At 62.1% G+C, this 63,431-nt stretch overlaps 7 protein-coding genes across 25 annotated transcripts; 5 read left to right on the forward strand and 2 right to left on the reverse strand.

Moving 5' to 3' along the window:
* The first annotated feature begins 9,361 nt into the window (after positions 1–9,361).
* GFUS (GDP-L-fucose synthase) lies at positions 9,362–17,149 on the forward strand. 5 transcript variants are annotated; one of them, XM_064587775.1, is made up of 11 exons: positions 9,362–9,517; positions 10,473–10,629; positions 10,959–11,073; positions 12,253–12,381; positions 12,460–12,533; positions 12,726–12,859; positions 12,958–13,022; positions 13,385–13,451; positions 13,608–13,687; positions 13,840–13,939; positions 16,754–17,149. In XM_064587775.1, the coding sequence occupies exons 2-11, from the start codon at positions 10,484–10,486 to the stop codon at positions 16,807–16,809; spliced, it is 966 nt and encodes a 321-aa protein (XP_064443845.1). In that variant the 5' UTR covers positions 9,362–9,517; positions 10,473–10,483; the 3' UTR covers positions 16,810–17,149. The 5 variants fall into 5 exon arrangements, with proteins under 5 accessions (XP_064443845.1, XP_064443846.1, XP_045751714.1 ...); XM_064587776.1 differs by lacking the exon at positions 16,754–17,149 and adding an exon at positions 14,199–14,550 and having other exon boundaries at positions 10,922–11,073; XM_045895758.3 differs by lacking the exon at positions 16,754–17,149 and adding an exon at positions 14,199–14,550.
* Positions 17,150–17,532: 383 nt separating this feature from the next.
* On the forward strand, positions 17,533–22,858 carry PYCR3 (pyrroline-5-carboxylate reductase 3). 2 transcript variants are annotated; one of them, XM_045895761.3, is made up of 6 exons: positions 17,533–17,683; positions 19,419–19,483; positions 20,017–20,196; positions 20,529–20,770; positions 21,056–21,148; positions 21,365–22,858. In XM_045895761.3, the coding sequence occupies exons 1-6, from the start codon at positions 17,584–17,586 to the stop codon at positions 21,495–21,497; spliced, it is 813 nt and encodes a 270-aa protein (XP_045751717.1). In that variant the 5' UTR covers positions 17,533–17,583; the 3' UTR covers positions 21,498–22,858. The 2 variants fall into 2 exon arrangements, with proteins under 2 accessions (XP_045751717.1, XP_045751716.1); XM_045895760.2 differs by having other exon boundaries at positions 20,529–20,741.
* Positions 22,859–23,611: 753 nt separating this feature from the next.
* TIGD5 (tigger transposable element derived 5) lies at positions 23,612–27,887 on the reverse strand. The gene has a single exon (XM_045895759.3). It carries the CDS (start codon positions 27,863–27,865, stop codon positions 25,916–25,918), a length of 1,950 nt encoding a protein of 649 aa, XP_045751715.1. The 5' UTR covers positions 27,866–27,887; the 3' UTR covers positions 23,612–25,915.
* Positions 27,888–28,327: 440 nt separating this feature from the next.
* On the forward strand, positions 28,328–42,211 carry EEF1D (eukaryotic translation elongation factor 1 delta). 8 transcript variants are annotated; one of them, XR_010410474.1, is made up of 9 exons: positions 31,993–32,007; positions 34,275–35,359; positions 37,050–37,173; positions 37,635–37,706; positions 41,006–41,105; positions 41,194–41,294; positions 41,400–41,644; positions 41,813–42,007; positions 42,115–42,211. XR_010410474.1 is itself a non-coding variant. In XM_045895764.2 (9 exons), exons 2-9 carry the CDS (start codon positions 34,275–34,277, stop codon positions 42,151–42,153), a joined length of 1,935 nt encoding a protein of 644 aa, XP_045751720.1. In that variant the 5' UTR covers positions 31,993–32,007; the 3' UTR covers positions 42,154–42,211. The 8 variants fall into 8 exon arrangements, 7 of the variants coding, with proteins under 7 accessions (XP_064443839.1, XP_064443840.1, XP_054368396.1 ...); XM_045895764.2 differs by having other exon boundaries at positions 41,426–41,644; XM_064587769.1 differs by lacking the exons at positions 31,993–32,007; positions 34,275–35,359 and adding an exon at positions 28,328–28,435 and having other exon boundaries at positions 41,426–41,644.
* Positions 42,212–42,264: 53 nt separating this feature from the next.
* Positions 42,265–46,671, forward strand: NAPRT (nicotinate phosphoribosyltransferase). Of its 2 annotated transcripts, XM_045895768.3 has the most exons (13): positions 42,267–43,478; positions 43,689–43,816; positions 43,917–43,999; positions 44,296–44,426; positions 44,534–44,649; positions 44,852–45,048; positions 45,129–45,269; positions 45,574–45,658; positions 45,755–45,835; positions 45,927–46,029; positions 46,113–46,267; positions 46,369–46,476; positions 46,558–46,671. In XM_045895768.3, exons 1-13 carry the CDS (start codon positions 43,253–43,255, stop codon positions 46,618–46,620), a joined length of 1,617 nt encoding a protein of 538 aa, XP_045751724.1. In that variant the 5' UTR covers positions 42,267–43,252; the 3' UTR covers positions 46,621–46,671. The 2 variants fall into 2 exon arrangements, 1 of the variants encoding a protein (XP_045751724.1); XR_010410475.1 differs by lacking the exon at positions 46,113–46,267 and having other exon boundaries at positions 42,265–43,478.
* Positions 46,672–46,823: 152 nt separating this feature from the next.
* MROH6 (maestro heat like repeat family member 6) lies at positions 46,824–60,447 on the forward strand. Of its 4 annotated transcripts, none has more exons than XM_045895775.3 (17): positions 46,824–47,889; positions 48,165–48,741; positions 48,847–48,999; positions 49,158–49,312; positions 49,891–50,023; positions 50,191–50,375; positions 50,462–50,599; positions 50,712–50,826; positions 50,935–51,078; positions 51,154–51,327; positions 51,494–51,661; positions 51,903–52,022; positions 52,277–52,379; positions 52,488–52,553; positions 52,703–55,843; positions 55,940–56,123; positions 59,557–60,447. In XM_045895775.3, the coding sequence occupies exons 2-15, from the start codon at positions 48,364–48,366 to the stop codon at positions 52,924–52,926; spliced, it is 2,256 nt and encodes a 751-aa protein (XP_045751731.1). In that variant the 5' UTR covers positions 46,824–47,889; positions 48,165–48,363; the 3' UTR covers positions 52,927–55,843; positions 55,940–56,123; positions 59,557–60,447. The 4 variants fall into 4 exon arrangements, with proteins under 4 accessions (XP_045751731.1, XP_064443843.1, XP_064443841.1 ...); XM_064587773.1 differs by having other exon boundaries at positions 48,622–48,741; XM_064587771.1 differs by lacking the exon at positions 51,903–52,022 and having other exon boundaries at positions 46,824–48,741.
* GSDMD (gasdermin D) lies at positions 56,134–60,575 on the reverse strand. Of its 3 annotated transcripts, none has more exons than XM_045895774.3 (11): positions 60,443–60,575; positions 59,223–59,444; positions 58,867–59,059; positions 58,163–58,331; positions 57,922–58,024; positions 57,692–57,754; positions 57,373–57,438; positions 57,082–57,257; positions 56,856–56,997; positions 56,686–56,759; positions 56,134–56,527 (listed from the first exon to the last, which is right to left on the reverse strand). In XM_045895774.3, exons 2-11 carry the CDS (start codon positions 59,437–59,439, stop codon positions 56,285–56,287), a joined length of 1,446 nt encoding a protein of 481 aa, XP_045751730.1. In that variant the 5' UTR covers positions 59,440–59,444; positions 60,443–60,575; the 3' UTR covers positions 56,134–56,284. The 3 variants fall into 3 exon arrangements, with proteins under 3 accessions (XP_045751730.1, XP_045751728.1, XP_045751729.1); XM_045895772.3 differs by having other exon boundaries at positions 56,134–56,530; XM_045895773.3 differs by having other exon boundaries at positions 56,134–56,530; positions 59,223–59,483; positions 60,443–60,572.
* Positions 60,576–63,431: the final 2,856 nt, after the last annotated feature.

Consider the following 63,431-nt stretch of genomic DNA (forward strand, 5'->3'; position numbering starts at 1 on the left):
AATAAAGTGAGAGGCTCATTCTACCTGATATTAAGACCTACTACATTGCTGCTGTAATCGAATATGTATGGCACTGGTGGGGGGATGGATACCGAGATCTGTGGAGCAGAATACAGAACCCATGTCCAACTGATTTTTGACAAAGGTACAGAAGCAATTCATTGGAGTTAATAATAATGATGTATTGATACTGGCTCATCAGTTGTAAAAAAAAAAAAAAAAAAAGTAAAATAGCCAGACTTGGATTTTTTTGGTTAAACTTTTGTCAATATTATTAATAAGCAACAGTCCATTTCAGATATCTGTGGGTGGTGCAAGTTCAAGAGTAACTTCATTTTCCACTTGAGACCACGATTTGCTCTTTGAGAATCTTGCGGTGTTTCGCTTAGCTCTTCAGAGCCTTCCGGTATCCAAATTAGACGTATGTGCTTCCAAGCACTTAGCATTCCCAACACACGTCCAAGCCTAGTTACAAGGTTGAATGTGATGTGTTTTTCCAAGATGTTTCATCTTTGGGCAGATCCAGAAAATACTGTGTTTGATCTTTTAGTTGTTCTAGAGAATGTCGTCATGATCAGCACGACTGAAGTCAGGTCTCCCAGTGACATGATACGTAGCATAAAAAAATGCTTCTGGATTTTGGCCAAAATTTCTGGCTTATTCATTTTCTCCAACCTTCTCAGCACCAGGGTCATCTTCTTGCCCTCAATAACGTTTTAAATCAATGCCTAAAATTGTTTGTTGCTTTTTTCCAGTCCTTACCTTAAGTCAAATGCATGTTTCCTCTAGACCTACATATATATAAATGCAAGAGAATATGAATTAATATTGCAAAATATTCCTCAGCAACTATTGCAAATACTATATGAATTTCTGAGGACTCCTGGAATCACAGATGGAAACAGGAAGAAAAGCAGGAAGCATCTGACCTGTTAGTTAATCCTCTGCGGATTCGGACTTAGAAGCAGCTGCCGAAGGGGGTGGCTTAGGGCTGCGTAGCCCGAGGGCTGTTAGCTCAGGGGGCTGGAGGAGGATGCCCCAGGGCCAGCCCAAGCAGCCAGCGCCCGGGTGAGGGGCAGTGCGGGGGGGCCAGACTGCCTCTCCGCACCACAAGCCAACAAGTCAGGCTGTTCCCAGGGCAGGAAGCTGCCAGGCCCACCAGCAGGACCATCCTGCAGCCTGCTTCGTCTGCCTCGTTGTAACACCAACCTGGACAAACCGAGGCTCTGAAAGCTACCATTTTCAAATGAATCTGGGTTGTATTTTTAAACCTACGTCATTGTCTATATTTGCAACATAGGTGGGTTCTGAAGGCCATTTGCACCCAGATGGGCTATAGGGTTTTTCGATGATCTTTCATCCCACAATGCACCACGAGCACCTGGCAAAGTGAATCTGCAGGTGACAAGATCCCAGTCCTCATTCAGTTCTGGCTTTTTATTTTCAGATGCTGATTTGTTGCCACAGAATGTGATTGTTCCATTTTGGGCAGCTCGGCCCGACACTGGTAGGCGCTGGTGGCCTGCAGTCACTTTGGTGGGCACTGATTTTTTTTTTTGCTTAAGTCAGGCAGTATGAAATGTTGAAGGTGTGCATTTTGTTTAAACTCTTCCTTTTTAGCCTGTCGCTCCAGAGAAAAAGTCTGTACAGTATGGATGTTTGCTATACGATAATAACATTAAAAACTATGACAACACATGGTGGAAATAGGAGACGAGATCCCTAGGCCAGAGGTCATGAAGCGTCTAAGAGGCAGGTGAGGGCTGGGTGGGCAAGGGGCGTGTGACCCCCTGGCCTCCCTGGCTGCTCACACTGCCACTTCCAGGCTGAGGAAGGGTCACCACACACAGCCAAACTCTGAATGTGTCCTGCCGATTCCTCACAGACACGCGAAATAATCACAGAAGCAGTCACTGCATGGCCATTGGAGGAAATACAGAAATACAGAAACTTGCAAGGGAGTGTAGTGTGAGGCGTTATCTTGGCTCTTTAGGAATCCTCACGCCACCAGGTCAGCCGACGGGGAAGAGGGCCTAGGGGGTTTCCGCGCGGGCCGCAGTGCCTCCCCCCAGCTGCGGAGCCTGCAGTTGGACAGAAGGGAACCTGCTTGAGCTGAAGGACCAAGGGATCTCACAGCCGAGAGGCCTACAGTGTAGTCAGCATGACCGCGGCTGATGGAATCCCTGAGATGCAAAGATAAAATACTACGCACACGCAGAAAAGGAGAAGCAGGTTGCTCACGGAGGAGAGACTCCGTTTGCCTCAGACTTCATTAGCAGGGACTGCAGCTCTTTCCATATTTATTACCCGAATGGGTCGCCGTCATGGCCACGTTGTGTTCTGGTCATACTTCAGGGGGGCACCTGGCAGGCTCAGTCGGTGCAGCATGCCTCTCTTGATCTCAGGGTCGTGAGTTCAATCCCCACACTGGGCATGGAGCCTACTTAAGAACATGAGATAAAATCCTAAAAAAAAATGAAGTTAATTTCCTTTCTGCTCTAGCTTCTTTCTCCTAGGGTGTGGTCTCAATAGTTAAAGTCAACATTAAGTCCATAAGATGCAAACGGATGGAGGAATCTCGCCAGAAAAACTGGAGAAGGTGTGACCCAGAAATACCAGTTGTGAGACAGGGTGTAGCCGGGGCCAGACATTGGGGTATCTTCCCAGGCCGGAGTTGTGGGGCGGGGGCTCAGCCGTGTGTGGTAACTGCACTATGTTGGGAAGGGTTGAGAGGAAGGTGTTGAGTGCTGTAGGGGAAGATGGGTTTCTGTGGATGCTGGGGGGTCAGGGGGTGGACTGTAATGACCATCTCTGGTTTTAGCCTCACACCTATCCCCTCCCCCTTTCTCTTCGGAAAAGTACCTCAGTTTTGGTTTGTGGCACTTCCTAGGATCTGCGGATCGTGGTATTACCAACCTGGGAGTGCCATCTGGTCCACATGTGACTGAGACGAGGCAGTCAGGCTCTCCTCTCTGGAAATCAGGTGCCATCCGCAGCCTTCTTTTCTTCTCAGATGGTGTATCCAACAACAGGAATGAAACAGTATTGTCTTCTCTGCCCTGACCCCGTCCCGTCCTCTCTCCAGATGCTCAGCCTCCGCTAGCCACCTACTAGAGACCTTCAATTACATGTCCTGGAGATAACTCAGATTCAACACGGGGAGGACCCTCCTCAGTTCTGGCTTCCCTCTCACCTCCAAACACAACTGTTCATCCTCCTGCGGACCCTCTTCCCATTTGTACACCCACCAATCCCCCCAATGTATATACTTTACTCTCACCCTAAACACCCTCCCTCACTGCCCGCATCTGGACTGCTGCCATGTTCTGCTTTCTTCCTCAGAAATGGCTCTCAAATCTGTCACCTCCTCTCTCTGACATTGATTTTTTAAAAACATTTTATTTATTTATTTGTCAGAGAGAAAAAGCGCGCACAAACAGGGGGAGCAGAGGCAGAAGGAGAGGAAGAAGCAGGGAGCCCGATGCGGGGCTCGATCCCAGGACCCCGGGATCATGACCCAAGCCGAAGGCAGACGCTCAACCGACTGAGCCACCCAGGCGCCCCTGAGATTGATTTTTTTTTTTAACTGAGTTGAAATTCACATAACATAAAATTAACCATATTAAAGTATAGAGTTCAGGATAACTCACAAAGTTGTGCAACCATCACCACCATCTGGTTCCAGAACATTGTCAACCGCCCGAGAAGAGACCTGTACCCATGAAGCAGGTGCATCCCTCCCCCCTCCCCTCACTCCAGCCCGGCTCCTGGCAGCCATGCGTCTGCGTTCTGTCTCTGTGGATTTACCCATTCTAGATATTTCATATACATGGAATCATACGGTAATGACCTTCTGTGTGTGACTTTTCTCATTTAACAGAATGTTTTCAAGGTTTATCCATGCCGTAGTAAGAATCAGTACTTCATTCTTCTTTATTGCCAAAGAATATTCCACAGTGTGGGTACACCACATTTTGGTATTGACGAGTATTTGGGTTACTTCCACCCTTTGGCTGTTATGTATGCTGTACTATAAACATTCCTGTCCAAGTTTCTGTGTGGACATATCTTTCATTTCTCGTGGTTGGTGGGCGTATACCCAGGAGTGGACCTGCTGGGTCATATGGTAATTCTGTATTTCACTTTTTGAGAAACCACCAAACTGTTTTCCACAGTGGCTGCACCATCTTACATTCCCACCAGCAGTGCACAGGGGTCCCAGTTTCTTCTCACGCTCAACATTTGTTTTCCTACTAGTATTAGTATTATTACCATTGCGGTGGGTGTGAAGTGGTATCTCATTGTGGTTGTGATTTGCACCTCTCTGAGGGGTTGAACATATGCTTGTTGGCCATTTATATATACTTTTGGAGTAATATCCATTAAGGTCTACCCAGGGGCACCTGGGTGACTCAGCCAGTTAAGCATCTGCCTTCAGCTGAGGTCATGATCCCAGAGTCCTGGGATCGAGCCCCATGTCGGGCTCCCTGTTCATTGGGGAACCTGCTTCTCCCTCTCCCGCCTGCTCGTGCTCTCTCTCTCTCTTTCTCAAATGAATAAATAAAATCCTTAAAAATAAATAAATAAAAAAAATCATTTAAAAATATAGTCTGCCCAATTTTAATTGAGTTCTTTGTCTTTTTGTTATGGGGTTTAAGGGTTTTTTTTTTTTTTAAAGATTTTATTTATTTATTTGAGACAGAGAGAATGAGAGACAGAGAGCACGAGAGGGAGGAGGGTCAGAGGGAGAAGCAGACTCCCCGCTGAGCAGGGAGCCCGATGCGGGACTCGATCCAGGGACTCCAGGATCATGACCTGAGCCAAAGGCAGTCGCTTAACCAACTGAGCCACCCAGGCGCCCGGTTTAAGGGTTCTTTATATGTTCTGGATACCAGGCCCTTATCAGATATATCATTTGCAAATATTTTCTCCCATTCTGTGTGATGTCTTTTCTTTGTTTTTTTTTTTTTGTTTTGTTTTTTTTTTAAGATTTACTTATTCATTTGAGAAGGGGGCGGGGAGAGGCAGAGGGAGAGAGAGAATCCCAAGTAGGCTCGATCCCACAACCCATGAGATCTTGACCTGACCCAAAACCAAGAGTTGGACACTCAACCAAGTGAGCCACCCAGGTGCCCCTGTGGGATGTCTTTTCAGTCTCTTGATAGTATACTTTGATGCACAAATTTTAAAAATTTGATAAAATTCAATTTGTCTATTTTCCTTTTGTTCTTTGTTGATGTCATATCTAAAAATCCATTGCCAAAACCAAGATCATGAAGATTTACCCCTGTTTTCTTCTAAGATTTTTTAAAGGTCTTTGATCCATTTTAAGTTGACTCTTTTTTTTTTTTAAAGATTTTTTTTATTTATTTGACAGAGAGAGAGACAGCGAGAGAGGGAACACAAGCAGGGAGAGTGGGAGAGGGAGAAGCAGGCTTCCCGCGGAGCAGGGAGCCCGATGCGGGGCTCGATCCCAGGACCCTGGGGTCATGACCTGAGCCGAAGGCAGATGCTTAACGACTGAGCCACCCAGGCATCCCAATGTTTATTTTTTTTATTTAGTTTCTGCCTAAGCCTATTTTTTTTAAAGGTTTTTATCCATTTATTTGAGAGAGAGACAGAGTGAGAGAGAGCACAGGTGGGGAGGAGATTGAGAAGCAGTCTCCCTGATGAGCAGGGAGCCTGACACTCAATCACAGGACCCTGAGATCACGACCGGAGCCGAAGGCTGATCCCCAACTGACTGAGCCACCCAGTGTTTTGTGTTTTTTTTTAAAGCTTTTCACATTAAGTCAAAGCCTGTACCATTTTATGAGTAAAATCAGTGAAATACTCACCAATGTTTTCTTTGTTTTCATTTTTGGAAATTCATCATCATAGGCAATAAATATTGGTTGTTGGTGTCTTTGCCCTGATGTGGTCTAATGAAATGCGCTTGTAACAGACACCGGTTTGGGTCTGTGCACCGCGTGTCCAGACATTAGATGTGGGCACGGCTGGCTCCAGGTCACAATACTCTCCACGTTTATTTCATGGGAGAGTCTGTTTCAAGGAGTGAGGGAGCGTGGAGCAGACGACTACTGAGTAACACAAAACAACTACTTAGGCCAGTTTTTTTTTTTTCCCTTTCAAAAACCGTGCATTTATACCACACATGGCAACTGTCAAAAACACAGAAAACAACAAGTGTTGACAAGGATGTGGACATATCGGTGCCCTCATGCCCCACTGGTCAGGTTCTGATGGGGGCGGCTGCGGCGCCCTTGTCTGGGTGTGCACCCCAAAGAATGGAAGGCAGGGACTCAAGCAGATATCTGTGCACCATGTTCCTAGCAGCGTTATTCACAATAGTCAAAAAGTGGGAGGTTTTTTTCCTTAATCAAAAAGAAAAAAAAATGTCGTTTGTGACTTCTTGACTTAAAGCAAGATGAAAACCACCCCCTCAATCCTTGTGAACCACTGGGCTGGGAGGAAAGAGGGGCAGAGGGTTTGAACCTTGAAAAAGCAAACAACAAAGGGTAGTCATCCAAAGTGGGGCCATCTGTGCACCACTTTAAGGAAGATCAGAACAAGCCTTCCCACACTCCCAACAGGGCCTGCATTAACCTCCCTACATTGACCAGCCCTGAGGGAGGTCACCGTGTGGGCATGAGCAAGATGGAGTCAGTGTGGTCAGCACTCCTCCACCAAGCCTCAAACTCAAGCTCAGTCAGTTAAGCAGCTGCCTTCAGCTGGGGTTGTGATCTCGGGGTCCTCCCTGCTCAGTGGGGAGCCTGCTTCTCCCTCTCCCGCTCCCCCTGCTTGTGCATGCTCTCTCTCTGTTAAATAAATAAATAAGTCTTTAAAAAAAAATAAAGTAAAATAGATTCATTTAATTTAAGAGAAAATGTTTTTCTAAACTTACGGAAACGGCACATGAAACATGCAAGAGTAGAGGGCACCTGGGTGGCTCGGTTAAGTCTGTTAAGCCGCTGCCTTCAGCTCAGGTCATGATCCCAGAGTCCTGGGATCGAGCCCCACATAAGGGTTCCTTGCTCAGCAGGGAGCTTGCTTCTCCCTCTGCCGCTCCCCCTGCTTGTGCCCTCTCTCTCTCTCTCTCTCTGACAAATAAATAAAATCCTAAAGAAAAGAAGAAACATGCAAGAGTAATGTTCCAATAAATATGTGAAGTTGAAACAATGAGAAACAAAAATGTTTGTATGACCATGGAGAAAATTCTCACAAAAATAAGCCCAAATGTACACCTGCAACCCAATTCTTATAGCAGCAATGTCCACAATAGCCAAACTATGGAAAGAGTCCAGATGTCCATCGACAGATGAATGGATAAAGAAGAGGTGGTATATACATACAATGGATTATTATCAGTCATCAAAAAGAATGAAATCTTGCCATTTGCAATGACGTGGATGGAACTAGAGGGTATTATGCTTAGCGAAATAAGTCAATCAGAGAAAGACAATTATCACATGATTTCACTCATATGTGGTAATTAAGAAACAAAACAGAGACTCATAGGGGAAGGGAGGGAAAAATAAAATAAGATGAAATCAGAGGGGGAGACAAACCATAAGAGACTCTTGACTATAGGAAACAAACTGAGGGTTGTTAGAGTGGAGGGGGATGGGGGGAATGGGGTAACTGGGTGATGGGCATGAAAGAGGGCACGTGATATGATGAGTACTGGGTGTTATATGCAACCGATGAATCACTGACCTCTACCTCTGAAATGACTAATACACTATATGTTAATTAACTGAAGTTAAATTAAAAAATAAAAAAATTTAAAAAGCCCAAATGTAATTTTAACAAAAATGACTTTCTGTTACAGATGAAAGCATAATGCCAATTAAAAAAAGTTGTAAATAAATTGATTTTTTTATAATATTCCAGCATTTTAAAATGTGAAAGAACTTATGAAATATTGTATGTTGCTGCTGTAAGAGATGGTAAATGACACTCCATGGGGTTGAGGATTTTAAATTTGAATTAAAATATTTGCTAACATTTTCTGCAATGCCGGTTAATCATCATATGCAGCCCTCTCACAATGTGGGAATGTGACGTATAAAATCCCCGGTTCACTTCTGGATCTAAGTACTGCTTTTGGGATTTTATTGACAATTCCAGTTGCTACTGCCTCAGCAAAGCAGTTTCTCCAAATTGAAGCAAAGTAAAAAACAAAAAAGCAAAATCGAAAAACTATAATGACTTAGGAAAGCCTGTCTAATCTGGTGTTATGGTCAACAGAATACAAATTACGTGACAGATTTTGACTGTACCAACCAATTCGTAACTGGTGAAACGAACGCAGGGAAAGGAAGTCGCGTGGGATGAACACAGCAGTTTGGGAAAGAGGGTCTTCGGTGTCTCGGCCACCCCGCCTCCCATCACCAGGGCGCCCAGACACGGGGTACCGCGCTGACTTCCAGGCACAGCAAAACCCTAACTTCACGGAGAGCGTAGATGGCGTATATTTTCATCGTAAGTGGTGTCGAGATCGGAGGACTGCACACTTTCTATTCACCAGTGTGTGAACAGGGTCGCCTGCGGGAACTACCCGCGTTTGGAGGGAAGGCCCGCGGGTCCAGCGCAGACCACTCACCGGGGGCCCGAGGGACCGGGCAGACTAGTCGCGCTGAGGGGGGCGGGGGGGCGAGCGACGGGGCGGGGCTGCGACCGGGGGCCCGAGGGGCCGGGCGGGGCTGGACCGGGCGGGGCTGCGACCGGGGGGCCCGAGGGGCCGGGCGGGGCTGCCACCGGGGGCCCGAGGGGCCGGGCGGGGCTGGACCGGGCGGGGCTGCGACCGGGGGCCCGAGGGGCCGGGCGGGGCTGCCACCGGGGGGCCCGAGGGGCCGGGCGGGGCTGCGACCGGGGGGCCCGAGGGGCCGGGCGGGGCTGCCACCGGGGGGCCCGAGGGGCCGGGCGGGGCTGGACCGGGCGGGGCTGCCACCGGGGGGCCCGAGGGGCCGGGCGGGGCTGCCACCGGGGGGCCCGAGGGGCCGGGCGGGGCTGCCACCGGGGGGCCCGAAGGACCCGTCCCGGACAGCGCGCCGGCCGCCGTCATCCCTTCAGACCCAGCAGAGGGCGCCTCAGCCCCCGAGGCCGGCCCGCCGACGGTCGCCGTCCCGGGAGCCGTGGACCAGCGCCTGCGGCTCCCCAGTCCTGAGGTTGGGGAGTCCCAGCGCCACGGAGCCTCCCCTGCTCTCCCACCGCCCACCCTCCCCCGCGGGGCGAACGGGGTCTCCGCCCCGCACCCGGAGGCAGCCGCGGCGGGACCCGCCCGGCCGACGCACAGCCGCGAGAACTACATTTCCCAGACTGCTGCGCGCTCCCGGACTCCGCTTCCCAGCAGCGCCCGGGGCGTCCCCGAGGACTACATTTCCCAGAGTGCGGAGGGCAGGCCCACCCGTGCCCTCCCGGTCCCGCCCCCTCCACCTAGCCACCGCACGCGGCTGGAGACTCTAGCCCTGCCGGAAGCCGCTCTCCGGCGACGGGCAGGTGGGGCAGGGCGCAGGTGAGACGGCGCCAGGCGCCGAGGGTCCCCGCGGGAAACCCGGCGTGGCGAGCCGGGGCCCAGACCCTGGCTGTCCCCTGACAGCCGGAGAGTCCTGAGGGGTGCCGGGACTCCGAGGGCGTGGAAGGGGCGCCGTGGGCATGGAAGGGGCGTGGGACGAGTCCGAGCAGCGGTGGTGTTGCCTCACCGGCCTGCTGCTGCACTGCCCGCGGGGTCGGGAGCAGCCCATGTCGGGGCAGTATCCCCTCCCGGCGATGCTGGCCCTGGGGCCCTGCAGCCGGGCCAGGGTCATGCTGCAGGGGCCCAGGCAGATTTTCAGCCCCAGGGATAGACGCCTTAAGGGTGGTGGCGCCCTGGGGCCTGTCCAGTTCTGAGCCGGAAGCGCCACCTGCGCAGGAGGAACTAGGCTGGCCAAGGCTCTCCTGGACCAGCTGGCCGCGGGTGGGCACCCAACCGCAAACACAGCGTGCTGCCCCTTCCTTGCCTGTGGCATGTGAGCTTTGGCTGGGAGTAACCTTCATGATATGGGCCAGGAGCCCCCAGCCCCAAGATTGTCTGCCTCCCCACTTGTCAGCTCAAGATGTGCCATCTGTCCCCTTTCTTGGCCCAGTGTGGGTCTTGGGTTGGGCCTGCAGGGCAGAGACTGGAACCAGGCTCTCTTGGGTGGGTGGGAGCCCCAAGGCCCCTGTGCAGATCTAGGCAGAGGGCTCCCTAGGGAATGGGGTGGGAGGGGAAGACTCAGGCCAGCCGGGTCTCTGTGGTGCCCAGCAGGCTCTCTGTCATCCCGGGGCCAGGGGGGTGGGGGGTCGGTCTCATCCTGTTCTGCTTGCCACAGGAAACCCTGGGCTAGCCCGTGGATGGTTGCTGTGGGGTCCACTGCTAAGGGTAGTGACCCCAAACAGGGGCATCTCCAGGGAGTGGGGTTCCATCTGCCTCCCACTATTTGCCCCCACAGGTGCAACCAACATGAGTGAGCCTGGGGGATCAGTACGAATCCTAGTGACAGGTGGATCTGGGCTGGTGGGCAGAGCCATCCAAAAGGTGGTAGCAGATGGAGCTGGGCTGCCTGGAGAGGACTGGGTGTTCGTCTCCTCCAAGGACGCTGATCTCACGTGAGTGGACCCATCCCTGGAGCAGACCCTCCAGACTCAGAGCTCCAGGCCAGCCCTGTCCCTGAGCCTGGTAGCCTCATGTTTGGGTTTTTCCCTCCAGGTGGCTGGCCTGGCTTGGGTGTGTGCAGCTCTGCTTCTAGGCAAACATCCTCGCATCTATTCCTGGAAGCCCACACCTTCATAACAGCCAGTGCCTGAACTGGCCACTTTCCTTTTTGGCAGCCCCTCCTGCCATCAGCCCTGCCCCCTGCCACCAGCACCCCAACCCCAGGGTGCTAGTTCCTTCCCTCAGGCCTCCAGGGGGCCTCTGATGGCCTGGCTCCTCCCAGGGACGCTGCACAGACCCGAGCCCTGTTTGAAAAGGTCCAGCCCACCCATGTCATCCACCTTGCTGCAATGGTGGGGGGCCTGTTCCGGAATATCAAATACAACCTGGACTTCTGGGTAAGTGAGAGGGCCCCATGGAGCACTAGGAACTTCTTGGTAGGCTCCCCATGCTTATGTTTTGGCCCCAGGAAGTCCCTGAGGGTCAGACGGCACAACCTGGTGGGGGCAGTCCCTGTGGAGTCCCCAATGATCCACACTTGCTTGGTAGGTTGATGGGCATGCAGGTGAGCCTGGGGGCATTTGGCCCAATAGGAAAAGCCATGGAGCTGACCGGGGGTTGGGGGAACTGAGAGAAACCAGTATTTTCTGTTTGACCTAGGTAGGGTTAATTCCTACTCCCTTAGCCCCCTGGGCCTCTAGACCCTCCTGCTCCTGGACCTCTCTGGTCCAGCTGCACTGAACCAGGCCCACCACGCATTCTGGGGTGCAGAGATGTGAGCTGGGCTCTGGGTCTGAGGCATCTAGCCTGGGGGCGTGAGGTATGGCGGAAGGGGCAGGAAGAGAGCAGGGCTCTGCCTATAGCCTGGCTCCTGCCAGGCTGTGCCCCTGAGGGTTGGCCCCACCATCTCTGGGCATCTGGTCTTGGTATGATTCAGCCCTGCATCGGGCACAGGGATGGCAGAGGCTCAGATTAGATTCTGCCCAAGGCCCCTGTCACCCCAGGGCTCTCCTTGTCTTGTTAGCAGTCTTCCCAGAAGGCTGCCTAGTGGCCATCTCTCCCACTCCTAAGAGCGGTGCAAATGCCCAATTTCCTCCCAAGATCCAGAGAAGGTGGGGTCTGGGGAGGAGTAGGGCTGGTGGCTTCCCTGCTACTGGGTGGTATAGTTGGGTAGGCTCCTCTGGGGTAGGGGAATGGAGGGGCCCCTTCTCCCCATCCCTGCCCAGGGCCAGATGGTGCCTGCCCTCAGCAGCCTGTGTGGGTGAGGTCCAGCCCTGAGCTAGGGGGTGTGGTCCTGTCCTCCAGCCCCCCTCCCAGAGCCCAGGGGTGGGGTAAGGGTAGAAGGACTGCCTGCTAAGGAGGTAACAGGCTTCTATGGTTTCTGGAAGGTCTATGCTGGGAGGTTTTGCCTTGTCCCAGGAAGCAGTTAGGGTAAACTGGTTCAGGTGCTGCCCTCGTGGGAGGGGTCGGAGTATGTCCTGCTTCTGTCCCTGGAGGGGCAGGTAAGGACTGAAGTCCTGCCTGGAGGGGCTTGCATCTGCTCTCCCACCCTTCCACCCCCCCCCCGCCCACGTCAGAGGAAAAACGTACACATCAACGACAACGTCCTGCACTCGGCCTTCGAGGTGGGCGTGCATAAGGTGGTTTCCTGCCTTTCTACCTGTATCTTCCCGGACAAGACCACCTATCCTATCGATGAGACTATGGTGAGGGGCGGGGCCCGACGGGGGCGGGGCCCGACGGGGGCGGGGCCAGGAAAGCAAAGGCCTCCCCTGCTCTCCTAGATCCACGACGGGCCACCGCACAGCAGCAATTTTGGCTACTCCTACGCCAAGAGGATGATCGACGTGCAGAACAGGTCCTCCGCCCGGGTGCCCAGCCGAGACCCGACAGGAAAAGGGAGGAGGGCCCAGAGGGTTCCCCCGCAGGGCTCCCACGCTTCATGGCCCCTCTTTGCGGGCCTCCGGTTTTTCCATCCATGAAGCCAGGGCGGGTGCGGTGGGTCAGTGGTCCCAGGGCAAGGGCCGGAAGAGACGCTGGGACTTTGCAGGGCCTACTTCCAGCAGCATGGCTGCACTTTCACCGCTGTCATCCCCACTAACGTCTTCGGGCCCCATGACAACTTCAACATTGAGGATGGCCACGTGCTGCCTGGCCTCATCCACAAGGTGCACCTGGCCAAAAGTGAGTGCCTGCTTGTGGGGCCCCAGGGCCTCAGCTGGGAGGAGGGGTGGTGGTGGGCACAGCCCCCCCCCACAGCTGCCCCCTCCCTAAATCTGCAGGCAGCGGCTCCGCCCTGACGGTGTGGGGCACTGGAAAGCCACGGAGGCAGTTCATCTACTCACTGGTTGGTGCCTAGCTCTCCACCCAAACGTTTCCTGGCCTGCCATGCTGCTTGTGGGAAGGCCGTAGCCTGAGGGAGCCTGGTAAAAGAGCGGGGTCCAGGCTGAGCCTCCGGAGGAGCAGTCACTGGTGCCCCCCTGGGTTGCTGTAGGCACCTGGCCTCATGGGAGTCGCCAGGTGCAGCACTGAGCTCAGTGAGAGACACAACTCTCTGTTGGTGAGCTGGCTAAGAGCTGCCCAAAGGGAGAGACTTCTGGCCCCAGTGGAGCCTGGGCTGTGTCCTCACTGAGCAGGGGCACTTAGGAGGGGTGGCCTATGGCCCCATGTGGCCGTAACTTGTGGCCTCTGACCCTTTTTGACTTCTAGGACCTGGCCCGGCTCTTTATCTGGGTCCTGCGGGAGTACAGTGAGGTGGAGCCCATCATCCTATCAGGTGGGCACCCTTTGGCCTCTGCCACTAAAGCAGGACCAAACCCACGTCTGTCCTGAGAGCAGCTAGGTGGGGAATGACAGTATTGTGGGGGGCTGGGTGACAGCAAGGCCGGGCAGAGGAGGCCTGACCTGGCTGTTGGCACCCCGCTCCCCACAGTGGGCGAGGAGGATGAGGTCTCTATCCAGGAGGCAGCTGAAGCCGTGGTGGAGGCCATGGACTTCCATGGGGAGGTCACCGTATCCTTTGGCTCTGACGCACCCAAGATGGCTCTCCCCCTGGCCACTGGAGAGAGGAGGGGTGGTGTTCCCCCTGGGAAAGGCAGAAGAGGTTCAAGGGCAGGCAGGGACGGGGGGTGCCCCTTCTGCTGTGGCCTTGACCAGGCACCTAGTTTGATACAACCAAGTCAGATGGGCAGTTTAAGAAGACGGCCAGTAACGGCAAGCTTCGGACCTACCTGCCCGACTTCCGGTTTACACCCTTCAAGCAGGGTGAGCCCCCTGGTCCTCCCCTGGCTCTCCCACCCCATCCCGCAAGACCTCCTATCCCCTCCTTCCTGGCTTTGGCTTCTCTACTTCAAGCTGCAGACACCCTCAGGGTTTGGAGTCCAAACCTTTATCGGGGAGGAAGGACACAGAAGGGGTGACTGCAGGTGTCACTGGGGCCTCTGCCCTCCCCATCTCCTCCAGTGGAGATCAATGCAGCCCCAGCCCTCACCTGCCACCACCTGTTACCTGCCCCCCTCTGCAGCTGTGAAGGAGACCTGTGCCTGGTTCACCCACAACTACGAACAGGCCCGGAAGTGAAGCACAGTGTGGGAGCAGGCGCGGGCTGCCCCCAAGGCCCCGGAGGCAGCACCCTCAGACCCTGCAGGAGTGGAGGGCACTGCCCAGCAATCTGGGCCCACGTTCTCCCCTCCACCAGGGCGGCTCTGGGCAGCTGTGCAGTGGGGCCACCATTCATGTCTGTCCTCAGGGAAACCAAGGCCTGGCCAGGTTCTCCCAGCACCTTGCTCCCCAACACCAGTCCCAGGGTCCTGAGTGTGTCCCCTTCTGATCCTGCTCTCCCACTCCCTGGGAGCTAATAAAGTCCATTTTCCCAGGCCTGGCCCCAAAAGCTCTGTGCCAGCCATTCCTCCCCTCCCCCCCCCAACCCCAACACACACACACAGGCACTGTCTCCCTGAGCCTGGCTAACCCCAGGACCTACCGTTCACCTGCTGACTGCTCAGCTCTGGAGAGACAACTGGGCCAGGGAGGCTCACTGTCCCTGGAGTGGAAGGGCAGCAGCGGCTGGCCAAGTGGGTGTGCAGGTGAGAAGCAGGCAGGCTGCAGGGTAGAGGTGGTGGACAGTCAGTCGGTGGGGATACAGGGCAGGGTACCTGTAGCAGTCCCAGCGGGTGGTGTGGGCTCAGCTTAGCCTTTCCACATGAGGTCATATGCAGGCCTGGGTGACCTGAACTCCCTGGGCCTACCTGTCAGCACCTGAACTTTGCAGGACAAAGCTGGTCCTGGATTTGGACAGGCTGAGTAGGCATGTGGATGGATCCAAGCGGAGGGTGGTGAACAGACCCCAGGAGAGAGCTGTACCAGGCCTGGCCCCTCACCTCCCTGGCCCTCAGGTGGCAGCCTGTGATGGGGCCTGGCCTGCCCTTCTCCCCTGGACAGTAACAAGTGTCACAAAGGAGGGCCTGCTGGGCCTGGTGGGTAGGGGTGAGCAGCACAGACCTCCCCATTCTCAGCAGGAATCCAGCCAAGTCCCCAGGGTGGCCAGGCACTGCTGGGGTGTGGACCCAGGAGTGCACAACTCCAAAGCCCTGAGATACGTTCCTTGGCTCCAGGCCGGCCCTCCTCTCAGGTCCCCTCTCTTCTGGGTCACCCTTCATCATCTTCATGCTGGTGGCTCCCAGCTTTCTTCTGACCCCGGAAGTGCCTGGCGTCATGTTAATTCTTTCCTCTGTTCAGGCGTATTGGCTGTCTTCCCTGTGCCAGGCATGGCTTCCCACCTCTGTCCCTGTGCCCATCTGCACCCACCCTCTTCCCCCAGCGAGCTGCAGTGTTTACGCCCCAGGGCTCTCCCCCAGTGAGCTGCACTGTTTACCCCCGCAGGGCTCTCCCCCAGCGAGCTGCAGTGTTTACCCCCCCCCCCCCCGGCTCTCCCCCAGCGAGCTGCAGTGTTTACCCCCCAGGGCTCTCCCCCAGCGAGCTGCAGTGTTTACGCCCCAGGGCTCTCCCCCAGTGAGCTGCACTGTTTACCCCACAGGGCTCTCCCCCAGCGAGCTGCAGTGTTTACTCCCCCCCCCCCCCCCGCACTCTCCCCCAGCGAGCTGCAGTGTTTACCCCCCCCCCCGCACTCTCCCCCAGCGAGCTGCAGTGTTTACCCCCCCCCCCCGCACTCTCCCCCAGCGAGCTGCAGTGTTTACCCCCGCCCCCCGCACTCTCCCCCAGTGAGCTGCAGTGTTTACCCCCCAGGGCTCCTATGGGGCTGGCCCAGGACCTTCCTGTCAGTGCCTCCCCCACCTTTTCGGCCTCAACTGATGTGTTGCTTTCTCTGAGTGCCCACTCTGCTGCGGGATTCCTGTGTGCTTCTCTGGGAATGCCCGGAGCCTCTCCCTCCCCCCAGGACTTGGAGCTCTAGGACCTGGGTCAGCCTTCACTGTGTGTTCGCTGGGCTCCAGCCCTCTGTGAATGAAGGCTCTGCTCATGTCAGGGTTCAGGGAGGGGGTGGTGCCAGAGTCAGCCATGTGAAAACATACAGAGGGAGGCCCAGCCTAGGGGAGAGGCCTGGACACACTTGGCGGGACATAGATCGTGGCTGTGTGTCTTGATGAGCCACCCTCTACTGCTGTGAGTATGTGTGTGTGTTTACTGCAGAGGGGCCGTGCCCTCAGCCAGAATGCAGGTCCTCCAGGTGCAGGTCCCGCTGCCTATACTCTGCTGCTGTATGGCCTTCATCACCAGCCCAGAGCAGGGCCCACACACTGTGGGGGTAGTGTTGAATGAATGAGGGGATTTAATTGTTGAAGAGCTTAGACTGTGTCAAAGTAGAGTTTAGAATAACAAAACATTTTAAAAATGCAATCTTAAAAAAAAAAAACCTACAATCTTAGATCTTCAAGCCTTATTTTTCCTGTGTCAATTACAAATTAAAGTACTCCCACCCCTACCCTCCCCTCATTTCAAACATGGCCTCTTGCCACGGCCAAGCACTCCATCCGCACCCCCCACGCCGCTGGGACCAACAAGACGGGCCAGGTCTCCGCTGGGGACCCAGGCCTCAGGAAGGCCTCTCCTGCCTTCTTGCAGCAGCCTGGGAGGCCCAGGAAAACCAGGATCCAGGCTGGCTGGAGGAGCTCCTCTAATCCGGTAAAGCGACAGGCCCCTGCTCACACATTTCACTGGCCGTGCCCAGGTTATGCTGTCACCCGGACCCGCTGCACCTTGGAGAGGGGCTGACAGCAAGCCCCGACCAGGCAATCCTGCCCTCCGCACCCGAGTCCACTCCCAGGTTCCAGAGAACCAGGGCGCCCTGAGGACGCGGCTCCCACCCAGGGAAACCGGCCTAAGGCTGGCAGGGCTTCGCTCCCCAGCTCCTGACATGTCCTGACGGTGGGCCAGGGTCCGGACCTTGCCTGTCCCGGTCTTTCATCAGAATCAGGGCGGATGCTTCCTCCTGGAAGCTAAGCTGCCCAGCGGCCACCCGCCAGTGCTTTCCCAGACTCTGCAGCGTCCCCGCGAGGGACACCCACCAGGCACGCTCCAGGGCGCGGACCTCCGGGACAGAGTCAGAGGAACCCCACCCTTTCCGACCCTTCGCCTTTGAGTGGAGCCTCTCAAGCTGCCCTCTCGCCTTCGGCACAGGTGCCACGTCCTCGGCCTTTCGTGGGGCACCGCGAGGCCTATAGGGTGCCCCGCCCCGCCCCACGCGGCGCCCCACAGCGCCTCGCTCTCTCGGGCCAATGAGCAGCGTGGGGAGGGACTCGCTGCTGAGCGAACCTAGAGCTCGGAGCCCGGAAGGGGGTGGGCGGGGCGTAAGGTACCGGTAACCAATCGACGATGACGGGGGCGGGGCGGCGTAGCCCATTGGCGGGGCCGAGGGCGTGGGGCGGGGCAAGGCCAGGCCAGGCCGTGGCGAGATGGCGGCGGCGGAGACGCAGGGGATGGACCCGCTTCGCGTGGGCTTCGTGGGCGCGGGACGTATGGCGGAGGCCATCGCGCAGGGCTTCATCCGAGCAGGTGGGGCGCCGCGGGAGTGCGGCGCGTGGGTCCCCGGGTCTGGGAGCCAGCGGGCGTCCGACGCGCGCCCGGTGTGCGAGGGAAGGGTTCACCTGCGCGCTGCTCACCTGCCTGGAGGGATGCATCCCGCAGAGCTCCTGGGCGAGGAGCGAGGGCCACAAGGGAGCCCTCCGCGCGGGGTCCTCAGGGTGCAGCGGGTTCGGCCGGGCGGGCGTGGGCCAGGGCGGATCGCGGCCGCTGCCCCTGCGGACTCCGCTTCCTCAGCACAGCAGCGAGGGGTGTGCGTGGGTGGCGTAGAGCTGGTTGTCCCCGCAGGGGCCGTGAGCCACGTGGGGCCACAGAGCACCTGAGATGTGCTGCGAGTTTGTAGAATAAAATCTGTCGGGTTTGGAAGATGTAGCACACTCGAAAAACGAGAAAGTAACATATTTGAGTAATTTTTAGTGCTGACTAAAACCAATATTTGGAAGGGTAGTATTTTGTTTACACCGGGTTAAATAAAATGTATTAGAGTTAACTTTATCTTTCTCTTTTACTTGCTTAATGTGACTACTAGAAAATGTGAAGTTAGGTATTTGGCTCCGGTGATATTTCCCTCGGACAGCACTACCTTAGAGCCTGGAATCTCCCACTAACTTCTGGTCTGCTGCCTGGGTCGAGTGGGTTGACCTTTGAGACTCCGATTCTGTTTTCTCCTCCTGTGCCAGCTCCACTGCGGTGGCAGGCTGCAGGTTTTCTCCACGTGGGCACTGTGGACGTTTGGGTTGGGATAATTCTCCATCCTTCACATTGTAGGGTGTTTAGCCACTTTGCTGGTCTCTCCCCACTAGATGTTAGTAGCACCCCCCAATTATGACAGCCAAAGCTGTCTCCAGAGGTTACCACATGTCCCCTGGGGTTGGAGGGCAAAAACTTCCCGGGTGGAGAACCACTGGTTTATTGCAAGGCAGGGCAGTGCTGTCCTGGTCTTACTCCACGGGTTTTAGAAACCTTGACGTGCAAGTTATGGGCTGGCTTTCTGTCTTCAGCCTCTGTCAAGGTTCAGAAGGGTCAAAATCATCAGAACGTAGTTGAGTGCACGTCTCAGGTGTTTTACCTGTAGAACCTGGCAGTACCGCCTTCCTCCCAGGGCTGTACAGGTTCAATATTGAACACAGTACCGGTATGTGTGGGCATGCGTGGTGGTGTCACTGTCCTGACCAACTGGCTCTGTGTTCAGGTTGTGAGGTGCGCTTCTGCCTTCCTGTTAGACCTTGCAGAAACTTAATCTCCCAGCCCTGTACGCCACAAATGCAGATGATTTCTACCTGATGGGCTCTGAGCCTCTGCTTGGACATCCCAGCACAGATGTACCCCCAACACCCAGGGAAGCTCAGCCCCTATTGGGCCCCCCTCCCCACCGTGCCCCCTCCTCCACCCTAGCCTTCCTGTCCCCGGAGGCTGTGTCCTCATGAGACTAGGCAAGCTCCAGGCCCCTGCATCTAGCCCCCGTGGACTCAGCAGCAGCAGGCAGGTGGTGATGACTGACAAGCAGGATAGAATGGAGCTGAGCACCAGGGTGCACCAAACGCCCCTGCCAGGCCCTTGGGTTCTCACAGAGCGTCAGGCAAGCTAGGGGCCAGGATGGCTGAGCATGAGAGGCCCTTCAGGAAGGGGCAGGCCGGGCTGGTTCCTGCTCTTCCTTCCTTCCACTCCACCTCCTCACAAACCCTTCTGCTTTTGCTTTTCTCTCCAGGAAAACTAGAAGCTGAGCACATACTGGCCAGTGCACCAACTGACAGGAACCTCTGTCACTTCCAGGTGAGCTGGGCCCCAGCTCTTCTGAGTTGAGGCTTTTCTGGGGGGCTCATGGTGGCTCTTGGCCCCTGTCCCTCTGAGACAGTTCTTGGGGCCAGGGAAATGCTGATTATTTAGCTAAACTTTTGAGATGGGCTGGGCTGGGGAAGGGGAGGTCAAAGACCAGAAGGAAAGCCAAGGTTGGGGAAGGCTAAGGCAGAGTGAAGGGTGTGTGTGTGTGCGCGCACGCGCACTCATGTAAATGCACGTGTGTACACGTGTGTTGGGGGGCAGAGATGGTTGTGGGCACTCACTGGGGTCAAAGGGCACAAGGAAGTGCTGACATCAGGGGTCCTGTGAGGTGCAGGGTTGGTCCTGAGCAAGAATGGATGGTCTGGGTGAGTCTTGGGCTTTGGAAGTGGGGGTGGTGCAGGCATTTGCAATGGGAGAGACCCATGGGGACCCCTGGGAATGCAGGGTGGCCTCCAGCAGGAAGGGCCATGGTCTGGGAGGCTGTCCCATTTACCCCAGCCCTGATCCCACTGTCCCCACTGCAGGCTCTGGGCTGCCGGACCACCCACTCCAACCAGGAGGTTCTGCAGAACTGCTTGCTGGTCTTCTTTGCTACCAAGCCTCATGTCCTGCCCACTGTCCTGGCCGAGGTGGCCCCTGTGGTAACCACTAAGCACATCTTGGTGTCTGTGGCTGCCGGGGTCTCTCTGAGCACCCTGGAAGAGGTGAGTTGCCTGTGGGGGTTATGTGGGAGCTGAGGCTCTGACCTCAGAGTCCATTCTGCTGGTCAGAACTTCCCACCCTTTGCCATCCCAGACTGGTGCCAGCCTAGGTTTAGCCCTTTAGGAAGGTGGGATGGGTGAAACCTGTGACAGACAGCCTCCCAGACCAACCCCAGCCCAAAGAGGAGGCCAGGTGACCAAGGGGGCTGGGGCTTAGGTTCCTGCTGGCACCCCAGCCAGGACACAGGGGAGGGAGCCCACAGCTGGCTGAGGCCTGGGTCTGCCTGACGGGGCCAATCCCACATGATCCCTGACTCCAGCTTCTCTCTGACCAGCTGCTGCCCCCGACCACACGGGTGCTGCGGGTCTCACCCAACCTGCCCTGCATGGTTCAGGAGGGGGCCATAGTGATGGCACGGGGCCGCCACGCCGGAAGCAGCGAGGCCAAGCTCCTGCAGACCCTGCTGGAGGCCTGCGGGCAGTGCGAGGAGGTACCTGAGGCCCACGTGGACATCCACACTGGCCTCAGTGGCAGCGGAGTGGCCTTCGTGAGTGTCGTCTCATCCCCCACCCCCAGGTCAGCCCTTGGCAAAGCGGAGACTTCTCAAGTCCCTGCAATGACCTAGCCTTTGGGATTCGATGACTTGGTTCCCGGGCTGCCTGTGAGCTCTACTCTCTGCTACATCGTTGCCTTCCTGGGCCTTTGTCCAGTCAGACCCCTGGGCTCAAGCCTCAGCCCTAATTCCTGCATGGGTGGCCAGTGCTCTGGGCCATGTTCCTGAAGGTTCTGAGCTGTCTCCAGACTGGGTGCTACGTGCAGGGGAGTGTTGGCTTTGACAGTCTCCACCCCGCTCTGCTACAGGTGTGTGCCTTCTCCGAGGCCCTGGCCGAAGGTGCCATCAAGATGGGCATGCCGGGTGGCCTGGCCCACCGCATTGCCGCTCAGACCCTGCTGGTGAGTGAGGGCAGCCCCCGCGGGGTCGTGTGAAAAGGGATGGGCTGCTATGTCTCCCAGGAGCAGCGGGAAGGGGGACAGCAGGTCCAAGAAGCCTGGATGAAGATCTGGGATGGGGGTCGGGGGTGGACCCATGACGAAGCAGGCTACGTGGGGCTGAGCTGGAGAACGGGCTGCCCGCTTCCCTTGAGTCACCCCCAGGGCCCCTCTCCCCAGGGAACAGCTAAGATGTTGCAGCAGAAGGGGCAGCACCCAGCTCAGCTGCGGACAGACGTGTGCACGCCGGGCGGCACCACCATCTACGGGCTGCACGCCCTGGAGCAGGGTGGGCTTCGGGCCGCCACCATGAATGCCGTGGAGGCCGCCACCTCCCGGGCCAGGGAGCTCGGTGGGAAGTAGGGAACAGGCAGGGGCTGTGGGCTGCCCCCAGTCCCTCCTTCCTTGCCCCTTCCCCAGGACTGCAGCTCCCCCACCACGCAGGAGCCTCCTGGCTGCCCCCCGACCTCCACACGAGGAAATGAGAAGGGACAAGACGGGAAGGTTTCACAGGCAGGGGATCCCCTCACCATGGGAACCTCCCCCCCCCCACCGCAGGGCAGAAGGCACCATGGCAGTGGCCCGCCGTCAGGTCTGGGGATGTGCTGGCCAGGTGCCCCGTGTGCTCAGCTGGTGGGTTGGGGGCAGGAGCAGGGCTGCTGCTGGAGCAGCTGGGTAGGCCCTTCCGACAGCTTTCTGACTGCAGCCAGCTCGGGGGCGGGGGCGGGGGCGGGGGCGGGGGGGCACCCAAACACCGCACAGGAGACCGGCTCCCCCTCAGTGAAGCCAGCACTGGTAGGCCCCCACATCGGTCTTGTCCTCGGGTTGACCTGCCATGGCGGGGGGCGTCACCCGCAGGGAGCTAGCCCCTGAGAAAACAACGGGGCTGGCTGCCCTTTGCTCTTTGCCTGGCTCAGGAGGAGCTGCACCGGGTCCTTCCCTTGGGAGCCCCCACGAACAGAGCGCTGGGCGGATGGGCCGCAGTGCTGATCAGCAGCAGGCCAGTGCAGGGAGGTCGGGCCTAGCCGGCTGCAGAACAGGGACTTGGCTCCAGCTGGGTGTGGGCCCCCTCCCCCAGCTAAGCTCCTGGCAAGTGGCAGGTGGAACCGGCCCTGATGACCGTTCCCTGGGTTGTCCTGGAGGGTCTCCTGGCCTGGTCTCTGACTGCAGGACATGGCTCTTCGGCACATCCCTGGCCAGGAAAGCCAGGAACTTGGGTCCCACACCAAGGCCATGGGGCCTTTGGGTGGAGGATGGGCTGCCTGCCTCTTTCCCCGACGCTGCCCCTGAGACTCCTGGAGCCTCCCCACCCCACGAAGGCCCCGGAGTGCTGGAGCTCCCCTCACTTCCACCCGGTGGCCTACTGAGACTGGGCCAGCCACAAAGTGGAGCAAGCTGCCTCCAGTTTACCAGCTGAGACTTGAAGCAAATCAGCCCTATCTGCACGTGGCTGATAGCACCCCCACAGCAGTGCTCCCCCCGCTCACGCTCCCGTGCTCCATCCCCAGCCTTCGGCCTGTCCTCCCACGCACATCCCCAGACCTGCTGCCCCCCTCCCCGCCGTGGTCCTTCCTTGGCCAACGGGCCCTTCCACCGGTCAGAAGGGTCCGCCCGAGGCCATTTCCACACCTGACTGATCTGTGAGATGGGAATAAAGGCACCGTCTGCACCGAGTGACTGATATCTAGGCTGATAAAGCAGATTGCAAGGGCCTGGAAGTACACCTGAGCCGAGGCTTGAGACCTGGGAGCAGGTGGTGTGGGGGCAGAGGTCACCCACACCTTGGCTGTACAGCACCAGCATCTGAAAGCTCTGATGGGTACAGTCTTTGGCGTCCTCCCTAGCCCAACCGCATCCTCCAGTGTATGTTGGTGGGTTCAGCGATGCGTCTTCCCACCCAGTCTCCGAGAACCTGAGCGGGTTGGCTTGTGGGGCAGAAGACGCACCTCTGGCCAGCCCTGCCGTGAGCGGCCACTCGCGGAATGAGAGGCGCCTCCGTGAGCCCCCGGCCCAGCTGGAACGGCAGTCGTGCCCCAGGTGGTGGTGGGCCTGGACAGGACAGGAGTGGTGAGAGTGGCTTTGGGGGCCAGGGCTACAGCATGACCATCGGCCAGACACACTCACCTTCTGGCCCAACGCTCAGGTTACTTTGTCAAGAGACCGGGGGAGAGAATTTCCCTTTTCATCCGTGCTTTATATCTTCGTTACATTTTCAAATTATGAGGTGTTCTAGATCTAAGCATTGGGTCAAAAGTTACAAAATTAAGACTTCAGAAGTACCTGGTTGGCTGAGGCAGTAGAGCATGAAACTTGGTCCTCGGGGTCATGAGTTCAACCCCACGTTTGGTGTAGAGATTATTTAAATAAGAATATCTGCCAAAATTCAAAAAAATATATTAAAATAAGACTTTAGAACAGGGATGCATATGAAATTGACATGAACCTTTATTATAAAGCACGTTGGGCCTACCTGACTGGGTGAATTCCTCCCTCAGGGATGGGTGTGAAAAGGCCCCTCAACAGAGCATGCATCCCAAAAGCCCATGGTCCTCAAGGACACGCCCCTGGAGTCAAGGCTAGCCTGTGGGCACCCTTTTCTGGGCACAAACAGTGCCCAGCGCCCAGCCCCCCTCCCGGGCTCCCCGCAGCAATCCTGACTCACTGGGCTGGGACCTGGGCTGGGGGTCCCCGGAGGGCACACTCTTCCCTTCACCACATGCCGACATGGTGCCCTGCAGCCCCCCGGCTGTCTGGGGGTGGCTTCCCAGGCATGTAGCCCCCTTGGGCAAGGCCATGCCTCTCAGACAGCTCCCTCTGAGGGTTGCAGCTTAGTCTCACCCCCACAGAACATGCAGGTCAAGGGCGGTTTTAGTAGAGCCTGCACACCGGCTTGTCTTCATCCACGTGCCTCCCCTCCCCAGCCCGCTGCCAAGCCCACTGGATGCCCTAACGATAATCCTGACCAAGAGCCACTTTTGGGAAGAGCAGCAAGCTTTGCTGCTGTGAGTGTTCAACCATTCTGCAGAGAGAGACTCTGGGGTCCCAAGTGCACCCTTGCCCAGTGCCCATGGGGGCCCTGAGGTCTGCCTCTCCAGACTCCCCCAGCGGCATGCCTGGCAGAGCAGAGGCCAGGGCCTCCCAGCCCTAGGTCCCTGAGTTGCCATCGGATGTTACAAAAGGGAAGACTTCCTGAAGCCCCATGCCAGCTGCTTGGGTTAGAGTCCCAGGGCCAGCCACAGACGGCAGCCACATACGGCCAGAGGCGCCTGCAGGGGCGCGGGCTGGAGACAGCTAGTGAGTGGACGGGCCAGAGGGGCCCCAGCTGGGGGCCCCTGCTCCCAAATTCTTCACACCTTCCCTCAGCTTTCAGATTTGAGACACATGGATGTGACACACACACTCTGACCGGGGACAGTTCCACGGAACAACTTATGTTCTCAGACTTGTGGGGAAGCTGCTCTGGGGGCTCCCTCCAGCTGCCTCGGCAGTGCCTGGCCACCCCCTCCCATGGACACACCGTGTGCCTGCAGCCGCCTGGCTACTGCTGGAGGATGTGGGGCAGGTGGGGGTGAAGGGAGGACGGAGGCAGGCAGCACTCAGACCTGGCCCCCGCCTCTCACAAGCGCTCTGGGCAGCACCTCCCCCAAGGCCGTCCCTCGGAGGCCCGGGCACCGCCGGACTCTGAACCTAGAGCTGGCCAGTGACACATGAACCCTTTCCTCCTCCTCTCAAACGGAGCCACTCAGAAGCCCAGTCCCTGGGGCTACGGGAAGCAGCTCCATACCCTTGGTAGTGCCAGGAGTTCCAATGGAGGAGCACTAAGGCACTGTAGGATTGTCCCCGTATGGCTGTCAGTATCGCAGGCCCGCTCCGGGTAGATGGCGTGGCTCTGGGCCTGGCTGCTGGTCCAGGGAGCTTGCTCAGTCATTGGCCAAGTCACCAGGGGCCCAAGTCTAGAAGGCTGCTAACCCCATAGAATAAGAGAGCAGTTTGGGAATGGAATTTTCTTAAGGAAAACTAACAGTCCCAGTGGAACAGAAATCTACACTTGCTGCTGCATCTGGAACCTCAGGATCCCCAATTGCCGGGCACCACCCTCCCTTCCCAGCCTCTATAGAGCCAACCTCCAAGAGCAGCCCCAGGCTGGGGAATGAGACACCACCCTGGGCCCCAGGCAGGTGATGGGGGGCTGTAAAAACGGACTCCGCGTGGAGATCTCCACATGGAGACTGCATGGCTGTGGCATGGGAACCATGAAGCACCAGAGCTCCAGACTTACAGGAGTGCTGGCCCCTTGTCCAGTGCATGTGATGGGCCACCCCGGAGGAGGGCAAGAGGTACGGACAGGCATGGAGCCCAGTAAGGGCCAGGGCCAGAAAACCGAGAGCTGCTCTGATTAGTGCGCTACGTTGTTCGTGGCAGGTGTGTGTGGCAAGGGACCCTGGCAAAAACCACAGACACCACGAGTGTGCTTGTGCAGGGAGGAGGTGTATGAGCCCAGGGCCCCTCTTCTAGCTCCCCTCAGGAGAATGGGGGACCAGTGGAGCAGGATGATCCTCCACAACAGAGCCCCTCCAAGTCAGCCTGGGGGCCAGGATCCCTGGAGCCCCCTGAGCCATGGGGTGGGCCATCCCAGGGGAGGGAGGGAGGGGAAATGGAAGACTGTGCGTGTCTCCTCCCTCCAAGTGCAGCAGGAGAACAGCCGCTGGGGGGCCACTCAGGCTGGCCTGGTCACACCCCATCCTCGGGGACTGCACGAGAGGGACCAATGCCCCCCAGCCTCCGGGCCATGCTGATCAGTGAGCGCAGCTGCACCAGCTTTGGTGGCCCCACCTCCCGGGGGTCCTGATTCTCCAGCCACCGGAGAGCTGTCTCCAGACCCCGGACAGCCTCCCCAGCAGTGGGCACGGCAGCCTCCTCCTCCTCCTCCCCACCTCCCACGACAGAGGGTAGGCTAGCTGGGGGTAGAGGGGCAGCAGGGGCCAGCACAGGGGGCCGGCCAGGGCCTGCCTCCTCCCTGCAGCTGTCGGGCAGCCCCCCATCATCGTCCAGATGCAGCCACGTGGCCACCTCCTCGGGCGCCAGGCGCTTGTAGGCCAGGGCTGCCAGGTGCGTGAGGTCGCTGAGCACCCGGCTGTGCTCTGCAGCGTCCTCGGCCTGGCCGGCCGGCTGCCCAACACACTCCTCAGTGGGCCGGGGCTCGAAGGCCGCCCGCAAGCCGAGCAGCCAGCACCGCTCAATGCTGCCTGCCTGCACCAGGTCCCAGGAGAGGCCGGCCAGGTAGAGCATGTCCTTGAGCATGAAGCTGCGCATGAAGTCCAACGGGGAGCCCCCCGCACAAGACACAGCTAGCCTCAAGAGCTCCCGCTTGTATAGCTGCTTGAAGGCGGCCACCACCCCCTGCTCCAGTGGGGCAGGGATGTGTGCCCGGCTGCTGCCCTTGGACAGGAAGAGCACCCGCACAGCACCATCCGGGGTTTGCAGCTCTTCGGGGGGGCTGAGGGGCTCGGGCCGACACCGCCGCAGGGTCTCCTCGCTCTCCTCCAGCGCGGGCACCCTGGCAGCGGGGCTTGGGCAGGGCGGGTGGGCCACCAGCAGCACGGCCTTCTGCTGCAGGCAGCTGCGGCGCAGATAGCGCCTCACGCCGGGGACGAACTCCTCGAAGAACCAGCCCCGCAGCAGAGGGCGACTGAGCCAGGCGTCCGGGCTGTAGCGGTACGAGGCGGGGAACTTGTCCTGGTTGTGGTGGCGCAGGCTAGGCGGGTCCGGCAGCTGCCCGATGACCAGCGGCTTCAGCTTGTGGCTACCGGTCAGGTTGGCGGCCAGCAGCACGGTCACCCGGTCACCCCGCCAGCGCCGGCCGCAGCCCCCCGCGCCGAGGTCTCCCGCGCCCAGGGGCGCGGCCTGCTCCGGAAGCAGCTTCCAGTAGAGGCCAGTGACGTTTGCGTTGTAGATCTGCTCGTCGCCGTAGCCGCCCTCGGCGGGGGGCGGCGGGGCCGCGGCCCGGTCGGGCAGGGGGCCGGAGCTGGAGCCGGGCGGCTGCGCGGGCTCCTGCTTGACGGGCGGGCCGGGCGCGGGGCCCGTGGCCAGAGGCTCGGCCTCGCCGTAGATACGCTGGCTGGAGATGCCGTGGCGCTTCTGCCAGCGCCAGAACCAGCCGTGGCTGGCCTTGAAGGTGCACTCGGGCCCATAGATCTGGCGCGCGAAGGCCTCGGCCTGCGCCTGGATGAGCGGCCCTGACAGCGGCACGCCGTGCTGGCGCAGCGCCAGGAACCACGAGTAGACGGCGCGGTCGATCTCCTCCTCGTTGGCCAGCCGCATCTTCTTGCGCTGCGTGCCCACCTCGCCGCCCAGCTGCTCCAGGAACCAGCGCAGCTTGGGCTCGTCCTTGAGCCAGCCGCGCAGCGTGCCGCCCGGCACACCGAAGTCGCGGCACACGCTGGCCTGCCGCTCGCCGCCCTTGACGCGCTCGATGGCCTGCAGCTTGTCCTTGATGGAGTAGGCCTTGCGGAAGGCCATCTTCACGGCCACGCGGGGCCGCGGCCCGGGCGCCGTGGGCGGCGGCCGCACGGCGGGGGCCGGGGTGGGCGCGGGGAGCCGCGGCGGCTGCGCGGGGCGCCCGGGCAGGGGGTGGCGGCCGCGGCGCGGAGCTGGGCCGCCCGGGGGGCCCGCGGGGTACATGGCTGCGGCGGCGGCGGTGACGGCGGCGGCGGGGGCGGGGGCGCGAGGGCCACACGCCGGCCCGGCCGGCCGCGCGGGGCGGGGCGCTGGGGGCGGGGCCGGCCGGGCCCTCCCCTTTGTCTCGCCAGCTCTGGGGGCGCAGGCGCGCAGGCCCCGCCACCCGGCCCCGCCCCGCGCGCCACCCGGCCCCGCCCCGCGCCGCGCGTCCTCCGGCGCGTGCGGGCTCTTCCGCCCCGCCCCAGCCCGGCGAGTCCACTGCGCCGGCAGCGGAGGGGGGTGGGCGAGCTGCGGTCCTGTTCCGGCTGCCCGTTCCGCGCCGTGGGGACGCAGCGAGCCCCGCGGTGGCCTCCCACCGCCTTCCGTCTTTGCGGCCGCGGGGAGTGTCGCGTCGCGCAGAGGGCCCTGGCGGCGAGGCGGGCGGGGCGCGGGGGCCGCCTCCCCTGCGTGCGCTGTCCGCGGCGCGTGGTACGTCCCGCTGCTTCATTTCCCGTGCGCGGCCGCGCCGCCGTTTCCTCTCCCCAGCCGTCCGGCGCCACGAGCCCTCCTCCTCGGTCGCCGCGTCCTTGGCAGGTGTGAGTGCCACAGCCCGCGCCCAGAGGAGCCGCGCGCGCCGCGGGGGCCCCGGCGGCCGGGGCGGGGGGCCGGGCTGCGCCCGCGGCTCTGCGGCGTCGGGGCCCGGGGCGTTGGGGCGGGGGCCTGAGCGCGGCGGGCGCGGAGGGGCGGGGCGCGCGGCCACGTGGCGGGCCGGACCCCGCCGCAGCCCCGGCGCGGGGGCGACGGCCGGGGCTGGGGGTGGCCGGGCTCTTCCTTCGTCTAGCGCGCGCGTGTTGGGTACCTGCTGCGCGCGGTCTTGGGCCTGCGGGCCAGGCTCCGGCCCAACCCTCGTGGAACCCTGACGGTTCTTGGATGCGAGAAAGAGCAAAGACGCGTCTGCTGAGGGACTCGAAAGAAACGCGCCCGGTTCTCTGAGTGCCCGGGAGCCACGATTTGGATAAGGTGGCCCCGGCAGGAAGCGCCGTAGCAGCCAGTGTCTGAAGGGGTGTGGGTACTTCCTCCCGGAGACAGAGGGGCACTGAGCGGACGGGAGAGGGAAAGGCTCCTCCTGGAGCCAAGGGGTGGTGTGGGATGGAGGCTGAATGTCAGGGTTCCCAGAAGGAAGGGCCCGCCCGGAGCAAAAGACATTTTTGGCTAAACTTGGTGGGAGGGGGTCCCTGTCCGAGCGGGAGCACCTCTTTAATTGACCCTGGCACATCCCTCCCTGAGGGAGTGGGCTTGACCTGCGGTTGGGAAGGACATGTTTTAGGAGGCGTCCGCTGGAGCGGCTCTGACACCCCGCCCTTCTTTGGGTACCCTGAGCCTGTAAGTGGGCTGTCTCAGATGGGATCCGGGGCTTCCTGAACCTTCCTGTGCCTAGCCCCGTGGACAGCATCATCTTACGGAGTGACTGGCACACAAACCTGTCACCTCTGTAGGTCAGTGTTCTGGGCCTCCTGCCAGTCCTGGGGAGTGCCCTCTGGGCGGGTCTTCCCTTCTCTGGAGTGGGGCTTACAGTGAGGTTCACGGCCTGGGGAGAGCCCTTGATGGGCCGGAGACAGCTGCCCTCCGGAGGATCTGGTGCAGGGCCATCTCCCCAGCGTTGCTCCTGGGGAGCAGGGTGAGGCTACCAGGGTGGGCAAAGGTGCTTGACCGATGTTTTCATGAAAGCAGTTTTCTTGAAGGTGATTTTTTTTTTTTCTTTTTTAAAGATTAACCAAAAAATTATCTCTGGCATCTGATGCAATGGTATCTTCCCCTCACTGACTCAGGGGCTTCCTTTCCCCACTGCAGTTGTCCACTGTGTGTGAGGCCTGGGGACGCACACACGAGGACTCAAGTGTGCGCAGAAAGGTTGGGGAGCATGTGCAGTACTGGGGTCTCCCCGAGGGAAGGGGGCACAGGGATCAGGCTGGTTAGCTAAGACCAGGCTCTGGCAGCTAGGACAGAATAGAATGGATAGGCTGCGGCATTTGAAGTACGGACATTGTTGTGCCTGCCTGGGGTGATGCGGGCAGCTGCAGTGGGAGCCCTGAATCTGATGGCGTGGGGGCCCCCTTTCTGCCAGCAGGACAGGTTGATATTTCTAAGTGGGGCTTGGAGTTCCCCCTGCAAAAGGCAGGTGGCATCCCTGCCTTGCACAGCTAGCCTGCGTGTGGAGCCACGCTGTCCCGGGCTACCCCTCTGTGAGGCAGGTACCCCTCTGTGAGGCAGGTACCCCTCTGTGCGGCTGTCCTTGTTCACTCAGACATGCCAAGTGCTTGTCACTGTCCCTCCGACACGGAAGGTACCATGGAAAGCATTGCTGTGAAGCACGGTCTGACTCTGGGGGCCCAGGGGAGATGCAGCTGGCCTGCAGACCCCTCCCTTCCCCATACACTCATGTGGGTTCCCACTTCCCCTAGAAGGTGGGCAGAGCTCCTCCGAGTGTGTGACTGGTGGAGTGGTGTCCAGAGGATGGGGAAGTGGTGTGGAGGGCAGAGCCTGGGGAGGGGCCAGCCCTTCCCAGAAACCTTCCCCATTCACCCAGGCTCACAGGGACTGACAGGCACCTGGCCCTTGGGTGGACACAGCTGCGGTGGGCCACACCCTTCCCTTCCAGGCCCTCCAGCCAGGAGTGTCCTTTGGGGGGCCGCTGCCAGGTTCCTGTCCCAGCTCTGAGAAGAGCTCTGTCTGCCCTTTGGGGCACGGAGTCATTTCCCTGCAGTCAGAACGCAGACTGCGCCAGGCTGGGATGGTTGCAGAGAAGGGGCCGTCTGTAGCCAGGCCCAGCTCAATCCGCTCTCAGGAGCAGAGGGTGGGGACACCTGAGGCCCCTTCCTTCTGGGTCTGTGCTCTGGCGTTCCTCAAGTTTGTTCCTCATGCTTCTCTCTATTACCGGCTAGCCATTGCCGTGCCGTCTGGAGAGATGGTAGGGGAGGGGGTCCACCTGGTCCTCGGGCAGCCTGGGGTCCCCACTGTGTGGCTGGAGGCTTGCACGTTTGTGTTCTCTGAGGGGATCATTCAGACTCAAACTTGCTTTTCTCCTAGGACAGATGGGTTTTCAGTTCAGCTCTTCTTGGAACATGGGAGCTCTCAGACGAGGGAGATGGAGGCAGTAGAGGTGGGCTCTTGTATCTGAGATGGGGGTTGGGGGGAGCCAGGACCCCCCTCCTGCCTGGTCCTCCAGGGTCCCTGTGGGTGTAGTTGGTCCCAACACTGGCTTCACTGCCTCGGGGTGACATTGCCAGTGGGGGTGGCTCGCCGCCATGTGCAGGCAGCCAGCCCAGGGCCTTCTGCATGCTCCTGTGGGGCAGCTGTCCTTGTGTCTGCCACGCCCCCCGAGGGCCCCGGGGATGTCCCTGTCAGTGACCGGACGCTGGTGCTCTCATGCTTCTGCATGTGAGGCTGAGTTCCTGCTGGAGGAAGGAGGCGGATCTCCAGGGCTCTGGTGACTGGGCTGCTGGGCGACCAGGTCCATGCCTGGCTGCCTCAGCTCCTGGGCTGCCACCTTTGTTGGATTTGGGGCGCGGCACATGGTGTTTCTGGCCCGTTTTCCCGTGTGTGATCGGGCTAAAGCCCTGTCCTTGCGTGCACACCGGGAGGACTGTCTTTGTTCAAGCCTGGTGTGATGGCGGTGTCCTGTTCGAGCACAGGCCCTGGGGCTCGGTGGCTGCTGAGGCCCGTGGATGGGTCTTGGTTGTCTTGTGCCTTGTCCAGCAGCCTGATTTAGTGGCAGCATGACAGCAGGGCTGGGTAGGGATCCGTGTACTGGGAGCACTGGGGTGCTGGCTGACCTCTCCCCAGGCGGGAACAGGTGGGAGGGTGCTCAGATGGTGTCCCCTGGGGCCTGCCTGGGCTCCAGATAACGGCAACCCTCCAGATAACGGAGCTGCTCATTTCAAGTGCCGGCCGAGTGGCGCCGCCCCAAGTGGGTGGACTCCTTCGCCGTCTGGGATGCGGGCGGTGGGTCTGCTGGGTGTTCGCCTTTGGTCCGCCCCACCACACCCCTCCACGGCACCTTCCCAAGCTCCTTCTGCAAAGGCCTTCCAGCGTGCTGTGCTGCCCTTTCTGACTGCCTCTAACCTTGCTGCTTTCTCTTCATGCCGTCCTAGGAGACCGAAGTGAAAGTAAGTACCCAGCTGGCCCTGCCGCAGCGTTCCCTTCGCCTCAGCCAGGGAGCCCCCAGTCCACGTGTCCCAGCACGTGGGGCCCGGCTGCCGGGCCTCCGTTCCCTTGTCTGCAGCACAGAGGTGCTGGATTTGCCGTAGTTGGCTTTGATCCTGTGGAGTAGGGCAGCAGCGGGGTGGGCATCTCGGTAACTTCCTCGGTGCTTCCCTGGACTGAGCCAGTTTCTGCCCCAGGGAGGGGGCAGCCCCTGAGCAGGCTGGGAGTGGCCTGCCGCCCCTCTGGGCTGAGCATGGAGCTGCGGCCCCAGCCGGCCCCTGGTACAGGCCACATCCCTCATTCTCCTGAGACGTCTTAAGCAGTTTCCCCTCCCTGAGGTGCAGCGGCCCCAGAGCTGTGAGCAGAGCCTGGTGTGATGGCAGGAGTCAAGGACAGCACTTAGGCCAATGGGGTCTGGCAGGGCTTCAACCCTGGGGGTCAGCCTAGTGGGTGCAGCTGAAGGGGCCCAACCAACCCAGCTCTGGGCTGCTCTGGTGAGGGTCTGCCAGGGGCTGGGTGCCAGAAAGACTGAAGGGCAGACACGCCCTGCCCGATTGGCCTGCCGTCCCCTCAGGAACAGTGGGTGATGTCACAATGCCTTGCCTCCTGGGCACACGCCCCTGCCTCCCACCGCCGCCTCTGCTGCCAGCCTGGCCTTGGTAAGCACCACTGCCGGCCGGGGGAAGGCACAAGGGGGTGGCCCGGGGCTCTCTCCAAGCCTGAGCCATCAGAGGCCCCCAGCATGTCCCCTCACGGTACACGGGGCTCTTCTCCCAGATCCTGGTGCACAGCTGACGTGGCCCACTGGGTAATGAGCAGCAGGTTTCAGTTTTGATTGGGCTGTCAGGAAAGGGATGCACAAGTGGTGGGAGGGTTTGCTGTCCTCCCGGTGGAGACCTTGTCTCCTGGGGATGAGGGCCCAGCCGGTGGCTACCCTCACATAGGCTACACTGCATGATCCCACAGAAGCGGGGGTCGGCGGGGATGACCCGAGGGGACCCTGCTCAGCCCCCTGGCAAGTTAGCTTCTGGGTGTTGGGCAGTCGGTGTGGACACTTTTGCTTTGGGGGAGCAGGGCCCGGAGTGGGATCTGTGGCTGGAAGGGATCTCTCTGCTGCTGACAGCCGTTCCCCTAGAAGCCAGCTGAGTGTGAGCTCAGACCACTAGGTACGCCCTAAGAGCAGACTGGCTCCTGGGCCTTTCTGGGCTTGAGCCGCTCCCGGCCAGAGGCTGCAGTGGTGGCGGCGGCCCTGACCCCTCAGTTCAGATGACCGAGGTCTCCAAGCTGGAGAGAACACCACCTCTAGCTAAGAAGCTAGGGGCTTGTCCACCATAGCAGATGGGACACAGAGCCCCCAACCTGTCTTCTACCATAATCCTGGTGATGGGGCCCCTTACGTCAGATGGCACTGAAAGGCGGGAAGGGCGTCCTAACACCCTAGGGCCCAGAGAGTCTCAGGTGGCCCCCTCTAGCTGTAGGTATGGCCAGAGCTGTGAGCTGATGGGGAGCCTGGTTCTTCCCCGATGTGGCCCTGCAAAGGCAGGCCCTCCACCCACTGCTCCCAGCTGCCCCCTGAGAGGCTGTCCCTCATCTGAGACCCTTGGCAGCTCCCCTTAGAGCGTGTGCTGCTTTGGATGGTGGTGTGGCCCGTGGTGGGCGTGCACTGCTATAGGGCGGGGGGGGGGGGGGCGTCCTTAGAGACCGCCATGCGTGTTTGTTGGAAACTGGAAGCACCAGTGTGGCAGGCAAGGTGCCAAATGTAGCAAAATCAGAGGACGTCAGGTTAAAATTGTAGACAAGCAATGAGTAATTTTTCAGCACAAATGTCGTGTTTCATGGAACATATTGATTCTAAGAATTACTTGTTGTGTGTGAGAGTCGGATTAACTGAGTGCACCCTGTATGTTATTTAGCAGCTCCCTGTGGATGCTGAAGTTTGGAAACAGTGTTGTCTAGACCCCTGTGCAGAGCCTGGGTGCCTAAAAGATTCGTTTTACAGTTACACACACACACACACACACAGACGTGTTTGTTTTTTGATTTACTGAGTTTCCTGTGGGCTTGACTCTAAGTCCTTGCTTGTTACCGCATGGCACCCCCGTTGGGGAGCCCTCCCTGGCCCAGCGAGCCCCAAGAGTCAGGCTGAGGAGGGGGGTGGGGGTGCCATCCTCCCGTGGCCCGCTGTGTTGCAACTGCCTTCTTGTGCTTGCTTTTTAACGCTGTGCGGAAGATGAGGAGCGGGAAAGCCTCCTGTGCCCTGGAGACTGTCTGGGAGGACAAGCAGAAGTATGGGGAGGCCGAGCGGCGTTTCTACGAGCAGGAGGCCACACGAGCCGCCACCACCCAGCAGCTCCCGGCTGAGGGGCCAGCCGTGAATGGGCCAGGGCCGGAGGAGGCCAAGGACGCTGAGGAGGCCGATGCCCCTGACGGCAGCAGCACGAGGGACCCCAGGAAGAGCCACGACGGAAAGAAGCCTCTGCAGAAGAAGAGGAAGCGCTCCCCAAAGAGCTGGTTCGGCCAGGCAGACCTGGCCCTCGTGGGCCTCTCAGCCGACCACGTTTGGCTGGACAAGCCAATGTTTGACCAGGCAGAGAGCTCGTACCGCCAGAGGCTGGCAGATGCGGCCGCCCAGCCAGCCTCCCCGGCCCCCCGGGGCCCCTGCACGCACGGAAGCCAGGTGGCCTGCCACCACGTGACCTGGGGCATCTGGGTCAACAAGTCTTCCTTCGACCAGGCCGAACGGGCGTTTGTGGAGTGGTCTCAAGCCTTGCTGTTGGCCGCCGACGGGAGCGGCGGGCAGGGGGCTTCTGACACGGGCCAGCAGGCAGCCGCCCCCGACCTGGCGCCCACCCGCCAGCGCAGCTCCCTGGCCGACAGCCAGTCCCCCCGGGGCAGCCTGCAGGCGCTGGTGCAGGAGGTGTGGCTGGAGAAGCCCCAGTACGACGCAGCGGAGAGGGGCTTCTACGAGGCCATGTTTGACGGCCACCCCCCCGGGAAGGTGCGCCTGCAGGAGCGAGCGGGCCAGGCTGAGGGGGCCCGGCGGGGCCGCAGAGACCGGCGAGGCCGAAACGCCGTGGGAAGCAAGCGGGCCGGGCCTCGGCGGGTTGATGGGGAGGCCCCCTCTGCCCTGCCCTCCTGGTACTTCCTGCACAAGGACGCCGAGGCCCCCTGGCTCAGCAAGCCCGCCTATGACAGCGCCGAGTGCCGGCACCACGCTGCTGAGGCCCTCCGCATGGCCTGGCGCCTCGAAGCTGCTTCCCTGGCTCACCGACCTGGTGCCCGGCCTGGCCCGTCCATGTCCAGCCTGAGACCCAAGTAGGAGAAACATGCCGTGCGGGTTCCTGGCCGGGGCTTCCCCTGGCTGGGGCCCTGCCTGCTCTTGTCCCCACCCCCGCCCCGGCGTGGCTGTCCCCGACACTCCTGGACCCGGCTAAGTTGGATACAGGAGTGGGTTGGGCAGAGGTAGTTCCTGGGGCAGCGCAGCAAAAACCTCCAAGGTTTGGGGCTGTTGGGGGTGGGAAGGGGTTAGCACGGGGCCAAGTCTGCCTTGTGTAGGGCTTCCCTTTGGACTGGGCAACTCCCAGAGTCCCTTGTGGCTGTCACAGGTCAGGGCAGGGGGAGTGTTGAAGGCTCCTGGCCCGAGCCCCACTGGGGAAGGCATGGGAACCGGCACGTCCCTCCTGCCTCCCGCGTCTGGAACCACCTCTAAGGTGAGGTGAGTGTCTCTGGGACACCAGCATACTGTCCATTGAGCCACTTGGTCTGAAGGACACCCTGGACGAGGCTTACTTGCCTTCAGCTTGGGGACCCAGGGCTTGCCCCAGGATGGTTCTGTGTGGTACCAGCCGTGGTCCTTGGATGCCAGAGCCTGGAGAAGGGCAGGGGTAGAGGTGGGTGGCTGGGCAGAGATGACCGGCTCTGAGGGAAGGTGGCATGTGTGGCAGCGGGAGGGTGTGGGCTGTGGGTGGCTGTGCGCCAGGCCTCAGGGAAGCCACACCATCCCAACCCCGCGTTCCCGTCAGCAGCCCCGCACCTCCTCGGTGGGGTCGGATTTGCTGGTTTGACAGAATCCAAACCTTGGTGTGAGGGACAGGGTGTGGGACCCCTTGTGTCCTGTTGGCATTGTGGGGGGGGCATGGAGCTAAACTGTCTATAGTGGCCTGGCTCCTCCTGACGAGGTTCCAGGGGTGGGTGGAGAATCATGGGACCCAGCCCCCTTGTCACCAAGGGCGCACTTGGTGAGGTCCAGTGATAGCCTGGGGCCTTCGGCACAGAGAAGTGGTGACATCGGGTCCATTTCTGTGGCCCTGGGCCAAGAACAGGAGGGGCTGTGCTCAGTGGAGGAGGGCAGGCAGGTCTAGTGTGGCTCCTGGTGGAGGGCTGCAGTTCTCGAGCTTACTGGCCTCCGGACCCCAAAGAGCTCTTTTATCTCGATTTTTGCCACGTTAGCACAGAAAACAGAAATCCTGAAAGTACTTTATTCGTTGAAAAGTTTGTTCCTTGTTAACTGTTAACGACTTGTTCTTAATGATGGTTTTCCCGAAATAACAGCTCAGTGAGCAGTGGCCTTGATCGACATTCTCTGCAAATCTCTTTAGTGTCTTGCTTAAGAGGAGGCAGCTGGATTCTTATGCTTGCTTCTGCATTCAGTCTGTTGGTGTGAATTGTTTGATGGACATAAATTGAGCCTTGCACCGATGTGTGGTTGGAACGGGAGGACCCTGGGGACCCCCAGAAGTTCCTCGCCCCAGTTTGAGAGCCGCTGGTCTTGGGGACAAGCCTGGGAACTGCCAACCTGAGGACCAAAGGGGCGGGAGCAGGGATGGTGTGGGGGGGCTGGTTCAGCCATGCCGAGACCCCCTGTGCTCTGACCTGGACCCCTGATCCCCCTGCACCCTTGGCTTCTGGGCTGTTGGTGGGGCGCTCGTGCGGGCCAGGCCTAGGGCCTTCAGAGATGCACCCTTTCCTTCCAGCTGACTGTCTTAGTCTCTCCTCCCCTTTCCAGCAGGAAAATGGCTACAAACTTCCTAGTTCACGAGAAGATCTGGTTTGACAAGTTCAAATATGACGATGCAGAAAGAAAATTCTACGAGCAGATGAACGGGCCTGTGGCTGGCTCCTCGCGCCAGGTAGGGATGTACTCGGAGCACTGGGGGACTGTGCCAGCATCGGGAGGGCAGAGGCATGTTGGGCCCAGGTGGCTCTGCTCCAGGTGCTGGTGGTGGGGTCTTTGGAGGTGTGGCCCCAGATGGCTCCTGGGGTTCTGGATCTGCTCACGCGATGGCACGGGGCAGACTGTTCACTTCCACCATCTCAGACCAGTGGGCACGCTGGTGCCCATCAGGATGGTGTGGGCCTGGGTTGGGCCTGCAGACTGGGTGTCCCTCAGGCCCTGTTGTCACGGCTACAAGACTGGCAGACTCGAGCTCCTTGCGCTCCTTGCCGTCCCGCCGAGCTTTCACTCTGCACAGCTCTTGCTTGCTCGCTTGCTTTCCATAGGAGGGTTTCTCTCTCTCTCTCTCTTTTTTTAATTAAAATTGTTTTAATGAAAAAAAAAAAAAGACTGGTTTCTTCTGCACTGTCTGTACAGGAGAACGGCGCCAGCGTGATCCTTCGAGACATTGCAAGAGCCAGAGAAAACATCCAGAAATCCCTGGCCAGCGTGAGTACCTGCAGGCTCGCGCTGGCATGTCTGACTTTGCCCCCAGTCCTGCTGCTGTGCACTGGGCCCTCGGGACAAAGCTAGGGCGAGGTGCACAGTGCTGGATTCCCGCTGGGACGGGCACCTACACTCCCACCACCACAGAAGCCTCCCTTGCTGTGCCTCTCGCCTGCTTGCTGGCGGTCGCCCAGGACTCCTTCCTGCGCTCACCCTGACTGCCGCTCAGCGCCATCCCTGGGCCAACACCGTGGTCCTCCAGCGCACTCCGCAGGCGCAGGCCTGGGGGCGGCCTCCTTGCTTTGCACCCTGCTTGGGAGGAGTGTGAGCGGTGGCATCTGCTGCCCCTTTCTCTTGCTCCCTAGGCCCTGCCTCCCCAGAGAGATGGGTTCACGGGCTGCGTGGAGGCCAAATGATAGACTTTGAGGCCCAGAGAGGGGCCGTGCAGCCCAGTTCAGCCTCCAGGTCCCAGATGGGATCAAGAGAGGAGGACAGGTCCATGTCCAGGTCTGTTTCCAGCCTGGCTGGGCAGGTGTGTCCCTAGGAGGAGACAGACCTGCTTCTCTGCCTTCCTAGCCGGGGGACTCAGGACCTCATTCTCCCTCTGGGACACGTGGTACCCTGTCCTTGAAGGCGGAGTATCGTCAGAGTTGTGTTCCTTCTGGAGACTTTAGGAAAGACTCTCTTTCATTGCCTTTCCCACCTTGAAGAAGCCACCCTCATCCCTTGGCCTGTGGCTTTTAGCCGGCTGTGCCATGGCCCCAGCGATATCTCATGTCTCCTTCTCTCTGCCTCTCGCTGACACGGGGCCCGCGCAGATAACCCAGGAGCATTTCCCTGTCTGCAGAGCCTCCACTTTGTCCTGTGGGCAGCGTCCCTTTTGCCACCTGAGGTCATCGTTTTGTTGGCTTTGGGGATTAGCACGTGGGCAAGTTCGGGAGCCTCTGCCTGCCACGGCTGGGCGGGACAGCTCTCGACAAACCCCAGGGGCTGTTGCCACTGCTTTATGCTTGGCCCCCACTTGCTGTCGCCTTGCAACCAGGCCAGTGTGCGGGATTCCAGCCCCTGGAAGGCCAGGGCTGGGGAGCTAAGCAGCTCCGGGGCCAGCTGCCCTGGGGGTTCTTGGGCTGCAGGAACTCTTCCTCTGGCCCTCAGGGTGCCCTGGCTGTGTTGGGGGTTGGCTGCTGTGTCCTGGTCTTGGGGAAAGCATGTGGGCGTCCTGCTAAGACTTGGGGGCTGGTTTGCTGGGGTTGCTGTAACAAAGCACCCCAGACCAGGGGCTTAAATAAGCATACTTTATTTTCTCAGTCTGGAAGCTAGAAGTCAAAGGTCAAGGTGTGGGCAGGTTCTCAGTCCTCTCCTGGGCACGTGCGTGGCCCTCATTCTCCTGTGTCTTTACATTGTGTTCCCTCCGGGTGTCTGTCCAAATTTTCTTCTATGAGGACACTAGTCAGAATTAGGGCCACCTTAATGACCACATTATAACTGGACTACCACTGTAAAAGCCCGATCTCCAAATAAGCCCCTGTTCTGTGATAGTGGTGGGAACTTCAGAGGAGTGTCCTTCAACCACTAACAGGGACCCAGGAAGGACATTGCTGGCCCAGCCCCAGGTTTGGATTTGGGTTGGAGAGAGCTCAGCAGCCACTGTGACCTTAGAACCCAGAGCTTCCTGGGAATTGTGTATGGTGCCAGGGGCACGGTTGGATGTGGGGGTGAAAGGTGGCACTGTCCGCTGTGGCCCACTGTCACAGGCCAGGACTAGACAGGGTAGCCTAGGTCTGCCTCACAGGCTGGGGTTGGGGGCCCTAGACTGCCTGGCATCCTCATTCCTTGCCTGGGTCAGAGTCGGGGTGGGTGAGGTCTTCCCAGGGCATAGACTTCGGTGAGAGACTTGAGGGCATGCAGGGCCCAGTGGTGGTTAACCCAGTGGTCGCCAGCACCGTGGTCTCTGCCCACCACTTCGGCCTTGTGCCAGGTGGGGCCTTGCCTGGAGCTTGCACCCTTGGGACCTGTCAGCAGGCAGTCCCCACTCAGTGGTGACACCAGGGTAAAGGCTTGAGGCACCAGCCTGCGGCCGGGCCCGGATGCGTTTGCTTGACAGGTACTGAGCCCCCAGGAGAGGCGGCTGGGGGGAGCTTGCGGAGATGGGAGCCGGGCCTGGGTGTGTGGGCTGGTAGAACAGGAGGAGGGTGGTCAGGATTTCGTCCCTGTGTGATGGAAACTGGGGAAATGCTAGTGAGCATTGCATAGAGAGCTGAGTTCTGGGGAAACAGGCTGGAGAGGCCGCCACATGCCAGGTGGTGGCGGCCGAGACGTGAGCGAGTCCAGCACAGTTTTCCATTGGCGGAGCGAGGGGGTTGAGCTGAAGGAGCGGAGTGCCATGAGCAGAGCCCACCCTGGTGCTGGTATCCTGCCCCAGCTGCATGGCGCCCGGTCTCTGCCTTTGGCTGGGTCTGCTAGGAGCCAGATGTGGGAGCTAGTGGGTCACAGGGGATAGATAGCATTGGCCTTGCATTGCTCACTGACCCCCAGCAGGGAGCCGGGTGCCTGTCCTTTCTGGGGACGTTTAGCTTGCCTGTGATTTGGGGGTGTGTTGAGCAGAGGAGGAGGCCGTGGGGCTTGCCCTCACGAAAGGGCCAGGTACACTCTGTCCTCCTGTCCACTCTGTTGGGTGTATGTGTAGGTCCCTGAGGTGTAACTCGGGCTTGAGGTGTGGTGCCCTGCTGAGGGGCTTCCGGTCAGGGAGGAATCCAAGGGAGGCTGGCAGGCAGCTGTGTGCCCCGGGTCACCCAGAGCCTTCGAGGGCCAGCTCCATGAGCCAGGTGGCAGGTGTATGGCCTAGGGAAGGCAAGGTGCTATGGAGTGGCTGCACGTACATAGGAAAGCTCTCTTCTCCTACTTCACTGGCCCCTGAACCCCCTTCCCTCCTGTGTCCAGTTCCCCCTTCCCTCCTGTGTTGCCCGGCCCCACTGTGGCCCAGGCTGTCCCAGGGCTGTATGCGGTCTGCTTCCTCCTGCCCTGAGGGACAGTGACAGCCAGGCTGTGGGTTCTGCACCACCTCCATGCCATTGCTCCTCTGGGCCCTGTGCTTCCTGCTTGGGTTCATGCTCACAGGGCTTCCTCCCCACTTTCGGGGCTGGAATATCCCAAGTGGACCCAGCGGGGCTGACAGGAGTGTCTTCCTAGTGTCCAGCAGGTCTCCCCCCCATTGTTAGGGTTCTGGTTCTCAGTGGCTGTGAACAGGGAGACCCCGGGAGCAGGCTGGGGTGCCGCATCCTCACCTTCCCCCTGCCTTACAGAGCTCGGGCCCTGGGGCCTCCAGTGGACCCAGCGGAGATCACAGTGAGCTCGCCGTCCGGATCGCCAGCCTGGAAGTGGAGAATCAGAGCCTGCGAGGCGGTGAGTCCCTGGGCCTAATGGGTGGGATGCCCCCCCGCCCCCCGCTGGCCTCCCTGCCCTCTGACCGGCAACCCCTTTGCTCTTGTAGTGGTGCAGGATCTGCAGCAGGCTGTCTCCAGGCTGGAGGCCCGGCTGAGCGTGCTGGAGAAGAGCTCTCCTGCCCATCGGGCCATAGCCCCGCAGACCCAGGTGAGTACCCTTCTTGGACCAGGGCCCTCCGCCTGGGCACTGGGGGTGGGCGGGCGGCAGAAGGTGCTCCTGGCCCTCACCCCCACTGGGGCCCCGGTGGCACAGGCCTCAGCCTCCCTCCCCAATGGCAGCACGTGTCCCCCATGCGCCAAGCGGAGCCCCCTGCCAGGAAGGCGGCCCCTGCCGCAGAGGACGACGAGGATGATGCCATCGACCTGTTCGGCAGCGATGAGGAGGAGGACAAGGAGGCAGCGCGGCTGCGCGAGGAGCGGTTACGGCAGTATGCCGAGAAGAAGGCCAAGAAGCCTGTGCTGGTGGCCAAGTCCTCCATCCTGCTGGACGTCAAGCCTGTGAGTGGCGCACCTCTCCCCCGCCCCATGTCCCAGTGGGCTGTCAGGCTAGGCCGCACCCGGGGCCCTGTGAGGGCTGCCTGCTCTGCTGTGCTCTGTGGGAAGCAGGGGACACTCCCTGGGGTCTGCAGGCTCCTGACCCAGCCTCTCCACCCCTGTGCCCCCCAGTGGGACGATGAGACAGACATGGCCCAGCTGGAGGCCTGCGTGCGCTCCATCCAGTTAGACGGGCTGACCTGGGGGGTCTCCAAGCTGGTGCCCGTGGGCTACGGCATCCGTAAGCTACAGATCCAGTGTGTGGTGGAGGACGACAAAGTGGGGACCGACCTGCTGGAGGAGGAGATCACCAAGTTCGAGGAGCACGTGAGTGGCCAGGCCCCCAAGCAAACCCCTGGCCAGGCAGGTGGCCAGAGTGGGTGGGTCTTCGGGAAACTGGGCCCCATGTGACCACTGGCCTCCCTCCTCCTCAGGTGCAGAGCGTCGACATCGCTGCTTTCAACAAGATCTGAGCCCGAGCCCCGGGCCTGGGTGTGGGAGGCCCTGCAGCCATTAAAGACTGAGATCGCACTCTCTGGCTCCTGTCCTCGTCTGGGCCCAGGGGGCGGGCACATTCAGTGAGCAGCTCGGCCAAGCTCCAGGCCTCACGCTTGGCCTGCGTCTCATTAGTGTCCCAGCTGGGCCCCCGTCTGTCTTGCTCCTTCTCCGCCAGTGACCCTGGGGCCCAGCACCATCCTCCCCTTTCTTGGTCTCTGCACAGCGTTCTTGTGGCTGCGCTCACTCCCCGTCTGCCCCTTCTCTGCCTCTTGGCTGCCCTCCTGATGGCACTCACCCCTCGGTTACAAGTACCACACCAGGTTCACGCTGTTGAAGCCAGAAACAGAGCATGCGCTGACGGCTTTGCAGGGGCTGCCGGTCCCCCTGAGGCACGGGAGGCCTCTCCACTCCGCCTCCTCTGGGTTCCGTTCGCTGCTGAGCTGACCCCTGGGGAGCAAAAGTGTCCAGGGAAGAAAGGTTCCAGTGGCCGTCTGGCCCTGCTGCTGTGACCACAGTCATGGGCCCCCCAAGTGTGACCTGTGGGAAACCCTGCCAGGCCCCCCAGCATGTCCACAGAGCCTGGCTGATTCCTCGGATGAGGCCCCTGCTGCTCCAGCGTCAGGGCGCTGCCCTGTCTGCTCTGGGGCCTGCCCCTCCCCCTGGGCGGCCCGTGATAAATCGCCCTGTGGAGTCGTGCCCACGGTCCTGTCTGGGCGGTACCTGGCCCTGGCAGCCCCTCCCCTGAGCCGTTCTGAGTTGGGGACAAAGGGTGTGGGCTGTGGTTACTTCTGGTCTGAACTGGTGCCCTCCAGGGGCCCAAGCCGCACGGGAATGGTCTGCCCCCCTTGATGGCTCTGTCAGCGCCACCGACGGGCCCCCTCGAGCAGGTTCTAGAGTCCCCGGCGCCGGCCGCCCCTCCCCAGGGCAGGCTGGGCGCGGCCTCAGCGCGGCCTCGGGCCCCGCGGCGATAGTTGCCCTGCCAGGGGGCGGGGCCCCGGTCAGACGGCGGGCGGGGCGTCGCGGGGCGCGGGGCGGGGCGCGGGGCGCGGGCCGGAGTCCGGGCGCCGGAGCGGAATGGCGGCGGAGCAGGACCCCGAGGCGCTCGCGGCGGCTCGGCCGCTGCTCACCGACCTCTACCAGGCCACCATGGCGCTGGGCTACTGGCACGCGGGGCGGGCGCGGGAGCAGGCGGAGTTCGAGCTCTTCTTCCGGGGCTGCCCGTTCGGCGGCGCCTTCGCCCTGGCCGCGGGGCTGCGCGACTGCGTGCGTTTCCTGCGCGCCTTCCGCTTGCAGGACGCAGGTAGCTCCACCCTAGCCCGGCCAGCCCCCACGACCCCGCTGGACACCTGCCACCTAGACGCGTCTTTCCCTCCCCCTCCCCCGCCTGAGAGCCCCGGACCAGAGTCCCCCGTGGCCCAGCAGCCTCCCGGGACCCCCGACGGTCCCAGCCCCGACGAGTCCTCCACGGCCTGCGCCCGCTCCAGCCAACGAGGGCCTCTGTCACCCCCAGACGTGCAGTTTCTGGCCTCGGTGCTGCCGCCCGACACGGACCCCGCGTTCTTCGAGCACCTTCGTGCCCTCGACTGCTCCGATGTGACGGTGCGGGCTCTGCCCGAGGGCTCCCTCGCTTTCCCCGGCGTGAGTTGCAGGGTGAGCGGGGGGCGAAGGGCATGGGCCTGAGCGAGCCGGGCGGCGCCGAGCTGACAACTGCCCCCCCCGCCCCCCCCCCCCGCGGCAGGTGCCCTTGCTGCAGGTGTGCGGGCCGCTCCTGGTGGTGCAGCTGCTGGAGACGCCGCTCCTCTGCCTCGTCAGCTACGCCAGGTGGGGCCCCGCCCGGGTGGGACCCCGCCGGCCTGGAGGCAGACCCGGGGGAGGAGCTGGGCCCCGGACGACGAGCGGGGACGACGAGCAGGGACTTCGGCGGGGGGTGGGGTGGGGGGGTGGGGGGGCGGCGAGCCTTTGGGATGGGGAGTGGTTCCAACCAGGAAGCGGAGCGCGGGGCCAGGGCTCTGGAGAGGGGCCTCCTGCGCCCACTGTGGAGGGCCGCGAAGGGGGCCCAGGTCCGCGGTGACTTCGTGACCCTCACCGCAGGTCCCCTGCTCCCTTGTCCCCGACAGCCTCATCGCCACCAACGCTTCGCGGCTTCGCCTGATCGCGGGTCCGAAGAAGCGGCTGTTGGAGATGGGGCTGCGGCGAGCCCAGGGCCCGGATGGGGGTCTTACCGCCTCTACCTATAGCTACTTGGGCGGTAAGAGCCCGAGGAGGGAGGCAGGGGCCGGGGAAGGAGGACACCCGCCAGACGCCCTTCGGCCCCGTCTGATGCCCACCTGTCACCCTCCTGACCCCCTGGCTCAGGCTTCGATGGCAGCAGCAATGTGCTCGCAGGACAGCTGCGGGGCGTGCCCCTGGCCGGAACCCTGGCACACTCTTTCATCACTTCCTTTTTGGGCACTGAGGTGCCCCCCGACCCGGTCAGTACCCCTCACGCCCCCGCTGCGCTCCAGAGGGCAGACCCCACAGCCAGTCCTTGCCCACCTGAGCCCCCGGCAGGTAGCCCCAGTGCTGGGAAGCTGGTAGTGCTGGCCTTACCCCTGCTCAGGCCCTCAGCCGGCGGTCAGCCAGTCCTCACCCTGCACTATGGGCTGCCCAGCCTTCACCGACCCCTTTCCGTAGATGTTGGCTCCAGCTGCCAGTCAGGGCCCCAGGGTGGATCTGGCTGCTTGTGCGGAGGCATGGCTGGATCGCGTGTGTGCCCATCTGGGCCTGGGGGTGCAGGAGCCCCACCGGGGGGAGCGGGCAGCCTTTGTGGCCTATGCCCTGGCTTTTCCCCGGGCCTTCCAGGGCCTGCTGGACACCTACAGTGTGCAGAGGTGAGGCCCAGGTCCTCCCCTGGGTGGGCTCTGCAGAGCAGCTGTGGCCCCTCACCGACCCTTCTCCTTCCTGCTGGCAGGAGCGGTCTTCCTAACTTTCTGGCAGTAGCCCTGGCCCTGGGGGAGCTGGGCTACCGAGCAGTGGGTGTAAGATTGGACAGTGGCGACTTGCTGCAGCAGGCCCAGGAGATCCGCAGGGTCTTCAGGAGCATTTCGGCCCAGTGAGTCCCCTGGGACGGGTTATGCCTACTGAGAGATCTGTTGGGGGCAGGAACGTTGGGATGGGGCAGAGGAGAGAGCAGTTTGTCCCTCCCAAAGTGAGGAGATCTGATCTGGTTGCTTCCGCAGCAGAGACATTGGGACCTTGGCAGGGAAATCAGGGGTGGGTTCACCCAGGGGCTCATAAGCAAAAGGTCAAGACCCATGTGGCTGAAGGCAGATTGTCAGGTGGCGGGGGGCATGCGTACCTGGAGAGGGAGAGTGACCGGATGCCTCAGAGGATATCTGAGGGGCTGCCCATCACAGGTTCCAGATGCCCTGGCTGGAATCGGTCTCCATCGCCGTCAGCAACAACATTGACGAGGAGGAGCTGACCCGGCTGGCCCAGGAGGTGGGGCGGGCAGGGGCAGGCCAGAGGGGGGCCAGGAGGGCCCCGGGCCTGCCGACGTCAGCTAGGTTCAGTGCCACCTTCTCTCTCCTCGTCCAGGGCAGTGAGGTCAACGTCATTGGCATCGGCACCAATGTGGTCACGTGTCCCCGCCAGCCTTCCCTGGGCTGCGTCTATAAGGTCGGGATAGGATCTGGGACCCAGTGGGGTGGGCCGGAGGGATCGGGGTTGGGGGAGAAGAGTCCAGCAACCCCAGCACACGCGTCTGCAGCTGGTGTCTGTGGGAGGCCAACCCCGAATGAAACTGACCGAGGACCCCGAGAAACAGACGCTGCCTGGGAGCAAGGCTGCCTTCCGGCTCCTGGGCACTGATGGTGAGGTCCCCCCACGCCTCCCACTCCTCGGCAGTCCTTCTCCTGTCCCCAGGCCCCCCGCTTTACTCTTGGCGCGCACACAGGGTCTCCGCTGTTGGATTTGCTGCAGTTGGCCGAGGAGGCACCGCCGCGGGCTGGCCAGGAGCTCAGGGTCTGGCCTCGAGGGGCCCAGGGAGCCTGTAGAGTGAGGCCTGCGCACGTGGAGCCCCTGCTGAGGCTCTGGGTCCAGCAGGGACAGGTAGCCGCTTCCACCTGCTCCCTCAGTCTGCTCCTTCACTCTGAGTTCCCTGGCCCCTGACCCTGACCACTGCCCCACCCCTGCCTTCCCTCTTCCCCCAGCTGTGTGAGCCCCTCCCATCTCTGGCCGAATCTAGAGCCTTCGCGCAGCTGTCCCTGAGCCGTCTGAGCCCGGAGCATAAGCGGCTGCAGCAGCCTGCACCATACCGGGTGGGTGCACGCCCATGTGGTCAGCTCGCCCACGTGCCCTCCGTGCCTACGGCCACCCGTCATCCTCTCTTCCTCCTACAGGTGGCGCTGTCTGATAAGCTCCAGGCCCTGGTGGCCAGGCTGCGGGCAGGAGAGTCCTCCTGAGCACTGTGCTGGGGGTGCCTGAAATCAACATGAGTCACTCACTGCCCTGCACAGCTTGTCATGTGTCCTTTCTTCACCCAGCCTGCCGCTCACTTGACCCCCAGGGCCTCCAAGGGTGGGCTGGACTCAGGGATCAGAGCTTGGGTGCACGCCCCCTGGGGGAGGCCCAGGCTCTGCCCTGGGGAGCGGGGGAGGCTGCCCTTTGCTGGGGTCTGAGGGTGGCCAGGCACCAGGCCAAGGCTGGTAGTCGGAGGCTTGTGCACCTGGACTGTGGGGCCAGATCTGAGGCTGGACGGGACAAGGCTCTGGGGAAAGGGAGGCTGATAGTGCCCACCTAGGAGTTGGTGGGGTTCTTGCAGGAGGCCGGGGAGGGGGAGCCAGGGGGTGGGGTTGAGGTCCCAGGAGGAGGGTCTTGGGGACCTCCTGTATCCAAGCATGGCCCCAGACCCCACACCAACCAAGGGCAGTGCCCCGGAGGAGTCAGTGGGACGCCTCAAGCCTGCCAAGCCAAGAGAAGCCCAGGTGTCCCTGGCCGCTGCAGCGGGACTCTGCAGGACTCTGCCACTGGGCGCTGTGCTCCTGGGCTCCACCATCTGTCATGGGCTCAGCCAGGCCTGACCCGGGAGCCTTACGAAGGGACAGAAAGTGGCATTAGAGCCAGTGAAGAAATGAATGGTGCTGGGCTGGTCCTGCCTCTGTGCGCACAAAGCTAGTCAGGTTTCTGCTGGCTTTGGCGACTCGGGCTCCACAGAAACCACTCGGGAGAGCTGTTCTCAGTCATGTGGGGTGGGGGGGCCGGGCCTCTTGGATCCAGGCAGCACAAGGGGGCAAGCGCAGGCAAGGGCGTGGAGGGCTGCTGGCTTCCTGCGGTGCTTCCTAAAACACTTCTGCCTCTTCAAGTATCTGACCAGACTGGCTCTTCTGGATCCCAAGGCTTAGTTAGGCTGGGCAGTGCCCTGTGTCACCAGGTGAGCATGACAAGATTTGGGGCAGAGACCTGGTCAGGCCAGCTCTGGGGAGCATGAGGCTTGGAGAGATACAGACTCACAAACACCCACATGGCAGAATACAGGCCCCGGGTACCCCCACAGGTCCACCACTTCTCAGCTGTGCCCTTCCTCTGTGCCAGGACCCAGGAACCCTGTATTCCAGTGTTGGGTGCAGGGGGCACCTCAGAACAGGCCAGGACCCAGAAGGCCCACCCCGACGTATGGCAGCAGGGGCACTCCTCTCGCCTCTGCTCCAGCCCAGGCCTGCCTGAGCTCAGAGGTGATGACACCTTTCTCAACCACCCTCATCCGCAAGATGTCTGGCTGGGTCAGAATGCAGTGGGGACAGCCCAGCTCCTGGCCCCAGGCCCTGCCTGGACCCAGCTGCTGCTTTAGGGCTGAATCAGGCAGGGCCTTAGCTCAGGGTTGGGCCCTGACTTCTGGACCCTGGACCGTGCTGGGGTCTCCTCCGGGCTGTCCACACCTGCCGGGGGTCTCCCCGCCCAGAGGGGTTGGAGGTCAGAGTGAAGCGTCCTTCTCCCCCTCTTCTTGCAGATCCACCATCCCAGGGATCTCATCATCCCTTCCCAGGGCCTGGTGGGCAGAGCAGACCCCACACACTCCAGCTGCAGGCTGGTACTCCCTGCCAGCAGCAAGGGCACGCAGGCCCTTCCCGGGCCCCTGATGTGCACACCTGTGGGTGCCTCTGTGGAACGCCCCAGCCCCCACACAGGGAGAGCACGAGCACACACGCATGCGCCACCACGCCTCCCCTGGTCCTGCCTGCCCTGGGCCAGCTTCTAGGTCAGGCCTGGGCACGACTTCCTGGGAGAACCGGCGGCAGGCGCTACGGGCTGGATCCAGCCACTCGCGGTGTGCGGTGGCCATGGCTTGGGGCGCGTGGGGCCGGGCCCAGGGGGGCCCTGTGGGGGCTCTAACCCTGACAGCTCTGGCTGAAGGGATCCAGGCTGACCAGGGGCAGACCCCGGGTCGCTCTTCCCTTGGCCCTCAGCCGGAACACGAGCTTGAACCCGAGGTGGAAGCTGAGGGTGCAGCTGCCAGCCCCATGGCTGGCAGTGAGGCCTGCTCCCTGCCCGGCAGGCAAGAGCCGGCCCCCGAGGGGCCCTATCAGGTGAGCGGGGAGGGAGGCTGAGGGGACCACACGGAGGAAGCGGGGGTGCTGGGAAGAGCGTTGGGAGAGCCAAGGGGACTCTACATCCCATCCACCCTGCCTTAGGACCCCCAGAGTCCCTGGGAAGAGGGGGCCCTTGCCGACCTGGCGGTGTACACGGCTGCCTGCCTGGAAGAGGCTGGCTTTGCGGGGACCCAGGCAACTGCGCTCACGCTGTCCTCGGCTCTGGAGGCCCGGGGGAAGCGTCTGGAGGACCAGGTGAGCCACCACCCTGTCCCTGCCCCCCTAACTCCTGCTGTTGAGTTCCAGGGCTGGGGGCTGGGAGTGAGCACCTGCCAAGCACAGTCGCTTCGGGCTGCACCTGCCCCGTGGGGGTGCAGAGTGGTGCACCGCAGCCGTCTGCTCCGCCCCGCCAGGTGTACGCCTTGGTGCGGGGCCTGCGGACACAGGTGCCCAGCCTGGCCGAAGGGAGGCCCCGGCGGGCGGCCCTCCGGGTGCTGAGCGCGCTGGCCCTGGACCATGCTCGGGAGGTGGTGTGTGCGCTGCTGCCAAGCTCCCTGCCCCCCGACCGGTAACCTGCCTCCCCCAGGCCAGCAACCACGTCCCTGAGGCCCCCACGCAGCTTCCTTCCCCCTTCCTGATGGGCGGTGGAGGCGAGCCCGGGGGTGGGGGGAGATGTGGAGGGGGCAGAGCCTCCAAATTCCCTCCGCTTGACTCCTGTCCTCCATCCACTCCCCGCCCCTCTCGCCTGGGGTCCCTGGCTTGGGGGGCCTGCTTTCTCCCCGCCCAGGTCACACCAGGAGCCCAGCCTGGGGCCCCAAGGGGGGACGAGCGAGCCGGGTGTCTGCTTCTCCCCCACGCCACTGGCTCTTTGGTCGGTCTGCCCGGGAGAAGTTATGTCGGGTCTCGCTCTGTACAGTGACTGTGTCTAATGCCAGGTTTGTGGCCCTGCTGCTGGCCCCCCCGGACCCTGCGGGGCCCGCCCCGCCAGGCAGCTGCAGACCGTCTGCACAGCTGGCCATTGTTTTGTTTTTCTGGGGTTTGCGGGTGGAGTGCCTGGGGATGCTTTACCTCCTCCTCCCCATGCTGGAGTCCTCGAGGCCACCTCCCACCCTGACCTGGGACTCCCCACGTCGGACCCTGTCTCAGGTGCTCGTACCCCCAGCCAGCAGCTGAGCTGTGGCGCAGCCTGAGCCGGAATCAGCACGTGAATGGGCAGGTGCTGGTCCAGCTGCTGTGGGCACTGAAGGATGAAGCCAGGCCCGAGCTGGAGGCCTTGGCGGTAGGTGACGAGCTAGCGCAGCCGGGGGGCCACCCCCAGGGCTGAGGGGTCGGAGAGTCTGGCCCCAGGGGTGCGGGGGCAGCAGGCTCTCACCGGAGCGTCTGAGGCTTTGTCCTAGTTCTCTGTCCAGGGCGCCCAGAGCCTGAGCTGGGCTGCTTGTTCCGCAGGCCACGCGGGCCCTTGGAGAGATGCTGGCTGTGTCCGGTTGTGTGGGTGCCACGCGGGGCTTCTACCCACACCTCCTGCTCGTGCTGGTCACACAGCTCCACCAGCTGGCGCGGCGCGGGCACTCCCCTGACACCCCGAAGGTGCAGGCCCCATGGCGCCGAGGGCCCCCGCACAGCCACGCCAGGTGAGGGCCCACACCAGAGGGCAGCCAGGGCTGGGCCTCTGCCCTTCCAGCCCTCCCCACGCGCTTGCTCCCTGCTCCCACCGCAGCTGCGCCGTGGAGGCCTTGAAGGCCTTGCTCACCGGGGATGGTGGCCGTATGGTGGTCACGTGCATGGAGCAGGCCGGAGGCTGGAGGAGGCTGGTGGGAGTCCACACCCACCTAGAAGGCGTCTTGCTGCTGGCCAGGTGCTGGAGGGGGTGCTGGGGAAGAGGCCGGGGCAGGAGGGTGGTCGGGTGGAGGCTTCTCGAGGGGCGAGGCGGTGAAAGGAGGGAGCACCCCCACTTCCGCCCCATCCAGTGCCATGGTAGCGCACGCGGACCACCACCTGCGGGGCCTGTTCGGGAGCTCGTTGCCGCGGCTGCGCAGCCCCGACGACACGCAGCGCCTCACGGCGATGGCCTTCTTTACCGGGGTGAGCCTGCTTCCATGTGGGTGGTGAGGGGCGCCCGTGGACCTGGCCCCTAAGCAGCGCTGCCGGCATGGGGGCCTCGAGCACGCTGACCCCGGGGCCCCCTCTCAGCTGTTGCAGAGCCGGCCCACAGCAAGGCTCTTGCGGGAGGAGGTCATACTGGAGCGGCTGCGGGCCTGGCAGGGCGACCCCGAGCCCACCGTGCGCTGGCTGGGCCTGCTGGGCCTCGGCCACCTCGCGCTGAACCGCGGGAAGGTGAGGGACCGGGCTGGGGTGGGGGGACCTGGGCGGGGGCCGCGAGGGGCCGCCCACCAGCCGCTGCCCCCGCAGGTGCGGCACGTGAGCAAGCTGCTGCCCGCGCTGCTGGGTGCGCTGGGCGAGGGCGACGGGAGGCTCGTGGACGCCGCGCTGGGCGCGCTGCGGAGGCTCGTGCTGCGGCCTCGGGCGCCGGTGCGGCTCCTGAGCGCCGAGCTGGGGCCGCGCCTGCCGCGGCTGCTGGACGACGTAAGCTCCGCCCCTCCAGGCCGCCGGGCGCCCCCCACCGCATTCCGCCCCATTCCTCCCCGCGCACCCCCACCCCCACCCGGCCCCCCGGCTCAGCGCCCGGACTGCCGCCCTCCCCGAGACTCTCCCGGTTCTTGGTCTGCCCTGACCGCGCCCTCCCACGCAGGCCAGGGACTCGGTCCGCGCCTCGGCGGCGGGGCTTCTCGGGACGCTGGTGCGGCGGGGCCGGGGCGGGCTCCCGGTGGGCCTCCGCGGCCCCCTGAGGAAGCTGGTGCTCCAGAGCCTCATCCCTTTGCTGTTGCGCCTGCAGGATCCCAGCCGGGACGCTGCTGAGGTCAGCTGCCCCCCAGGGCTGCCCCACTGCTGTCCCCATGGAGCCCTACCCATTCCCACCCTGTGTGTCTCCTAAGATGAGAGGTCAGGGATTTCCACAAGGACCTCGGGTGCCAGTGTTAAGGGCTCCCGGTTCCTGGTCTTTCCTGGACTACTTTCCCTGGGCTCTTCCACCCCTCATCCACCCCAGCTACCTCTTGCCGCTTTCTGGACCCTAACCCTGCTCCCCTCCCCTGTCGTAGAGTTCAGAGTGGACCCTGGCCCGCTGTGACCAGGCCCTGCATTGGGGCCTGCTGGAGGACGTGGTCACCGTGGCCCACTATGACAGCCCTGAGGCCCTAAGCCGCATCTGCCGCTGCCTGGTCAGTAGCGGGGCAGAGTGACAGCGATGGGGTGTGGTCAGCTGCCCACTTGGTCCAGCATACACCAGGGCACTCCTGCCAAAACGGAGTCTCCTTGCTTTCCCAGCCAAGGTGGTGGCAGATCTAAGACCTCAGGCCCTGGTGCCTTGCACTGGGGGCTCCCCAGGGGACCCCAGGCCCTGGGCTTGCGTCTGTCACCTCCTCTTCATGTGGGATGGGTCCTCCTGCACGGTCTTAAACCCATCTGCCCCCAGGTTCAGCAGTGTCCAAGTCACATCCCCAGCTTCCTGAGCCAGACCCAGGGCTACCTACGGAGCCCACAGGACCCCTTGCGCAGGGCAGCTGCTGTGCTCCTAGGTGAGGTGGTCCTGGTGTCTGTCCCTCGAGCTCAGAGCTCTGGGAGCTGGACCAGCCCTTCCCTGATGGGGACCTGGGGCCCGCGCTCACAGGCATGTCTTGGTCCAGGTTTCCTCGTCCATCACACCAGCCCCGGCCGCGTCAGCCAGGACCTGCTGGACTCCCTGTTCCAGGGTAAGGACCCAGCTTGCTCACCAGGGTATGGGGTCCTGGAGAGGCTGGGGGCGCTAGGATGGAGTGGATGGGAATGGATTGGGTGGAGGGCCAGGGGCCTGGGGTTCTGAGAGCCCTCCGACCTTGCCTGAGCTGCCCTATCCCTGCAGAGCTGGGGCAGCTGCAGAGTGACCCAGAGCCCGCCGTGGTCGCCGCGGCTCACGTGTCCGCCCAACAGGTGGCGCTGCTGGCCCGCGCACAGGCCCGGCCCTGCCGCCTGCGTCAACTCCGCGCAGGCCTCTGGCACCATACCCGGCCCCTGCCAGTCTATGCCAACAGCCCATTCCAGCCCCGGAGCTTCATAGGCCGCTGGGGCTGCCTGGGACCTGGCTGAGCCTGACCCCGAGCCAGCCCGGAGGGTACCTGGGGTCCCAGTCCGACAGTGCACTGCTCTGTGGCCAGTCCTGGCAGGGCAGGTCTGCAGAAGAGGTCCGCTTGAGGGCCGCCCTGGGCCTGGTACTGGATGCACACAAACCCACCCTCTCTAGGAACACACCGCCACGACGGCCACGTGACCTAGGACAGCCGCGCCTTCTGTCCGAGCACCATCTTGCCCTCGGCCCACCCCCTCCCGCCTCTTGCACCCATGGGTCCATCTGTCCCCACTTGGGCCTGTGGCTCTCCCAGCTCCCTGGAGTGTGCCCCGCGTTCCCAGCCTGGATGGCACCTGGCCTCCCGAGCTGGGGTCCGGTGAGGGACACCGTGAAACTGGTCCGACCCTGCGAGCTGGCGCCATGATAGGCTGCCTGCTTCCCGGGTCTTTGCGCACAGCCCGGCTCAGCCTCCCCTGCCTGTCCGGGCTCTCCTCCCCAGCAGCCCATTGTCCCCCATCACATGTCCCACTCCTCACTGGCCTGGCCCCATCCCCCCACACCCCCACTCCTGGGCATCGTGTTTTCCCCCGATTTCCCCTGACTTCCCCGCTGGAGGCTTGGGTGACGCTGTGGTTTCAGGCGTGAGGTGCCGCCATCTGCATCCACTAGATGAGCCCTCAGCCGGCTCTCCGGCGCCCTGCCCGGGCTTGAACGAGGATAGCATGACTGCACCTGCTAGGAAGAAGCCTCTCTGGGCCCTGGTGGGCTTCTCCACCCAGAATGCCTACCTTGAAATGTTCTCTTGCCTTTCAAGGCCCACCCCCCAAAGCCATCTCCTCAGAGAGGCCTTGGCTCACACAGTCTCTTGGAGGATTAGGACCAGTCCCCCCAGTCTGGGGACCCCTTGGGGTCCTGCCTGCCCTCTGTGGAAAGTGTTTAAAATAAACACAGATTGGATTAAAAGGGTCTGGCGTGTGTCTGGGGACTGGGTCTGGGCCAAGGATGGAGTCCTGATGACCTTGGCCTGCTACAATATCCAGCTCAGGCTGGGATTACAGATAAGGCAGAGGGTAGCCAGGAATAAGGGTCAACCCGCCGGGCGGGGTTCGAGTCAGGATGGTTCAGGGTCCAGGTTTATGGCCAGGGTCAGGCAGGGCTTTGCCTGAGACAAAGAGAAAGCTCAGGAGCTCAGGCAGGAAGGAGGTTAGGTCTCTCTAGGCCCAAGCAGGGTCAGGCCAAGGGCATGGGTCTGTGTGGAACCAGGGGCATGGTTTGGTGTATTAGTTTAGACCCTCCAAGGCAGACGTCAAAACAAGATTAAGCTACAAGAAGAGGCCCTCAGACTCCCGGAAAGGATGGGAGGGGGAAGGAAAGGATTGTTTGGGGTGTCCTGGGAGGCTGTGCTGGCCTAGGGGCTCTCAAGCCAGTCACCCATCCAGGAGGACCGCGGCTCCCAGGATGGGGGTGCTGGGCAGGGCTGGGTCTCCCTCTTCAGTTTCCCTCCAGGCAGCTGGTGTGTGCGGGGAGCATCCTCAGAGCCCCTGATTTGATCTGGGCCCGAAGCTGGGCTGAGCAGGGGCCTCATGCTCCTCTCAGTGATGGTCCCTGAGGGCAGAAGCAAGCCCGGCCTCCCCACAGCTGCAGCCCGGGAGCCAGAACCTGGGGTGAGTGTTCGCTGCCCACTGCCATCACCAAGCAGAGCACGGCTGGGCAGTGATGCCCTCTCGGAAGGAGGTCCCAGGCTCAGATGAAGGCTCGGGCATGCAGCACCCGGCCCCTTCTCGCCCCACCTCCGTGCTGCCCACACCCCACCCGGTGAGCAGGAGTGCAGGCTGTCTCTTGCACAATGCATCTGCCGGCTCATGGTCGGGTGTCCGCCCCCACCTTGCTATGCCCCCTCCCCCGCAGTACCTGCAAGCCCCGCCGGACTGCCTGGCCACCAGGTGTGAGGTTCATCAGAGTTCATGTGGCCCGAAGGCCCGGAGTGTGGCTGTGCTCTGGGAGAGTGAGTCTTCTCAGGGACTTCTCTGCTGGGCTGCCCCGTCCCATGGCCATGCCTTGGCCCTGTGTGTGGGTGAGTGTGTCCAGCCTGGGGGGTCTGCCCGCACAGGGCCCGCCAACCTGCTGCTAGGGTTGGACCACGCTTGCTGCCCTGGTCTCCGTGCTCTCAGGGCACTCGTGGCCTTGGAACCTGAGGACCAACGCTGCAACTGGGGCTTGGTGGGACCACCCAGGGCCCGCCTTCTCCCCTGACTTGAGGGTGACCTCAGGGCCCAGGGGCTCCTGTTTCTCGAACACTTCCTAAGATTGGGGCTCTTGCAGTACTACTCGTTCACCTTGGTTTGCCTTTCAAGTGCCCCCTGACGGGGGTTTCCAAAAGAGAAGCGTGGGCCCTGGAGACGTCAGACAGGCCTGAGGGGCATCGAGCTTCTTCCTGCAGTGTGTAGCCTGGATCGGGGGCATTTGGGGTGCAGTCTGCCTTTGTTCTGATATTAATTTCGCTCTTGGGCTGGGATGCTAGATATTCTCCGGGACTAATGTCCTAGCTCCCGCCGAACCTACCGTCCGTCCTCTTCGGGGAGGCCTGAAGCCGCCTGTCAGTGACGGAACCACCCCTTCCTCCACCTTCCAGCACGCAGAGGAAGGCTGACTGCAGTTCCCACCAAGGAAAAGCAGATTTCCCGGCTGTGCACCTTCCTGGAGACGCGGCCACGTCAGTCACCACCTGTGCCTACGCTCGGGGCCGCCTCTGCCACGGGCGGCTGAGGCCCGCTGAACGCCCAGGGATCTGCAGCTCGGGGGCCAGGAGCTCCCGCGTCCAGGGACGGACTCTCAGCTTTGAGCAGAGGTGTTCGGACGAGACCTGACTGTTCAGACGAGGTCTCTGGCGTGGGTCACTGCCTGTCCAGGAGCCTCCGCGCAGCCCCAGGAGAACAGGTCTGTGCTTGTCAGCCTCACCTGCTCTGGTCCCCTCTGCAGCCCCAGTTCTCGAGTTCCCCGAGACAGCTGCACACTGTCCCTGTTCTTTCACAGGCCAGCCCGCGGGGGAGGGGCCGGGGCCCAGCCACACGGCTGGTCTCTCCAGAGTGGCCAGGTCCCAACACAGGGCGGCCCCCTTCGCCCCACGGCACCACAGCAGCGAGACCACTGAGGGGACACCTGTGCTCAGCCCCCTCCTGTGCTCCCTCCCCGGACCTGGGGCCCCCTCGGAAACTCGGTGAGCCATCTTTCCTCTGTACATCACATTTATTGGCTTTCCCCAACTCCCAGGATGAACTGGCTGCAGGCCGGGTTGGGCTCTCGGCCTCCCAGGGTTGGCAGCGGGTGGGCTCCCCACCCCCCCACCCCGCAGAGCTACCCAGGTGAGCAGGCTCCACCCTAACAGCAGTCCTGGCTCAGGCCTAACAGCAGAGCCAGGCAGGCGTAGAGTGCACACGTGCGGCCCTGGGCCTGGGGCTCCCAGCACACCTGGGGAACGTCCACCTGCACCCCCAGGCCGCATTCCTCCAGCAGGACCCAGGCAGGTGCCTCTGGGTCCCAGCTGCTCCCCAGGAGCTCTTGTGGCAGGGACACATGCCTGCGCTCCTGCCAGGGGGTGCTCTGCTCCAAAACGCTCCCCACCTGCTAGAACGGGGAGGGAGGGTGCCAGTGAGCTACCCTTCCCCCGCCTCCCCCCAGCATCCAGCACCTGCCCACATCACTCCATCCTAGGAGCACCTGGGGCCCCACACCACAGGCCCAGCCCCTTCCCCTGCAAGCTGCAACCCGCGCTCTCTTACCAGTTTGAGCTGCCCGGACAGGCCTTCTGTCTCCAGCATCTCCACGAGCAGCTCATGCTGGCTCTCACTCAGCACTGGGGGGAGACTTCAGCTAAGAGGGGGTTCCAGAAGGACCCGCTGGACAAGCCCATATCCCTGCCCCTCCCTGCCTCAGCCCAGGAGCCTCTCACCAGCTAGCGCTTCCACCAGGTAGAGGATGGAGCCGGCCAGGTGCGTTTCCAGCTCTCCGGAGCTCTGCACCAGGCACTCGAGGAGGGCGTCCACTGGACCATCCAGGGGGGCCACCGACCCACAGCACAGGCCCTGTTCCAGCTGGGGACACGTGGAGGGGCCGGTGAGTCCGGGGGGGCCGGGCGCAGGCCCCTCCCGTCCGGCCCAGTCCCCTGGGCTGCTCACCGCGTCCTCCAGGGTTTGCAGGGCTGGCTCTTCCCGAAGCACCTGCACCAGGCCTGCCAGCAGCCGCTCGCACAGTTCCTTGGACAAGCCCTGCAGGACCTGGGCCTGGGCCCCCACCTCTGCCTGCAGGCCCCGGAAGTCTCCCGTGACCACCGACCAGTCCTCCGCAAACCCGTCTGTGGGGAGAGGGCCGGGACTGACCCTGGAGAGCCCTGGTTGGGAAGGGCGGACTCCCAGGGGGCAGAAAGGGGCGCCCACCCAGGTTCCCAGGGTTGTCAAGAAGGTACTGACCCGCCTGTATTTTGAAGCATCCGGAGAGCAGTGACTGGCTGCCTGCGCCTCTTGTAAGCTGGTGGCCTGGGCGGGGCAGGTGAGTCAGGGCGGGGAGCAGGCCCCGGGCCTCCCAGTGCATCGCCACCAGCCCAACACCAGCAGCCCGGCAGGCGTGAGGCTGGGCCAGGCCGGCGCTGGTGTTGCCTCAGAGCTCCCCCGGGCTGCGCGTGCGCGCGTGCGCGTGTGCGTTTACTCTCGCCACCGGTCCCCAGGAGCCTCCGGCTGAGCCGGGCTGTGCAGGAGGCCCCAGTCCGGGTGGCGGGGGCACAGGCCTCACCTTTCTTGGGCAGCCCGAAGGTCCTCTGCTTCTTGTGCTTCTTGTCCCGGAAGAGGAGGATATCTGGCAGCCAGGTGGGAGCAGAGATGGGGGGCAGGTCGGCCAGTGACCCCAGCCTCTCCCTCACCCCCGGCCTACCGGGCTCCTCAGCCGCCCAGGAAGCTGTGCAGCCGAGTGCCTGCCTCTGCCATGGGGCTTGGGCCCCAAGAGACACCCTAATTCCAGCTCACCCCAGTCTGAGTCAATAAGCAGCTGGGCCACCTGGAAGGCAAGGATGCTGCCTGAGGGGATGGTGACTGTCTTCTTCCGGCTCCGGTGGCCCTGGCCTTGGCCCTGAGGGATGGACGTGGGCTCAGGACTGGGCTCTGGGTCGTGAGGTTGGGTCGGCTGGGTGCTGGCGGCGGGGGGCTGCCTGGGGCACCCCCGCCTGCCTTCCCGCCCCCTGCCTGATCCATGGCCCATGCCGCGCACCTGCAAAGATAAGGCTCCAAGCAGTGCAAACTGGCCAGAGCCCTCCTGCTTACGGGTCTGGGTGACCTTCACCTCCTTCTGCGTCTGCAGCACCTCCGTCACCACGAACACGTCGTTCCCACAATTCCGCAGCTGCTGTAGGACCTTGTGCTCGGGCTGCCGCAGGCGCCTGTGGCAGGGGGTCGGCCTGGAAGCTGAGGGGGTGTGTCCCGCCCTCCCCAGCCCAGGGCCACGCTGCCGGGGGGCTGACGCGGCCCAGGCACAGGACTCCCATTATTCCCTCCCTGGTGGCTCCCAGTAGTGTTCGTGGGGCGGGGAGGGACGAGATCCAGGATGCTGAGTGGACACCTGCAGACCCCTGGAGATACCCGCCCCTCGGCCGGCCGCTTGTCTAGCTGCTTCTCCCTCCATTCCCTGCCCCTCCCTGGATTCAAATTTCAAATCTCTACCCTGAACTAATGATCCTCCTCAGGCTGTCCCTGTGTCTGCTCTGCTCCACCCCAGTCCTCAGGAGGCAGTCCCCCATTACCTCTGCAGCCGCCTTCCCTCTGCCGGGCTCAGCATGCCCCTGGGGACTGCCCCCCCGCCCCGGCCACTGTGCTGACCCTTGGCCTGGCACAGACACCCTGTGACTCCTGGCACTCCGGGGTTGTGACCCAGCAGCTGCTTGGGGTTGGCAGGGCCCCAGCCCCCGGGGGGCTCACCGCTCTTGCTTCATGGCGTCCCAGATGTTGGGGTCCACTTGCAGTGTGCGCACGTTCATTGAGATGCTGAAGTTATCAAACACCGCCGCCCCGCCTGCAAACCTCCCCCGTCCTGGGGCTTCTAGCTCCCCGCTGCCTTGCAGCTCCCCGTCCATGGAGTCGTAGACGTGGATGGGCGCACTTTGTTTCACAGCTAGAGCCAGACCAGAGCTGAGGCCCCGTCCTCCTGCCCGCCCCCCGTCCCACCTGGGCAGAGGGACCTTTAAAAAGGCCCTGTCCTTTGAAACCAGAAAGCCCAGAAGCCCAGAGCAGACAGCAGGCTGGCCAGTTGCCTCCCCTCCCAGCAGGCGGGGTACCTGGTTCTGGGGCATCAGGCTCCAGAATGTCCCTGATAGACAGGTTGATGCTCTTGTAGCGGGGTTTCCAGAACCACGATCTCGAGAGCTTCCTTCCCAACAAGTAGTAGGGCTGGAAGCTGGTGGAGCTCCGCAGGCTGTCCACGGGGATGAGCTCGCCGCTGTGGTCCAGCTCCCGGACCACACTCTTGATCACGCTCTCAAAGGCAGATGCCATTGCTCCTGAGGAGGATAGATGGGTCAGCCATGCTGCCCTCAGGGCTAAAAGAGAGGGGGATGGGGCAACAGTTGCTACTTGGATGCCTCCAATGACAGGGAGCTCTTTTCTCCACAGGCCGGTCCTGGGACGCTCTGACGGTCAGAAAACTCCTGCTCCTGATCATTAGCACAGAAAGAAACCCAGTGTCTACCCTGTCATGCATTGCAGCGTCTCTCCGTGGGGCTGGGACGGCATTCGCACCATCTGTACCATGGCCAGAGTGCCCACAGGGAGCCCGGGAAGGCGCTGGGACTCTCAGAGCTGGGGGGGAGGCAGCCCTCAGCCACCCCCAGAAACCTTTGTCACTTTGTCAGCCCAACAAGGCTTAGAGCCACTCCTGAAAAGCAGCCCCCGGGGGAGGGGAGGGCAAGGCAGGGGCCTCAGGGGGACCCCAGCCCAATGCTCTAGCTGCTGCATCAGCCGTCTCCCTGGCTGAGGTGTTCAGAGGGCAGAAGCAGCAGGAACCACCAAGCTTCTGGGGACTTGGCAAGGGGCCCCCAGCAAGGTCCAGCCACAGCATCCCCAGCTTCCAGGTACGTCCTCTAGGGCTTTTTCTGTGCCCAGAGTTCCATGAGCCACCAGTCCAAGGCTGAGGCTTCAGGGACCAGAGGCCAAAGCAGGCCTGACCCAGGACACAGGAGGCCTGGGCCCCGGGCCACAGGAGGCGGGCTTTCCCAGCCATTCTGGTCAGTAGGAAACCTCTGAGCCTCCGTGCTGGTCTGAATTCAGAGTGGGCCAAGGGGTACCTGGAAGGCACCCCCCCGGAGTCAAGCCCAAACCCAGATGCGCTTCCCAGAGGCCTCAGGCTTCCCTAAGTTGGTCTGGGATTGTGGGGAATCCTGGGAGGGTGCTGGGACCAGGTGATCCCCCAAAGGGCCGGCATCACCCCCACTGAGCATGAGCTCCACCCCCGCCCCCACCCCGGCAGCAGGGAATGGCATGGGCGCGAGGTGCAGCTCACCGTGACTGTCACCCCAGGCTCCGGGCCCGCGACGGCAGTCAGGTCCACCCTGCAGGCCCGAGTTGTACGGCTGCTCTGCTGGGGAGCTTGAGTAAGTGCACAGGGCGGGCGCCCAGACCCAAAAGTGAAACTTCAGTCTAGTGACGCCCAGCCGGCCGGCACTCCCAGAAACGCCCCAGCCAGTGCACCCCGCGGGGCCCCTCTGCCCGCTCCGAGTGGGGCCCGCCAGCGGCCCCAGCGCCCACAGCCCCCACCTCCAGCTGGTGGTACTTCCCGTGGTTTCCTGCTTTCAACTCAAGCCCATCAGACATTCCTCCAAAGGAAATGTGCAGAAGGTCAGCAAGCACCGCGAAGACGTTCACATCACGAACCAGCTGAGAGCTGCGAGCCCAACCCCGCTGAGAAGCGCCCCCACGCCCCACACCCCCTCTGCTGTCCCAGATCCCACCATGCAGGGGGGAGGGCGGGGAGGGGGGGAGAGACTGGGGCCCCCGCAGGTTCCACAGAGAACCACCCTCAGCCTCACCCCTCCTCTCCTAGCTGGGCTCAAAAGAAATGAAAACATAGGTTCGCACCAAAACCTGCCCGGGAAGGCTCACACAGCATTATTTGAAAAAACCAAAATGTAGAAACAACCCAAACGTCCATCAGCTGAGTAAAGGGCACGTGACATCCTCGGGAAGACCTAGGAGAGAAGGGCCGTCAGCCCTGGGAAGGCAGGCAGGACTGACGCGCTGCGACCCGAACGGGCACGGGTGGACCTCCAAAGCAGCAGGTCCGCAGACAGTAGACGAGCGGCGGCCGGGGCGGTGGGGGGGGCGGGGGTCGCAGCTAATACGTACATGGTTTCTCCTGAGGGGACGAAATCCTCTACAATCAATTGTGGTGCTGGTGTCTGACTCTGGATATGCTAAAGCCCGTGGAGTTTCGCACCTTAAGTGGGTGGATCGCGTGGTATGTGCCTTACGTCAGTAAAGCTGTCACTGGGAAAATCTGGGGTCGGGCTTCCACGCGCAGGCGGCCCCCAGCCCCTCGGCGCCCCTGCTGTCCGGGTTGTGGAGACTCGCACCCCGCGGGCTCCTTCTCCCACCGCGTCCCGCCTCGCGCTGACCCGGGACGCTCCCGAGCCCTCACCAGAGCCCCTCCGCGGGCCTCGCACACCCTGAGCTCCCCCACGCTCCCACTCAGTCCGCACACAAACCCGTAAGCCATCCCTGGGGGGTCATGAGGCCGCTGGGGCGGCTCCCGTCCCCAGGCCCCGAGCCCGGGGCGCAGGCCTGCGGGCTCTCCGGGGCGGCGGGTAGAGGTGCTGCTTGGCGCGGGGCCCCGTCTGCCGGTGTGAAGAGGTGCCCTCGGCAGCGGGGAGGCTCCGAGGGCCTGAGGAGCTCGGGCCGGGAGTGTGCGTGTGTGTGGTCTGTGTTCGCGTGTACGTGTGTTCCTGCGTGTCTGTTGCGTGTGCGGATACGTGTGCCCGTACACGGTGGTGTGCGTCGTGTGCCGTCACGCGTTGGGGGCCGCAAGGCCTACCACGGCCTCTGCTGTCGATGCCAGGAGGCTGTCCTACGTGGGGTCCTCTCCCCTGCAGGCAGCCTGCCTCTTTCCCTGCTCCTGCGCGCGGCCGCCCCGGCACTGGGTCTGAGGCAGGGGTGCCAGGCAGGAGCCCTCCGTGGGCGGGAGGGGCCGCACGCTGGCCACGTTGGCCACGGCAACCACGGACGGTGGCACACAGGGCCCCCCTGCCTCGAGGCTGTTACCTGGGGCTGCCACGCCTCAGGCTGGGTGGGGTGGGGCCAGGGCACGGCTGCTGTTCCCATTTTCAGTTCTTCAGCAATAGCCAAAACAAGAGGGACTCCTGACTCCTGCCAGAGGACAGAGGTCAGCCTGACGGGGCAGGAGAGAGCCTGCTGGGGAGAAAAGGCGGAAAGAAGGTGGGAGGGGCTGGCCCTGCACCCCATCCCCTCCCTGGCTCCCATTCGAGAGGCGAAGGGTGGGCGCCATTCTGTCCTCCTCGAGCCCTAGGTTGCACTGAGGTAGGTAAGGCCGCCCGGCCAAGGCCTGGGGGTCCACAGCCAGAGAGCACACACGTCTCTGAGGGCAAGCCGTGACCCCAGACGGAGCCAGGGAAGGCACTTCCGTCTGTGCGCCTGGAGGGGTCAGCAAGGCCGGCTGCCCCAAGGTGGAGGAAGCTCTGGGCAACCAGGGACTCGGCCTCCGCCCACCGGGTGTGCGGGGCTGGGGCAGGGCGTGGCAGTGGCAATCCAGCGCAGACCCTGCCCTGGGGGTGCCCAGCCCCTGGCAAAGGGCTTTCAGATCCCAGAGATAAGCCCGAGAGCTCCGGTGGGAGCGGCCCCATCGCGGAGGGGATGGGCGAGCGGCCGAGGCAGCTGAATTCCAGGCTCAGGGTGGCGTGCACCAGGGCAGGCGCCAGGGGCAGCAGGTTCCACGGGTCCACGATGGGGGCCCATGCAGCGCCCCCACCCCCACCCGCCTGTGAGTGGGAGCCGCCCAGGCCCGCTCCACCCAGCGCCGGCCCTTCCAGGGACATTCCCCGGCTTCCTGCGGTGCCGGAAAGTCGGCACCCACGCCCTCCGCAGGCTCCCACGGGAGGCTGGGCTCCCCTTCCTCCCACCTGGTGCCTACGTCTCTGTCCCGCCCTCGGGGCCACTGGGAGCCCTTGCTGGCGGCTGCTGCAGGGCCAGATGGTGCTAAGCGCAGACAGAAGCCCCAGAAGTCCCATCTTGTGGGGACTGAGTCCCCCGCAGGGCATCCCTCCCGCCAGTGCCACGGCCACCCGTCAATAGCCCGGACGCTGGGGCGCATCTGCCCAGCACTGCTCAGTCAACGGTGGGCAGATCTCCGGGGGGGTGGGGGGGGACGGGTCAGCCCCAGAGCAGGGCAGCGTCAGTTCAGGGGTGCCCCAGGAGTCAGGAGGGGCGTGGACGGCAGGAAGGCAGCGGGCCGCTGCTTCCTTTCAGAGTCCCCTGCCCTG

This window comes from Mirounga angustirostris, unplaced genomic scaffold, assembly GCF_029215605.1.
Source record: "Mirounga angustirostris isolate CCGP_5_RB_7025 unplaced genomic scaffold, mMirAng1.0.hap1 SCAF_4, whole genome shotgun sequence".
Classification (NCBI taxonomy): Eukaryota; Metazoa; Chordata; class Mammalia; order Carnivora; family Phocidae; genus Mirounga; species Mirounga angustirostris.

Bases quoted from the DNA above. Each gene is read 5' to 3' on its own strand.
- GFUS (XM_064587775.1), top strand. From the start codon at position 10,484: ATGAGTGAGCCTGGGGGATCAGTACGAATCCTAGTGACAGGTGGATCT. The intron at 10,630-10,958 runs GTGAGTGGACCC...GGCTCCTCCCAG, and splicing joins TCCAAGGACGCTGATCTCAC to GGACGCTGCACAGACCCGAG. The intron at 13,940-16,753 runs GTGAGCCCCCTG...GCCTTCTTGCAG, and splicing joins GTTTACACCCTTCAAGCAGG to CAGCCTGGGAGGCCCAGGAA.
- PYCR3 (XM_045895760.2), top strand. From the start codon at position 17,584: ATGGCGGCGGCGGAGACGCAGGGGATGGACCCGCTTCGCGTGGGCTTC. The intron at 17,684-19,418 runs GTGGGGCGCCGC...TTTTCTCTCCAG, and splicing joins GCAGGGCTTCATCCGAGCAG to GAAAACTAGAAGCTGAGCAC. The intron at 19,484-20,016 runs GTGAGCTGGGCC...TCCCCACTGCAG, and splicing joins GGAACCTCTGTCACTTCCAG to GCTCTGGGCTGCCGGACCAC.
- TIGD5 (XM_045895759.3), bottom strand. From the start codon at position 27,865: ATGTACCCCGCGGGCCCCCCGGGCGGCCCAGCTCCGCGCCGCGGCCGC.
- EEF1D (XM_045895764.2), top strand. From the start codon at position 34,275: ATGAGGAGCGGGAAAGCCTCCTGTGCCCTGGAGACTGTCTGGGAGGAC. The intron at 37,174-37,634 runs GTAGGGATGTAC...CTGTCTGTACAG, and splicing joins TGGCTGGCTCCTCGCGCCAG to GAGAACGGCGCCAGCGTGAT. The intron at 41,645-41,812 runs GTGAGTGGCGCA...TGTGCCCCCCAG, and splicing joins TCCTGCTGGACGTCAAGCCT to TGGGACGATGAGACAGACAT.
- NAPRT (XM_045895768.3), top strand. From the start codon at position 43,253: ATGGCGGCGGAGCAGGACCCCGAGGCGCTCGCGGCGGCTCGGCCGCTG. The intron at 43,817-43,916 runs GTGAGTTGCAGG...CCCCCGCGGCAG, and splicing joins GCTCCCTCGCTTTCCCCGGC to GTGCCCTTGCTGCAGGTGTG. The intron at 45,659-45,754 runs GTGGGGCGGGCA...CTCCTCGTCCAG, and splicing joins TGACCCGGCTGGCCCAGGAG to GGCAGTGAGGTCAACGTCAT.
- MROH6 (XM_045895775.3), top strand. From the start codon at position 48,364: ATGCGCCACCACGCCTCCCCTGGTCCTGCCTGCCCTGGGCCAGCTTCT. The intron at 49,313-49,890 runs GTAACCTGCCTC...ACCCTGTCTCAG, and splicing joins AGCTCCCTGCCCCCCGACCG to GTGCTCGTACCCCCAGCCAG. The intron at 52,554-52,702 runs GTAAGGACCCAG...CTATCCCTGCAG, and splicing joins GCTGGACTCCCTGTTCCAGG to AGCTGGGGCAGCTGCAGAGT.
- GSDMD (XM_045895772.3), bottom strand. From the start codon at position 59,439: ATGGCATCTGCCTTTGAGAGCGTGATCAAGAGTGTGGTCCGGGAGCTG. The intron at 58,332-58,866 runs GTGAGCCCCCCG...CCCCTGCCACAG, and splicing joins GACGCCATGAAGCAAGAGCG to GCGCCTGCGGCAGCCCGAGC. The intron at 58,025-58,162 runs GTGCGCGGCATG...TCCATCCCTCAG, and splicing joins TTGGAGCCTTATCTTTGCAG to GGCCAAGGCCAGGGCCACCG.